The following is a 72,089-nucleotide window of genomic DNA, read 5'->3' as shown; positions in this document are numbered from 1 at the left end:
CCAAGATCGTTCAACTAATAGACCACTGAAAGTACTCGTGGGTGCTCCATCTGGGGCAAGCTGAGAGCGTAGCTCGTTTGGGGCGGCTCCCAGGTGAGGAACACCCCCGCTCGGGCTCGAACCTGGGTGCTTGCACGCTGGGGCACGGCCTTCTGCGGCACGTCCCAGGCCACTACGGTGGCACCGGTGGTCCCCTCTGTTGGCCTTAGCTAGTGAAAAAAAAAATCTGTGGCACTAGGATTTAAACCCTAGCAGCTACGGACATTAAGTGGTGGTTCTCACTCCTGTTGTGCTTGTATTGGCAGCTTGTTTGGATAGTCCAGAATTGCAATGGAAGGGATTGCTATCTAAAATATTGTGAGTCGATAATATGTCACACTGTACGGTACAACGTGACTCTAGCTCGAAAGGCAGAGGTCCACACATTCTCACTAAAAAAATAGTATACTCTACGTGTCAAACATGTAATTAGTGACGGCTGTAAAACCTAATTAGTGACGACCAATTTACGTGTCACTAAATTTTCATCATTGATGTGAAACGGTGACTCGAAAAAACCGTCACTAATGACACACAAAGGTAACGGCTGTAGATTTACGCATCACTAATGACACACAAATGTGATGGCTGCAGAATTAATGCGTCAGTAATGATAAAGAAAGGTGACGGCTGCAGAAGTCCCGTGTCACTAATGATAAAAAAAGATGACATCTGTAGGAGTTATGCGTCATTAGTGACTTTCTTATTGGTGATGTGCTACAGTTTTGCCCGTCACCAATGTAAATTTATAAAATAAAAAAATATCGAGCCTCCTCGATGCATTCCATTGAAATACATTTTCCAGACTGAATTTACATGAAACCAAGAACAAAAGTTATAGGGCCGAAACTGTTAATTCATTTACAAGAGTCAACATGCACTTTGATTTCTATATTCACTTACATTCTGAGTCCGAATAAAAAATAAGATGAAACAAAGCACTTTTATTCACAGGCGGAGTACAACAAAACAAGAACACTCACTACTAGAAAACACGCCAAAAGTCCACCCCAAAAGTACCGGTACGAAGGAGAACCGTTACCAATGCCTTCGTACCGGTACTTTTGGAGTGGATGGAAGTCTATGGAGAGCCTTAGGTACCGGTTGGTAACACCATCCGGTGTCTATGGATAGCCTTAGGTACCATCCATGGGTCACTTTAAAAGAAAAATCTCTCTTTCCATCATAAGTAATGCGTAGGTGAGATGGTAAGGATGGTACACACGAAGCAAGAGGTCCCGAGTTCGAATCCTGGCCACCACCCGCGAGTTCGAATCCTGGCCACCACCCGCGCACATATTTTTGACAAAAATACTTTAGTACCGGGTGAAAACATCACCCGGTACCAAAGAGGGCCTTAGGTACTGATTATTTTACCCGGCACCAAAGACCGATCCTTAGGTACCGGTTGCTTTAAGTAGTTTTTCTAATATTGATTAAATCATAATTCATATATTTACAACTCAAGTGCATCACACCAAATTCTTCTCAGAAGAGGCACCACATCTGCTCACAACATTTGTAATCACCACAGAATGGAATCAGTTAACAAGTACATAGAAGTAACTGCTAATTAATACAGAAAAAGTACAACTCTCACCAAGAACATTAGGCCCTCCACAGTGTAGTAGTAGTGCTTGAAATCTTTTCAGAGCCACGTAGATTGGTTGAAATTAGCATCGTATCTTACAGTGTGTAAGCATCACTCGCGGGACCCACAAATGAAATAAAAAACCCCACCTATGACCTGCATACTAGCTGCTCTCACATGAGAACCAATCAGAAGCCTGGCTGATGCTTTTTTCCATTCTTTACTCCGTAGGCACCGGCGCTAGTAGATGCATCGCTCCCAAAATTTCTGGCATTGGCATCGGCAGCCACAATGTAGAGAGCGATACTTCAATTTTCCCTTTCATCTTCAAGCATCACTTAAGATACCCATTGTGGAGGGTCTTAGCAGGCTAACAATGGTTAGTGTTGCATTTTTTGAAATAATCTAGTGTTTCCTTTTCCCCCATCATGTTTAATTTCTCGTTATTGTCGACCTACAGTTGAGTGCCCCTCTAGATACCCAGAAACCAGTCGCTGTATCCGATACCGCAGCACTAACAAGAACGCCTGTGTACAATTCAGAGCTCGTCAACAGCAACAGTGAACCCCCTATTGTTCTGCAGCTTTTGTACGTCTCTAATCAGGCAGACCAGGGCTTAATTTGGCCGTGGATTAGGTACTGTTACGAGATTAGTTTCACGGTTGTAGTCATGACCGTACGGTGTATCTTTGATTTCCTGCCTCCTGTCGCCCCACTTAGATAATATGATTGTATGCATGCATGGTCCATGCATCCACATCTGCAATATCATTTGCACGACGTACACACTCGATTGCGTCCAAAATATTTCTCTGTTTGATATAGTTTTACCATAAACGTCCTTTAATGAAAAGGCACGTTTGCAAAAAAGAAACTACCAGAAATGAAACTAAAATACTTGATGCACGAATGAACGGCCGGGCACCTTTTCCAGTCTAAGAGATTGTTGGTCCAATTCGGCTGGCCGAGGAGGAGCATATATATCTGAACCTAAGTGCATCAGAAACTTTTCAAATTAGTAAATGGTTTTTATTGAACTCTTGTGAGTTCATAGTACTATTATATTCGACGTATGTATTATTCTGCTTAGTATATGTACTGTTTTTTTCCTACTGTTATATATGGTGAACTTTCACATAAGTTTTGTATAGGAGCTAATGATAGTAATAAAAAGAGAAAAATAACAGCATTATTATTTTCAATCTTTATGCACGTATATGCATGGAGGAATAAACGTACTGAGTGGACTCCGAAAATTGGACTTGATGAGATAGTCACGATTGTACATATTAGTACTATGTTTTGTAGCAAGAAAAAAACATCCATTTTACTTGAACAATTTCATTTTCAGCATAGATAATATTAGTACGCCAAAGTAGCAAAAAACGAGGACGGGGCACCAATCTTCCCTCCCCTGTAAACTCCAACATTAGAAAAACGCAGGGCACTGCAACCTCACGCAAACAAGTCCAAGAGTTGCAATAATTTTAGTATGTGACCCATCAAGAAAACAACCCGTACATAAGAGTCAAGTACTAGTAAACTTAATTAAAGCACCACTGCATTAAACAAAACCAATTAGCCATTCCAAAGTACATCAACACATGAACCTCTAGCCTAGTAGTAATAGTAGACTAGTAGAAGATTGGAGCCCCCCCCCCCTCCTGCGTTAGCTCACGTCGCCACAGGGCGGCTCGGGCCGACCGCCACCCACAGCCCCTCCTCCCTCCCTTCCTCCACATCGTCGCCGCCAGAGAGCCACCAGCGCGGAAGTCCGCCTGGGCTCCGGGACGGCGGCGGTGGGGCCTCCTCCCACGAGGTCTCCTCCTCCATTAACTTGAAGGTAAGCTCAACGCCCCGGAGAGCTTCGGTGCTAGCGGCCGGCGTTGCGGGCCGGTAGGGGCCAGATCTGCACTGTACACGGCCGGATCTGGCGCCCCTCCCCGCCCCCCCTCCACACCCCGCACCTTGGGCTCGCTGGCGGCCATGGAGCGCGGGTCGGGCCTCCCGGATCTGCACGGGTGAAGGCACTTTGGCCTCGACATTGTCGCGTCATGCGTGGATCTGGCGCCCGGAGGAGAGGATTCGAGCCCTACGGGGGAGCTGACCTCGCCTCTCTCGCTACTCGCGCGAGCTACTGTGGGCTCAAGCAGCGGGACGCGACGGCGGTTGGCGGAGCCACCCCCCGCGGCCATCGCAGCACGCCCGCCCGTGGCAGGCTCAGATTCTCGAGGAGCTCGATTTGCCACTGGCGAGCTTGCTCCAGTATCAGCACACACGGAGCTCGGCCCGACTGCATGGCCAAGGTGTGCTCATGCCGATTGGGGAAGAAGATGGGTTGGCACCCATAGTGGCGCATGCGGTGGAGCTTGGTCAGAGGGGTGGCAGCCGACGCAGCTGTGCGGCTGCCGTGTGCAGCCGGCGCGTTGATGCCTCCTCTCGTGGACCCACATGGGGGCTGATTCGGCCATGATTTGCGCTCCCCCTCCAGCCCCACTGCTCCTCGTGACCTTCCTCGTTCATGCTCGTTGGCAACCATGGCAAAAGCTGTACTTGGCGGTGGTTTTGGGTGAAAGCCCTGTCAGCTCAGGCCGGCGACGGTGGCGTCCTTAGACGTCACACCTCTCGCTGGAGGCGTTGTCGAAGAACCTCCGATCTACCTTTACCACGGATTTCTTGGTAGCCTATTTTCTCCAGGTGAAAACCAAGATCCGGCTCTACCGGATCGAGCAATGTTGGCGCCTCGACGCCAAGCCCTCGTTGGAGACATTATCTCAGGAGATGGGCATCTTGAACTTGTGCATTGTACAGTGCTATGGTTGTTGCTACAATTAGAGCCTGTGCTTAGCGTGGCTGTGCTATTTGCGGTTAAACCGCATTTCGTCCTTGTGCTAGGACATGGTGTTGTTTTATATGGTTATGCCACAAATTGCCTTATGCTAGACAAATGATGTAAACTTTGATTATCATGCGGGCCGTTAGGGGCCACAATGAAATGAATCAGGTGGGGATGCTCTCCCCACGTTGACCCTAAAAAAAAGAAAATAGCAGACTAGTAGTAGTTTATCTCTACAACTAAAAAAATGAAGAAGGCGAACGTACGTCACCCCTCCCTCACCTCGTCTCACCGCTAAACAATTTTGGCCGTGTGAAAATCACGGATCACCGCTCGCTAAAACGCATGCCTTCAACATCCCCACAATCCCCGCGGCTTCTACCTTCGCCCGCCGCCTCCCGCACGTGGCACGCCAATCCCTAGCCCTTGCCCTCATCCTCGTGCCCTCGCCCTCGCTCAGCACACGCCGCTCGCCGCCATCCCTGCCGCGTCCGACTCCAGCCTCCCCGACGAGCGTGGGTCGCCGGCTATTCTTTGCTCCGCCGTTGACGCACTACCCCCTCACACTGCTGTCCCCCCCACACTTCGCCGCCGACGCGCAGCTCCGCCAAGTCCAGAGCGCTGTCCTCCGTCCCCGCCACCGTCCTCGCCGCGTCCGCTTCAGCTCGCCTCAACCAGTCCAGGTATGTTGCAAACCTTCTCAATCGAAGCCATCTCCCTTCAAGACTTGTATACGGCTGCGCCGCCGAGTGCATCGCACGCAGCAGCAGCACGTCCATCCAGGGCATAATTGCTGCCGCATTCACTGTCTAAAGATCCGAGTAGAAACGATATTAGAGAAGAAATCTGTGTGTTGTGGCAGCGCATCATACTTCATACTTCTATGACAGAACCACTAAATTAAAACTCAAATTAAGCGTAATGGTCATCATTTGAACACATCAGGTATATTACCTTAACGGTTTAATTTGTCAGCTCTTTCTCAACCGGTGTTCCGATCGAAACAAACACCAGTAGTCTCACACGAAAGTGAGCACAGATAGTACAAATATATCGAGTACTTATAAATACAACTATAATACAGAGTAAGGTACATTAAGTTTTACAAACCTGGTTCAAATACATAAATAATTTACAAACTCAACTGCAGTTTTAACCAAAGTCTGATAAAAGAAAACCTGACGGCTATAATACACGAAGCGTGGTGAAGAATCACACACTCAGCCCACGGGGGTGTGATTCAGTAGCTAGCAAAGACTATGCATCTGGTCCAGCAATTTTCCAGCCATCCGCGTTAAGATGGATGAACTTGGCGCAGCAAGGGCAGAAATCTACATCTGCAGGGCCTGAAACGAGTATTGCAACAAACCCTGAGTATACTAATACTCAGCAAGATTTACCCGACTAATGGTATATACTTAGCCGACTCCTAGTATGCAAGGCTTTTGGCTGGTGGGTTTGTTTTGCCAAAAAAACTACTAGAAATAGATCCTTATGTTCAATATTTTAGCTCAAGTTTCTATATAGATTAACTATCAGCTAATATATGCATAAGTTGACTAGAGCAACCATGATGGAGTATTAAATCACAATTCAGAGTAACCATCTCCATGTTCCATAAAATTTTACTACGATGTGACTCGGTGATCAAGGTTCCCGTAACCAAGGGCGACGACGAATCGATTCGATTTAACCTTGTAAGGTGGACCTAACGCACACGCCACGTATATGCCCCGTCGGAATATATATAGCAACCATTCCCCTCCCTACCCTCGAACTTCGGAACTGCCCCACCATCATATAGTCAACCGAGCTCAACGAGAGACCACCAAAAGTAAAATACATGCATACCCAATTCTCCGCCACTACTCGACTCGCTCTAGGGGGTGGGATGGAGTTCCGAACTTTCGAAGCAAAGCAATACTAGGCTTACCGGTTTGGACTACCTCCTACTCCCGGCATGTGATTAGTGCAATTCAAACTCGATCAGTAGGGCCAACAACGAACGGGCCATAAACGACATAGATGGGGCTAAGACACCAGAAATTATGTCCTGTTGCCAAAACCTACACATCAACATCATTCCCCCCTCCGGTCTCTATTTTCATTCGCTAGTAACAATATAAATTATTCCTATAATTTGCGAGTGACAGGAATCACTTGATTTCTACCGAGTTCTATTAAGCATAGCATTGCTATCGACCTACACATACTAATATTTCAACCAATGGAACCTAGGGATCATGCAACTATGGTTTCATTCAACACCAAGAACTTAATGCATAATTAAGTAAATAGATAACATTTCATAAGTTAAAATAATAAATTATGCTCCGGAGCTTGCCTTCGGACTGCTGCTCTGCACTAGGGTCAACCGGGCCTTGGGCCGGGTTCTCGTGATTCTCCTCCTGGGCTTGTTCCGGCTGCTCCTGAGGCTCAGCGATCACCTCATACATGATTTCCTCAGTCGCGGGTTCTATATGTATGCATATGAAATAATGAGTAAATGGAGATATGACTTTGTAACCATACGACAGACATTAAACGAACTAAAAATTTGCATAAAATGACGCCGGTACGGTTATACCCTAAGTGCTAGGAACAATTAATTTACCTAAGTATCAAACTAGAGCATAATCCTTACTTGCAAAGACATCATTAACTTACTTCTCATAATCCTTATAGAATTTTATACGTAAAGATATTACTTATCCCTATTCAAACAAACTAGTTAGGTACATTTTATAATTACATACTAAACTATATTTTAAGAACATGAAAATTTTACAGTGAATCACTCATGCCTAAACTAAGCTACTACAAAAATTCCATAATTTTTGGACTAACAGATCTATAGAAATTAATTAAGCAAGACTAAACACAACTTAAATTTTAGCAGGGGCAAAAAGAACTTTTCATATGCAAATTAATTAAGCAAGACTAAACACAACTTAAATTTTAGCAGGGGCAAAAAGAACTTTTCATATGCATGCATATTTTTCCTCTGTAGATCTTGAGCTAACAAATCTAACAAAACTGATTTTTCATTTTTAGCATTTTTCTTTATTTTTTTATGTATTTTACAAGTTTCATAAGAAATGAAACAAAATCACTCGACAAAACCAGTGGCAACGGGCATCACAGCCACGCCATGGCCACCAGGGCCATGGCCGGCGGCGTGGCGCGCCTGGCTCGATGGCGATGGGCCAAGGCGGCGGGTGGGGAGGGCAGCACGGCGGCCAGCAGGGTTGGGCGGAGCCAACGCGGCCGGCGGCGCGGCAAGAAACTGCACAGGGGCAGCTCGCGGCGGTACAGGCATCCCAGAGCAGCGGCGCGGTGGTGTTCCGATCGATTGACCGGCGGACGCGGGCAAATAGGGAGAGAATGAGCATCGTGGGAGTGAGGGAAACCGATTTCTATACCTAGCTCAAGTGGAGAGAGGCCGAGGGTAGGTCGTCGACGTGGAGGTGGAGTTTGGGTGTTACTGATGGCCGGCGACCACGGAACCTCCTGTTCCCGGCGAGGTGGGGGTCGGGGCTGTGATTGGAGGGGTTGGGAAGGAAGCTAGGGAGGTGAGGGAGCTTCGGGTGCAAGGGATTTGAAATCCATGGAGGTTTGATGGCCTGATTTTGGATCGAAGAAGAGGGTGGTCTGCTATCTGTTTCTTAAGTTTGGAGGTAGAAGAAAGAGAGAGGGCTGAGAGAGGGAGAAGAATGAGAGGGGGTCTGGGTCTTGGGTCGCCCAGGCGAGCAACGTGAAGGCGGCGCGAACGCCGTGGAAGGCCGGAGAAGGGAGGGAAACGCCTTCGGTGGTCAACGCGCGTCCGCTCGTCGGTCCGGTGATGAGTCGCCGGTATGGGCGCAGCGCGGCCGTGCGGCGCAATGGCGCTCGCCCATTAGTTGCTGCCCTCCGGCCTGTGCGCCTCCCGAGGATTGCCGGCGCATGGCAGTGGCCCTCGCTCCCGACGCGCGGTGTGCTGCGATGCTTGCCGCTCGGGCCGAGCCGAGCCGAGCAACGTGCTGAGCCAGCTGCTGAGCCGATTGAGAACGAGCTGTGGAGCGAGCCAAGCTGTTTTAGTGAGCCAAGTCCAAATTTCAATAGCCTTTGTTCCAAATTTTGTGGATTTGAACTCTTGGTTTGAATTTCTAATACCGAAGCGTTACAACTTCGATCTTGCATATTTGAACGTCAGTTCTAATTCTTAAGGCCAGATTGTCCACTTTCTGTACTCAGAGAACTGCATTTCATTTGAAATACTGCTTATCGGTTTACTTGGCTTATTTACCCGCATCAGTTGTTCCAGTGGCGGAGGACGCCAAAAAATTTAGGTGTGGCGAGGGGATGCGGCGTGCAGGCGGGGGACGCTCCTGGCGGACCTGGCGGCTACCGAGGCCGGCGACGGCGAGGGGATGCGGCGCGCCGAGATATGGCAAGCGCCATACCTCGCCACACTAGGCCCTCCGCCACTGAGTTGTTCGACGTTGAGTTCCTACCAGGCCATCTATGTTCAGGTGCCGGCAACCATGTCTTCGGCATCTCCGACGACTTCCCTGGCCTCCTTTGGTGATGGCGCCCGCAAGGTGTTCGAAGCTGGGTCCTACCAAAGTGCCCATGTTCCAGTGTCTGCAGCCGATTGGATACTGATGAATTTTTCCATAAGTAAGGTCATTTTCCCCTTCTCCCATTTAATATACTCGCCTTTTGTAATGTTTTTTCCGTTGAATTTTTTTTTGCATAATCTTGATACAATAAAGTTGGAGCTCACATATTCAAGGAAATGTCCAGGCAGCACTCAAATCTGTGCTACTGGAAATCAGTGAGCTAATGACATTTTCTGAATTGAGGATACTAAATGACTTTACAGGTCTGCAATCGGGTAAGAACAGGTGCCACCACCGACGAGGCTGCAGATACGATGAGGAGGTTGCCGATTCGCCGCCAACCTCTGGCGATCCAATGACGAGATCACTGAATTGCTGGATTTGCTGCAATCTCTTCAACTCCCCCGCAGCTGGGCGAAATGAGATAGTCGAACGGAACCCCATGCAACCCCGTCGCCGCCTTGCCTCGCTCTTCACCCAACAGGCCAACACAGCCAGAAAGTGGGTCACGCACAAACGCACTCTCCCACATAGTTGAGACCCGTTAACGAGTAACCGAGCACAAAGCACAACCAAAAAACGGACCCAAACAGATGATTTAGACAAGTGTCGATCTCATCCGTCCGTCGCCAATCCGACGCCCCTGCACGTCGATTGATGGTAAAACAAGATCTCAATCAGCTGATGCGGAGCAAATCTGATTTAGCATGAATGAAGTTTTGAGTACGGAGCATCCGTGTGGACTCTAAGAATCTGACCAAATAGTGTACAATGGGCTCACGAAGTTTTGGAGGATAGATGACTGGATGGCTGGTTCACAAGGTTTGGGAGAAGAAACTATCATCATCAATCATTCTCACCTACTGCCATCACATATTTAAATATTATTTCTGATTCATGAATACATAAGCAAGGTGGCAATTACCAACTTATTGATGTAGCTAGCTGATTGGTTTTTCGATGTCCCGTTCCAATGCGTGTGATGTGTTTATATGGTTAGTGCTTTCTGAACTCAAGGATTCCTAATAGTGCTCTTGCTGCCCATGTATATTAAAGCTACAAATTTGCAAAGCAAAGCTGTGCATTGTTCTCTGTCAATCCACAAAATTGAATAGATCAATTTGTTCAGTCCAATTTGGCAGCAGACACTTTTAGTTAATTAATTAATGCTGAGGCAAAAAAACTTGATCTTTCCTAATGAACTGTGCAGGTCTGGCAAATAATGTGGTCGATATGTTCCTTCTTCTGCCAGACAGCTTGACACTGAGCTAATATTCATTGGGATAGCTACAAAGTTAGAGAGCTTATATTGATGGTATCATCAAGCACTAACGTTATTGCATTTCTCTTATTAGCTCAAGATTGAACAACGTCTTTCTTTCATTATCCTATTGCATCCTTAATTCACAAAATGATTCTTTTTACAAAGTTTTTGTTGCTTTCTATGGTGAACTGACGATGGGTGTATGTACTCGGTGCCTTTGTTGATCTATGTGGTTTGAATTGCTGAAAGTGTCAATTCTCCAATGCCAACATATATCCTTCAATATGCTGCACTATTGAGCTTATTTTATTCCTTTCATCAGTTCTTTCGGATCCAAAATGTATTTGTGTATAGTATATTACTATATTCTCATTTACATTGATTCACTTCCTTTGACAATTTCTTATTTATACAATGAACATTCACTACTAGAAAACACGCCATGGGAACCGGTTGGAAACACCCTTAGGCACCGGTTTTCCAACCGGTTCCCGCAAACCGAGACCAATGGCCTTGTCTTTAGACACTGGGTTTTTTCAACCGGTGCCTTAGGCTTCCATTGGTACCGGTTGGAAAGACTAACCGGTACCAAAGAGGCTGCCACGTTGACGCAAGGTGGCAGCCCCTTTGGTACCGGTTGGTCTTTCCAACCGGTACCAATGACTTTTTCCCTTTTTTCACAAATCTAATTTTGTTTGTTATATTTATTACTATTTATTCTTTTATAATTGCTAAACGCACTCAAGCTCTACAGTACTATACGTTCATTGGTCGTTCGTATTCATTTTCAGAGAATATTTGAAACTAACTAAAAGTGAAATGCGAGCATATAATTAAGCTAATCAGATAAACAAATATATTTACAAATTTACAAACATCAAGTCATAACGTTTAAAAATATTTACAAATGTACAAGTCATGTTTGTAGTCCAACTACTGGTCACCTCAGGAGCTCGATGGAAGTCCTCTATGGATGTGACCGTCGTGGTAGAACTCGCCTCTAGGATCCAAGATCTCGTTCAAAATGAATCCGGCGAGCTGCTCGCACACTGTTGACGCTCCTTAGCGCCCCAATTTATATACCGCAAATGCACGAGATCGTGTAGCTTTTCCCTTAGAGTATTCCCCCAAGGTTTATAAATCCGTGGATCGACAAAGAATTACCCAAGGTTTTCCATCTAATCTAACGGATCTATCCTAACATAAAGCATGAATTGCACATATAGAGTAACCTTTAATAGATATGAGTGTTGTGTAAATGTTGATCTCATCCATGAATATAGGCATGACCATAGCAAAACCAAAGACATGACTAGGCTTATCGTCATCTAATTGTAGTTCAAGCTAACGAGCAAATAAATCATGCATCTCAATTAATGGCATCTTTAAACCCAAAATCTCCAATCCGATCCTTTGTTACCCCATCTACTTAAAACAACGCCCTGTCACGACGCCCCCTTTGGACGAAAGCACCCTGAAGCAAGTCGAACCCCCTTTGGTAGTTCCTCCATGAACCTCTAGCCACCATGACTCCAAGATCATGCTAAGCGATCTATCTCGATAATAGATCTAGGATGAAGCAAACCCAAAGAAAAGAACGAAATCGAAAGAGAGAACATGGTCGCTAAAAGATTCGGAAGACATGATTATCATTACTCACATAATAGATTCGTTTGGATCGTCACCACCGAGTACATACCATTGACAACTCCAACTAGCTCATGAACTCCACCATGGCACAACCACGCAGGGAGGCTATGGCGGCTAGGGGCGGCCTAAGCCATCTCCTAGACAATTTCGAAGACTTGCGGCGGCCGTCGTCTCCCTCCGGTCTTAGCCCTAGGTTTTCATCGAGTTCTGGGTGGATGGATGCCGCGAGTTGAATAAGGTGCGAGCTATTTATGAGCCGAGGAAGCCACTGGTTGAAGGGGAGGCCGAACCGCCTCGGAAATGGGCTAGGCCGGTCGGCTCATGGGCCTAGGCCGGCCGGCCTACCCTCTTTCGGGCCCGCCTCGGTCTCATCTTTCGCGTGTAGACTCCTCGGCCAGCCTACCCTCTTTCGGGCCCGCCTCGGTCTCATCTTTCGCGTGTAGACTCCTCGCATCTTCTAGAGTTTATGTCCTTCACGATTACACTCCTTAAATCTTCATTTGCTTTGCTTAATCCCGAAGTATCTTGATCTCATCTTCGTTGTCTCGGTCCTTTGGGCTCTCTTGGATGATGGATGTGCATGAATGGGCTTCGAATCAACATGGGCTTTGGTCCTTCCTTTGGGCTTTGGCCTTCGTCTTTCTTCGTGTTGGCGCTCGATCACGGGCCTCGTCATTTCATGCTCCAAAATAGGCCAAAAACCTGCAAAAATGAAGTTCCTCCAAAATATATGTGCAAGTGTGAAAATGACCAATAATTAGGCCGGGGTTAGGACGGTTAGTGATTTTGATATTAAATTCATGCAATTATCAAGGATAAACAAGGGATAAAGTGGGTACTTAAAGAGCGCCAATATTCCCCCCATGCTTAAATCTTGCTCGTCCTCGAGTAAGTCCAGGAGCTTTGCTTATAAATAAATCAGCGTTGCCCCTCAATGTCCTCTCTGCACTTAGTCTTACATAACAAGGCATATTGCTCTCTCAAGTATTTAGCATTTAAGTTCATGTTGTGACCGGCTACTTTTTCATTATGGAAGATAGACTAGCAATTAAAGAACAAGCCACAATAATAAATAAATGCCATGCTCTCAAACTTAAGCGAACTTCAAACCTTTACCTTGTTTCATCGTGAAGAGTTTTCAAAAGAATGCATATCAAACATAAGTGGGGTTCTCTTGCAAAAGATCATGGCAACACTCATCTCATCAAGTCGCTCAAGCCTACATTAGATTGTCTTCAACCTATTCTACTCATATATAAAAGTGGAAGGCTTATGTGGAGCTTGGTAGGTAAAAACAATCCTAGCAAAACATTATATCTGAAATATTATCAAACTAAGAGAGAGATCTATTGGATTTACTGAGACTAGTCAAAAAGGCCATTGGAGAATAATGTTGGAGAGGGAGAAAAATGAAACACACACATTTAGATAGGTGGACATGTGCAAGTGGCAAATGGATGATCCCGAGACACAAATGAAGTTCTCGTTATCGGATTGCACATGGTTTGAAGATTTGAGTATGGAATAATTCTTCAAAGTAACTGGGAAAATTAATGAAGCCAAACAGAGCTAAGGAGCATTTTATTCTTCTCTTTTTTTTCTTTCATTTTTCTTTTCTTTTCTCCTTTTTTTAATTTTTCTATTTTTCTCTTTCTTTTTTTTCTTTCTTTTTGTTCCTTAGAACTTTTGATAACATAGAATACTTACCCAGCCATCCCCCCATGCTTGAACGAATGCTCGTCCTCGAGTATGAATAGTGGGAGCACCAACTAGCTAGGGTAAGTATCTCAAATTCACCTTCTTCTTTGTAGAACCTCTTGAATCTCCGGGGAGCCTTGTCTCCCAAATCTTTTCTTTATATGGTGCCCTTGATTCTTTTGATTCCATCGAAATGATAATCCATACTCAAATTGGGTTGTGGTCAAGGAGGTAATCACAAAAAGATATTTTTGGTTTAGGGTGGATATCCAGCGAGGTTTGCAAAATTTTTGAAGTAGAAACTCACAACGCATGGATAAATAGGCTAGCAGAAAGAAGGTTACACAAAAAAAACAGAATGACCAGTTTCTTAGTCTCATACCAAAGAAATCAATCTTAATCCAACTCATCAAAATATAAGTTTGCAATCTAAAGGTTTTATCATGAAAGAATATGTATGTATAGGCTTTGGTAGGTAGAACTTTGCAAGAGATTCACAAATGTAGATAGCATAGGAATTAAGTTTTCAAATTAAACAACACAAGGTGTAAGATCATCGGTAGACTTAAATCAAAGAGCAACATAGAATATGTGGGTCTAGAATTTAGTCATTTAACCTCCACAAATAAAAGAACCAGTATTTAATAATTTTAATTCTATTTAATTGAGAGCAAATGGTCAAGTTATATACAACATAGCATAGGTAAAACAAAGCAGCAACTTTCATCATTTTTCCATAAGCATAAGGCATTGCCAAAATGTATCAATGTGGTGAGCACAAAGTGATGGTGGTTATCATTCATTGAAAACAAAAATAAATCTAGGTTGTACTCCTAGTAGCCATGTTATTATAGGGATAGATATACAAAGGTTGCATCTATGGTTGAAGGCATATATGTACAACCATTTAGAAAAAGAGAGAGTTGAGGAAGAATTACCGTCCTTCTCGATGCTCGTAATGAAGTGTAGCGCGGCCTCCCCCATACTTAAGCATTGTGCTAAGCATGGAATAAGAATCATGAGCATCTTGTGGCAACCGTGATTATCTTACTCCATGAGATCTTTCTTTCTTGTCCACGAAATCCTCCCCCATGCTTAGTATGGTGCTAGGCGTGGAAGGAGAAGATGGGCCATCTTGCAATTCTTGAAGTCCTTCCCTCATGTGTATAAATATCATCTTCAATGTGTCTTCACCTTTGTTGCCTCAATTTCCTTCAACTTCTTCTTGTACTAAGTCATGGTTCCAATCATTGCTTCACATCGTCGTCGTCTCCTTCAATTTCTCGTTGTCCCATTGCTGCCTCATCTTCACGAATTTTTCTTTAAATTTCCAGAACAAAACATGTACTGAAACATTGCTCTATTGTAAAGTGCACGAATTTTCCTTTCCAACGAGTCCTCATTCGCCCAAAATTGATTCCGAACAAGAGAGTTATGTCCATTTCGTCCCAGCACTGCAATCTGTCCCGACGAATTTCAGAACGCGCAATGTTCAATGTTCTTGCCATATCTCCTTGTACGGGTCTTCAAATTCATTGATCATGGATGCGTTGGAACGGGAATTTCATGGAGCTTCTGAATATCAACTTTTTCTTCCTTGTACGTCTCTGTCCATGTGCAAAATTTGATGAAAACAGCGGGGCTTGCTCTCGAACTTTGGAGGTGTTGACGAATTTGATTTCTTCTTTGATCACGAATTCATGGGAATGCTTTGTCATGCCTGCAAAACAATCAAGTGCACACACTACCCACGGGGTGACAGTCGGGAGTAGAGACAAATGCCAACAAACCAAGCATCCCTAGACTCAACTTGGGGCATGAACAATGGAATGGATGCAAAGTGCAAATGCAAAGTTAGCAAAAACAAGTGTTAGCAAGGTTGAAAGGACCTTTCGATGTTCTTCCGCAACTAGCTTATTCAAAAACAATTGCTAAGAGTGACAAAAAGCCTTCGCGACACTTCATAAGAAGTGAGGCTTTTGTCAATGAAAAGGTTATTTATCGAAAAGGACCAAGCAACCGAGCTAACAAGGTTTTAGAAGTAGGTTTATAGGGTTTCCTATATTTTTTTGGTTTAAAACAAAAATTTTGAAGAGAGAGTGTTGGGTATAGAAATTCTATCTAAGGTGGTTTTTAAAAAAACTAGAGAGAAATAAAAGTTAGATTTTTTTTTTGAATGAAAAACATAACTTATGGTTTTAGGATTGCTGTATGAGTGGTTTTCCTAAGGGTTTTAGGATCTCAAAAGCGAGGTTAGTCAATATTTTTAGAAAAAGTTTTTTTTAAATACAATGTGCAATGCAACGCAAGGGTGAGACGAACAACATGGTATGCAATGCAACACGGGGTGGGTGAACAAAATGATATGACATGATGAGGTGGTCTAAAACAAAACAAAAAGTTAGCCTAAGTTAACTAGCCACATGTTTAGAATCAAAGGGTGGTGCAACACTTCATATTTCCCTCTAAAAGGACACAAATAAAAAGTCTCTAAACACTAAAAGGCATACAAAAAAGTCTACAAGTTTCCCAAGATCAAATAACAAAGTGCTCCCTCAATAACATTTAGAATGGACAACATGAAGTTGTGGTTTTTGTTAGAGAAATGGTATAATGTTACTTGATATTCCGATTAAAGAGTGCAATGTAGACGGTCATATTAATATATATAAAATAAAAAATCGGGTTGCCTCCCGCAAAACGCTTCATTTAAAGTCATAGAGCTCGACTTTCTTACCTTCAAATTGATGCGAAGCCATGGTACTTCATGCAAGAGGTGAAGGTGTTCCATGTAGCTCTTATTCCACTTCCCATGTTGGACATGATCAATCACGCTTAATGGAAAATTTGTCCAATCGTCTCTCACATCATCGTCACCTCCATCTTTGTTGTCCTTCGTCGCTACCTTTCTTTTCATAGATTTTCCTCTCTGTCCAGATTGGGAGTTGTGCCAACCAATTGATCCAATGCAAGGTGCACGAAATCTTCTTTCCAACAAGTCTTCATTTGCCCAAAACGCATTCCAATTGAGGGAGTTATGCCCATTTTTCCCCGTCACTGCAATCTGCCCCGTGCTGATTTCAGCACGTGCATCTCCGATGTTTGAGACATAGCTCCTGCCGTGGGTCTTCAATTGTATCGATCATGGATGCGTTGAACTGAGGACTTGATGGAGATCCTGAATATTCAACTTTCTTGCATTGTAAATCTCTGAACTTGTGCACAAAATTGATGAGGCTTAGCGACGTCCGTCCTTGAAATTTGAAGATGTTGATGATGGCGTTCAAAATTTTGGGCACGGTTTTCCTCCTCATCATTTGAGTTTCATGTCCTGTATGGTTAGTGAAATTCGGGGCTTCTCTCGACATGTGCTCTTTTAGGGTCATGAGCTTGACCAAGCGCAAAGCAAGATCGAAATTTGCAATTATTTGTAAACATATGCAACATAATCGCATCCTCAATTAAATTTCATCAATAAGGCATGGTGTAATTAAATGCATCATGTGTTTCATGCATAGCACAGAGCTCATTATTAGGCAGAGGTTCTTTAAGCATGAAATCAACATTCTCAAGAAACTCTAGCCTATCATCAAAAGAACAAGGCATAGAATTTAAACTTTCATTCCGACTATCGGTTCGAGCATGAGATTTTTAAAGATTATCAAAAAAACCAATAGAAGCTTGAGAATTCAATGTATACCTTAGCCTCGGAGCTTTTTCATACTCATTGGAGTTGTGGTGCTTTGTGCGAGATGTCATCTTGATGCACTCTTCGTGGTCCGTCGTGGTTTGCTTCTCACGTCTCCATGTGTTGAATGTTGCGCTATTGTAATCCGTCGTGGTTTGTTTGCAACATCTTCATTTGTCGAAGGTCGACCGCTTGTGCCTTCATTTTCCAATGTCATTGGGGTTCTTCCTCTGCTCCAAGCCTCCGAATTTTATCATGTACGCTTGATGAAAGCATCGCCCAAGCTCACATTCATTGTTGTCATCGTCATCTTCTCTATCTTGCTCTCATCGCGTTGCTCCTGCCTCTTCTTCGTGGAATCTCTCCTGTATACTCAACAGAACATATACCAAAATATAGATCTATTGAAACATTTATGAAATTACCTTTCCAACGAATGGTCATTCATCTTAAACCGAGTCCAAACGAGGTAGTTATGCCCGTTTCACTTTTGGCACTGCGTGCTGTCCAGAAATTTTCAAAGTGCACACCCTTCAATGTTTTGGCCATAACTGCTTGTAGGAATCTCCGATTGACTTGGTTCTTGATTCGTTGGAACGGGAACTTCGTCGAGCTTTTGAATATCCAAAAATATGCTGCTATTTGCTTCTGAGGTCGAGCTGGACATTGATGAGAACAATATCTTCTTGTGAATTCATCCGAAGATGTCAATGATCTCGATCATGTGGTCTTTGGAACGTAGTGTCGTGCGTCCCTAGGCTTCAAGGTCATCACCATTGATTACCAGCAAATATTATGGCTTCAATGATGTGTCTTCTCCATTGTTCTTGCTCTACCCAAGGTGTTGGGATTGGAAGATGCTCCTGTGCTTCGTGTTGATGATCCGAACGGTTTCCTTCCTTGATAGCATCACTCGATTAGAAGTATGTCGTGCATCCCACTGGAGAATATAGGTGGTGTCGTGGTTCTTCTAATCTTGTTGCCTTCAGCTTTGGTCAACTTCAAATCATCATCTTTTGTGTTCACAGCCTTCCAATCATCCTTTGACATCGTCATCACCTTCTTTGTCGGTTGCTACTGCCTCTGTCCTCATTAGATTCCCCTTCATCCAGTGCATAACATGTACCAAACTTCTACTCCATTGCAAGGTGCATCAAATTATCTTTCCAACAAGTGGTCATTCGCTCCAATTGGACTCCAGATAAATAAGTTATGCTTGTTTTATTACGGCGCTGCAATCTGTCCCGAGACATTTCAGAACGCGCAGCGTTGAAAGATTTTACCATAACTCTTCACACCGATCTCCAAAATTCATGATTCTTGATGCGTTGGAAAGAACGCTTGATGGAGCTTCAAAATAATCTATTATTTGCTCATGGTACTTCTCTGATCTTGGATGAAAAACTCATCACAACAGTAACACTTCATAGATGATGATGATCGCACAATTTTCTTCGCGGGCATGCTTCATACCTATTGCTTGAACAAACAATTCTTCCCAAAAATATTAGTCTTTAAAATTAATTGACATGGCGGCGTACCTTATTTATCATCTTTTTCTTTGGGGAGTGGGGACTCGATAGCGGATGCTGGGCCACTAACAAAAGTTAGCACCTACCACTAAAGAGCGAATCTTGATGTTGTTGCCGTCATGTCGATGTGGACGTTGTCGATGTTCCATGTCGAGGCTCCTCGATCATCTTGTTGCCGATTGTTGAAATTTGTTGAAGTGGATTATGTACTTCTCGAAGTCCAAGTTTGGTGTCTAGCTTTTTCCACCTGCTTTCAAGGACACAAACAAGAAAACAAGGGTATATGCAATAATAAAAATTAAGGTTAGTCCAAAAAACTAGATAGATCGCCCTAGGGTTCGAGTTGCCGATCCCCGGCAACGGCGTCAGAAAAGTTTGTTGACGCTCCTTAGCGCCCCAATTTATATACCGCAAGCGCACGGGATCATGTAGCTTTTCCCTTAGAGTATTCCCCCAAGGTTTATCAATCCGTGGATCAACAAAGAACTACCCAAGGTTTTCCATCTAATCTAACGGATCTATCCTAACATGAAGCATGAATTGCACATATAGAGTAACCTTTAATAGATATGAGTGTTGTGTAAATGTTGATCTCATCCAAGAATATAGGCATAACCATAGCAAAACCAAAGACATGACTAGGCCTATCGTCATCTAGTTGTAGTTCAAGCTAACGAGCAAATAAATCATGCATCTCAATCAATGGCATCTTTAAACCCAAAATCTCCAATCCGATCCTTCGATACCCCATCTACTTAAAGCAACGCCCTGTCACGATGCCCCCCTTTGGACGAAAGCACCCTGAAGCAAGTCAAACCCCTTTGGTAGTTCCGCCATGAACCTCTAGCCACCATGTCTACAAGATCGTGCTAAGCGATCTATCTCGATAATAGATCTAGGATGAAGCAAACCCAAAGAAAAGAACAAAATCGAAAGAGAGAACATGGTCGCTAAAAGATTCGGAAGACATGATTATCATTACTCACATAATAGATTCGTTTGGATCGTCACCACCGAGTACATACCATTGACGACTCCAACTAGATCATGAACTCCACCATGGCATAACCACGCAGGGAGGCCATGGTGGCTAGGGAAGGCCTAAGCCATCTCCTAGACAACTTCGAAGACTTGCGGCGGCCGTCGTCTCCCTCCGGTCTTGGCCCTAGGTTTTCGTCGAGTTCTGGGGGATGGATGTCGCGAGTTGAATAAGGTGCGAGCTATTTATGAGCCGAGGAAGCCACCGGTCGAAGGGGAGGCCAAACCGCCTCGGAAAAGGGCTAGGCCGGCCGGCTCATGGGCCTAGGCCGGCTGGCCTACCCTCTTTCGGGCCCGCCTCGGTCTCATCTTTTGCGTGTAGACTCCTCGCATCTTCTAGAGTTTATGTCCTTCACGATTGCACCCCTTTGGACGTCATTATCTTGGAGATATCTTCGAGGGAAGGATAGCATAGGGAATCCTTCCTTAAATCTTCATTTTCTTTGCTTAATCCCGAAGTATCTTGATCTTAATCCCAAAGTATCTTGATCTCATCTTCGTGGTCTCGGTCCTTTGGGCTCTCTTGGAGGATGAATGTGCATGAATGGGCTTCGAATCAACATGGGCTTTGGTCCTTCCTTTGGGCTTTGGCCTTCGTCTTTCTTCGTGTTGGCGCTCGATCACGGGCCTCGTCATTTCATGCTCCAAAATAGGCCAAAAACCTGCAAAAATGAAGTTCCTCCAAAATATATGTGCAAGTGTGAAAATGACCAATAATTAGGCCAGAGTTAGGACGGTTAGTGATTTTGATATTAAATTCATGCCATTATCAAGGATAAACAAGGGATAAAATGGGTACTTAAGGAGCGCCAACACACACGGCGTTGATCCGATCAGTAGAGTAACATTCATCCCCCATTTGAGACATCTATCATTTAGGAAAAAGGATTAACATCATGTGCGTTAGTACAAATATGGAAATGTACTAGTGAACGGTTTGGACGTACTCTCGTATCTTCATCAGTAGCCTTCCCTCTTGGAGTCATGATGTGCAAGTAGTCGCTTACGTAGTACCCACACCAATCAGTTCCTTGTTGTCTCGCACACTTAAGGAGAAACAAATAAATTACTCAATTTAGAACAATTTGGTATTATATACTTAACTAGACAAATCTTTATGAATCAACATACCAGATAATCCATGTTAACGTTCAGTTCGGGCCTCCATTGACCACGTCCTTTGTTATTTTTCACAAATTTTTTCCGAACCCTGCGCTCAAAGTTATGTTTGATATTCAAAAATTGTTATTAACAGAAAAAGGATTTGATTGTGCAAACTGAACTTACCTGTTCAAGGGGTTTAGGATATGTTGGATTGTGGACTTTGGATTTCTCATTGAGTCAAAGACTATAAGATTGCCGGTCTCTACGGAAAGTATGAGTAAAATCCAATGATAACTGCAAATATAGATATGATATATACATACATGCATTAGACGACTTAGTATTTATTTAGTAATATAACAGAGGATTGAGTCGACCAAGGCTTACCCAAAGTTGTATGGTATGAATATATATGATTTGTAATTTTGCCTAGTCAACGAATCGTACATGTTTTGGCACGTTTCCTTGTAATTTTCGTTGAGCACTTTCTGGTTGACTAGCAAAGGAGACATGAAGCCGATCTGATGGTGCCATCCATGTTTTTGGCTTCTTTGGGTCTCCTGTCTAAATGATACAATAGAAATTTTATAATGCACACATATAATTATGTCCTTGTTAACAAAAAGTATTAATGTAGAGGTAAGTGATACTTACAAAACCCAAATGGTGATGATAGAGGCGTCGAGGGCTTGTCGATGGTAAATGTGATATAAATTTTCGAAGTACACCAAGAAGTCGTCCTCCCCGCGGAAGAAATCATGGTCACGATACTTGACTCCAAACATTTTCCTTTCATCATTCGACATTCGCAGGTACCATCTATGCAAATTGAACATCTGCGTGCCTAGACTTTTCTCCTCTTCCTCAGTGACAAAAGGTTTTCCATGCTGGAATGGAGTAAGAACGGGAGCGACAGGGATTTCGCCTCCACTTGCCCTGTTGCCTCCTCTGGCGTTAATCCAGTTTCAGAAAGAAATATCGCGGCATGTAGGTCCGCCTGGAGTTGTACGTCCGTCGGGTGTAGGAATGGCAACCCTGGAACCCGGAGGGGCTCGAGTTCTTTTTGTTGTGTGCCAAGCTGAGGAATGGCCTTGCCATATTTTTTCTTCAGATTTCTCACGTTGTGTGCCTTTGTCAGTGTACGATCATAGTCCGAGGGTAAGCTTTTGGTGGGTTGTCTAGGTTTGCGAGAAGCTTTTTTCCTAGTTCTAGAGGTACCTTTTCCCTCGGCGGGGGGACTTTAGGCTTCAATTGTTCTATTATAGATCGAGCAGTCTCCTCTTCCAACTCCTCAGCGGTTTTCTCGTAGGTTAATTTTCTTTCGACCGTTTTCTGCTTCTTCTTCGAGGGTCCAGCCGCTGGGAGGGATGCTGTCTTTTTATTTCCTTTTTCTGGTGTAGGAGGAGTTGGAGTACTCGTGGCCCTTTGTACCGGCGGATACGGTTGTGAAGGAGGTGGTTGTGGGGACGACGGTGAGGGAGGCCGCGGAGACGGGCGATTGGTCTGCACGGGAGCCGTTGTGCTTGCAATAAGTTTGATGTCGGCCTTGCGCCATAGAACGATCCCGTGCAGTGCATCTCCCAATGTCTTCTCTCCATCCCCTCCAACGAAGTCGAGCTCAAGATCTTCATTGTTTCCAACTACATGTTCGACTGTGACGGAGGTGTAGCCAGGGGGTATTGGCCTTCCATGAATTGTAGTAGAAGGATTCAGGGGCAGGGCTGACCCGTATGCGACATGAGTGGATATATTTCTTGCTCGCACATGAAGCTCGCACGGTGTCGGCATGGAGACATCATCCACTGGATACCTCTGGTCATCTACCGCTGTTGGCTCAATTTGGGGTTGCTGTTCCGCTTGTACGTCGGGCGCTGCCGTGGATGCACAGCTGCTGCGTCGCTGAGAGGCCGGGCTTATCACAACATCCGGGTGCGACCCAGCAGTGCCCCTTTGGCTCAGAGCTCGCTGCACTGCCTCATTGACCCTGTCGTCCATATGAGATTTCAAGGACGCAACCCTCCTGTTCATCTCTTCTTGTATGGCACAAAATTTCTCTTCCTGTTCGGCTTTGCTCTTTCGGTGAGTCTTGTAAGAGGAATCTCCGGCCCAAGCAACTTTCCATGGGACCACATCGATTCTGCGGGCTCGTCCAGGGTGTTCCGGATTCTTTAATGCCCTTGTCAGCTCATCATTCTCCCTTTGAAGCTGGAATGTTCCTTATTGGGTCTCATCTATTGCAGCGACTAAATCGCGGGACAGTTCTTGCATATGCTCGGGCACGACCAAACTTCCATCCAACTAGTTTAGTGTCACGCCATTAGCAAATAACTAACACTTGGATCTATCCGGCCAATCCCAAGTCGTCGGCCTGATGCCTCTATCCATAAGGTCCTGCTCCATCTTCTGTCATTTTTTAACTGACTTCTTGTACCCGGCAGCCCCAAGGTGGTGGATGTACTTCTTATTTGCTGCATTCACCTTGGCCTGTTCGGATTTTTCTTGGGCTTCCTCTGATAGTTTGTATTGTTTGAACTCCTCCCAGTATGGTTTAGCCTGAGGAAGATCGTCCCAGTTCGGATCCTTATCCTTCTTGATGTAATTGATGTACAACTTCTTCTTGAACGTTGCAAAGGCAAGGGCCATCTTTTTCAAGGAACATTTCTTCACAAGTTCTTGGTCAACTCTTTTAGGAAGAGTGAACATATCCTTGAGTTCTGCCCATAGCATTTCCTTCTGATGGGCAGGCACGGCGTGTTGCTGTTCTTCGGGTTTGCTCGTTTTCCATAGTTTTGTGGTGATCGGAATTCTTGCCCGAATAATAACCCCACATTGGTTGACAAATTTTGTGCTAGCAGCCCCTGGAGCACTTGGACAGCCCTCTGCGTCCACTTCTGTGACGACATGTCTTCCCTCCATTTTCTTGATTGGCCGGCGTCTCCCTTTTGACTGGCTCAACGAAGTCGATGCGGAGGTTGACTAAATTACAGAAAAGATATGTTAATCGCAAAACTAATCTACCGAAGTCACCATGCATATAGTTTTAAGATTCATACTGGAACATGCTGCTGTTGATTGGGCGGCGGCGCAAAGTCATCATCTTCTTCATCGGCATCTCCAGACATATTCAGGAACGAATCAGTTGTCCGAGCATCTTCTTCAGCGATTGGCTGGGTGGTGTTGGCCCTCGTATCTTCGTTTATTGCATCCAACATGTATTGCTTGGTGACCTCGTCATCTCCGAAGGGGTCCATCCTTAACTGAAACCATAAAAATGTGTTAGAGTATGTGTCCATCCTTAAATGAAGTAGGAGAATTCAATTCTATGAACGAATATGCGTGTTTGAGAGAGAGAGAGTGTGTGTGTGTATGTTAGTGGGATAGAGAAAGAGATAGAGTTAGTGAGTGTGTGTGTGAGTCAGTGTGTGTGTGGGTGTGTGTGTCCGTGTGTTTGTGTGTTAGTGGGATAGAGAAAGAGAGAGAGAGAGAGAGTTAGTGTGTGTGTGAGTCAGTGTGTGAGTGTGTGTGTGTGTGTCAAGGGTCGAGGGTCGATACTTTATATAAATGTGTTAGAGTGTGTTAGGGTGTGTCAGTGTGTGTGTTAGAGTGTGTGTGTGTGTGTGAGTGTGTGTGTGTGTTAGTGTGAGTGTGTGTGTGTGTGTGTGTGTGTTAGAGTGTATTGGACAGTGTGTGTGTATGTGTGTGTGTGTGTGTGTGTGTCTGTGTGTGTGTGTTAGTGGGAGTGTGTGTGCGTGTCGTGGAACGGGGTTGAATGTTGAGGGTCGAGGTCTAGGGTTGAGGGTCGAGGTCGAGAGTCGAGGGACGGGGTTGAGAGTCGGGGTCGAGGGTCGAGTTAGAGAGCGAATACGAATGGGTTCGAATTGTACATAAAATTATTACTTGTCGTCGTTACTCATCATTACTCGTCGTCATTACTCGTCATCGTTACTCGTCATTACTCATCGTCGTTACTCGTCATTACTCGTCGTCGTTACTCATGTGTTCGTTTATGATGTTTTGTAATCCATGTCTCAGACTTCAAAGGGTATATGCTTCGCACAATTTGCATGTGCTCCTCCATGTATGGAGCCACTAAGGCTGATTGTTGCAGAACTGTGAGATGTGCTTTGCTCAATGTGGCATGATCTGTGGCATTTACTGATTTTCTTCCAAGTGTGCCCTTTCCAATCAGCCGCCCCTCATGACGTGATACTGGAATCCCAATTGGGTAGAGTTCTTCCACATAGTCAACACAAAACTCAATGACTTCCTCTATGACGTAACCCTTCGCAATGCTTCCTTCTGGATGAGCCCGATTACGAACGTATTTCTTTAGGACTGCAAAGTATCGTTCAAAAGGGAACATATTATGAAGGAAAACAGGACCGAGAATACCAATTTCTTTGACCAGGTGAACTAGAAGATGCGTCATAATATTGAAGAATGATGGAGGAAATATCATTTCAAGACTGACTAAACTTTGGACAACATCCTCTTGTAGCCTGCTTAAACTGGATGGATCGATTGCCCTCTGAGAAATTATGTTGAGAAAGGCGCATAGTTTTATAATTGTTGCTTGAATATTAGCTGGTAGAATACCTCTAAGTGCAACTGGAATCAATTGCGTCATCAACACGTGACAGTCATGGAACTTTACGTGTGCGAATTTCTTCTCTTTCAAGTTCAGTAGCCTCTTTATATTCGAAGAGTAGCCTGATGGGACCTTGATACTGTTCAAACAGTCGAACATACTTTGCTTCTCTTCCTTACTAAGAGTGTAGCACGCAGGACCTAGATAATGACGTCCTTTATCCCTTTTTTCTGGATGTAGGGTGGCCCGTTGTTTCATACATTGAAGATCTTGCCGCGCTTCCAATGTATCCTTTGGCTTACCGTAGACACCAAGGAAGCCTAGATGGTTCACACAAAGATTTTTTGTTAGGTGCATCACATCAATTGCGTGGCGGACGTCTAAGACTTCCCAATAAGGTAACTCCCAAAAAATACTCTTCTTCTTCCACATAGGTGCACGTCCGTCATCACTCTGCACTGATCTGCTGCCGGGTCCTTTTCCAAATACTACTTTTATATCTTTGACCATTTCAAACACCATTTTCCCACAACGGTGCCTAGGCTTGGTATGATGATCTGCCTTTCCATTGTAGTGAGCATGCCTCCTCCTTAATGGGTGCTTGATCGGAAGAAATCGACGATGACCCATATACACGATCTTCCTACAGTGCTTGAGGTATGTGCTGACAGTTTCTTCTAAACAATGGGTGCATGCCCTATAACCCTTATTGGATTGTCCGGAGAGGTTACTTAGTGATGGCCAATCGTTGGTGGTTACGAAAAGCAATGCACGAAGGTTGAAATGATCCGCCGCGTGCGCATCCCACATACGAACACCCTCCTCTTTCCACAACAATAGAAGATCCTCAATCAGTGGTTTCAGATACACATCTATATCGTTACCGGGTTGCTTCGGGCCGGGGATAAGCACCGGCATCATAATGAATTTCCGCTTCATACACAACCAGGGAGGAAGGTTGTATATACAGAGTGTCACAGGCCAGGTACTATGGCCACTGCTCTGCTCACCAAAAGGATTCATGCCATCCGTACTTAAGCCGAACCTTATATTCCTCGCATCATTTGCAAATGTTGAGAATGTTCTGTCCACTTTTCACCACTGTGACCCATCAGTGGGGTGTCTCAACATATTGTCTTGCTTACGTTCTTCTTTGTGCCATCGCATTAATTTAGCATTTGTTTTGTTCATGAACAAACATTTCAGACGTGGTATTAGAGGGAAATACCACATCACCTTGGCAGGCACCCTCTTCTTGACACGCACCCCCTCAACGTCGTCTGGATCATCTCGAGGGATCTTATACCGGCATGCGTTGCATACAGGGCATGAATCCAAATTTTCATACTCACCTCGATATCGGATGCAGTCATTAGGACAAGCATGTATCTTCTGTGCCTCTAATCCTAAAGGACAAACAACTTTTTTGCCTCGTATGTTGTCGCCGGCAAGTTGTTACCCTCAGGGAGTAAATTTTTTATAAGTTTCAGCAACCCCTCGAATCCCTTGTCAGACAAACCATTTGATGCCTTCCATTGCAACAATTCCAATATCGTACCCAACTGCTTTTGGTCTTGTTTGCAACCAGGGTACAACAATGTTCTGTAGTCCTCCAACATACGCTTCAGATCTCTCGATTCCTTTTCTGTTTCGCAACCTTCCTTAGTTTCGCGCAGCATCTGACCAAGATCATCTTCTACAACGTATCCTTCAGTATCTTCTTTAGGCTCACCCATTGCAGTGTCATTGAAAAAGACATTATAATTGGCTGCAAAGTCAGGAATCCTGTCATCTTCTTCTACATTATTATCTAGCATAATTCCTCTTTCGCCATGCTTGGTCCAAACATAGTAGTTCGGCATGAAACCACTATTGAACAAGTGACTTTGGATGGTTCTTGATGATGAGTAATCCTTCTCATTCTTACAGAATTTGCATGGACAACGAACAAAACCGCCATACTTGTGTTTCTCGGCCGCTTCTATGAATTTATGCACGCCATCAATGAACTCCTTTGAACGCCGGTCGACCATGTACATCCATTGCCGACTCATCTGGGTCCACAATACATTTATATACATCATTGTAGTGTACAAATAGTTCATTCATACTACCAATTTATAACTAATATTGAATACGCTATTAATAAAACTGAACTACAAAATTATAACGATGCATATGGCCTTCTGACTGCATGACTGTGTAAAAACTTTGTTTCTCTATATGGAACTTTATATTTTTGTACAAGAAACGACGCATGTGGCCTTCTGGCCTAGCTGAGCTGCGGGTCTCGAATTGGCGCAGCATGCATCTCGAATGTAGAATCTTGTAAAATTTTGGAATTTTGAAGGGAACTAAATAAAGCACCCTTGCATATGTAATTGATAATATTTCCATACAAAATTTGAATTCAAATATATAATTGATAATGCATATAACTATAATAAATAGATACTATTCACTTATCAAATAAATTGATAAAATATATAAATACAATAATTTGATAGTATTCACATATCAAATAAATTGATAATGCATATAACTACAATAAAATACTACAACTAAAAATAATTATCACATGTATAAACTAAATTAAGTGATAACTGCTTCTAAAAACCAATTGCTAAGTTATGGAGAAAAATAACTAACCTTTTTTGAAAAAAAAACAAAAATTCGCCTCCCCTCCCCTCACTAAGCTGCCATGAACAGTGAGTTCACGGCAGCTTGGAAGGGGGAGGGGTTGGGGTATTTATAGGCGTGGCTCAAAGGCACCAGTTGGTGCTCAACAACCGGTGCCAAACAATAGGCATAGGCACCGGTTGAAGTTACCAACCGGTGCCTTTGTTGTGGGCACGTGGCGGCACCGGGTCATGGCAAAACCCGGTGCCATTGTCCGCCCTTTAGGCACCGGTTGGTGCCACCAACCGGTACCTATTCCTCCTTGTTCTTTTGGTACTGGTTGGTGGCACGAACCGGTGCCTATACTAGGGTTTTGGTACCGGGCAATATTTTAACCCGGTACCAAACCCCTTACCTTTGATCGCCGCTGGCCAAAGGTACCAGCTGCTTTTGCAACCGGTGTACCGGTTGCAAAAGCAGCTGGTACCTTTGGCCAGGACCTTTGGCCCGTTTTCTAGTAGTGATTCTGTGATTACCAGATTCTGCATATTTACTCAGTGTGCTGCCATTATGTTATTTTGTGTAGTTTCAGTCATGCAAGTGCGCACATTCATTAATATATTTAACCAGTAGGGGAGGAACCTCTACTGATTTGCCTAAAAAAATATCAAGGCTATGGACTGTCATATCAGGACCTAAATTATATGCTACTCATTTCCATTGCACATGATCTGCATATGACTTATTCAATCATTCTGTCCTTAATATATATTGGAAAATCATCATTCAGTATGTTCAGAGTGCCATATTTCACCAGGAATGTTTCATGAGATATTTAGTCGGTTTGATGTAGGTGTTATGTGCATGTTCCAGTGCTAAAGCTCAGGTTGTTAAGAACACTGAGGTAGGTCTTATATTTTGGCTAAGATACATGAGTTGCATTTGTGGCACTACAAGTGAAATAGTAGTTTATATTGATTTGATACACAATTTCTTTTAGAAAACATGGAAGTGCAGGCATGTGAATGGCCTCCGCAAGCACCCATCTTGGGAAGTGCAACAACTGGTATTGTTTTCAAACTTGAAGAAAATATGGGTCGACTGGGTAGCTGCAGAAATCATGGTAGGGACCAGTTTGGAGTTGTGCATCTTCTTTATAAAATATAACTTTCTCCCTTCGTCCCAAAGAACAAGTCATCCTAGGAATTTTAGGACAGATTAATAAGAATGTAAAATGATCATATTTGCCCCCATTTATTATTCATATTTGGCACTAATTGATTCTTACATGCATATGCACTTTTCAAATAGGGTAGGGTGATTTATTTTTTGGGACAAATTTTGAATCCTAGAATGACTTGTATTTCGGGACGGAGGGAGTATGTTGAAATTATGACATTATTCCAACAAGGGTATCAATCAGTAGGGTTAGCTTATTGTGTGTTTGTTGCCTCCCTTAATATTGACACCATAATGTTCCAATTTCAATGTCATACATCTATTATTATAAGTGTAGTTGAGTAGAATGAAATAGAAGAACTAAAACGTGAGAGAATAAAAAATTTCTAGGTCGGTGTAATCTCTAAGTATATATATTATCCCAATTCGATATGTAGAGAATAAAAAATCCTTCGAGTTGGCGGAGCATATCTTTTCCAATATTGACGGTTTATTGTGGAAATGAAGACCGCGAGGGATGCTCTAAGGAAATAAAGAGAGGGAGAGAGCTCGATCCGCAACAATGTCCATTGAATAGAGAATGACATGAACAAGAAGGGTCGTGTCAATGTTTGATGAAAAGAGAAATGAGGAATGGACAACAAGAAACGGCATGAGTTGTGTAATAAGACTAATAAAGGAGAAGTATTATGTAAAAGTTTCCGTGTGGATATCAATAAATCTGAAAAATATCATTTCTTGTGTATTGATGTGAAATATTTTTTGCCACCCGTAGCAACGCACGGGTACAAACCTATAAGGCTAATAAAGGACAAGTATTATGTGAAAGTTTCCGTGTGGATATCAATAAATCTGAAAATTATTATTTCTTGTTCATACTGTGTATTGATGTGAAATATTTTTGCCGCCCGTAGCAACGTATGGGTATGAACCTAGTCTTCTATAATTGAAACCTCTTGCTTGTTTGTCCGCCTCCCATTATTTGCAAAACCTCTCACATCCAACTTTGATTAACAGCCAAACCAATCGCGAGCGAGGTAGAGACGATGACCACAATGCAAGCTTACATCAAAGTACAAGAATCACACACTGCTATAAGCAGCTAATAATAAGCATAGCTCACTAGCTACTGATGTACTTGAGCAGTAGTAGCTAGTTTAGTAGCTAGACAGCGCCAGGCCGGCAGCAAATGAGCAGTTGCGACGGTACGGTAGCTAGCTAGGCATGCACGCCTGGAGATCTAACGGCGACCGTGCATGCGCGCGCACCGAGATCTGCCACCGGAGGAGATCACATGAGGAGGCTCCTGATGATGGCGGCCTGGTCGCTGGTGAAGTCGGCGGAGGAGAGCAGCTCGGCGAGCGTCTCGCTGAGGTTGTCCACCTCCTGGTGCAGGCTCCTGATGTAGCTGCACGTATCCTGCAGCACCCTCGCCGCCGAGCCCTGCATTCGAGATGATCATTTGTTTCCACGAGTAAGCTCGAGGGCTCCAGCTAGCATAATCAGATGGCAATTTAGCAAATCTGCAGCAGAGTGTGCTTACCCTATGCGCGCCATTGCGAGTTTGAGACTCCGGAAGCAGCGCCTGAAGCCTGGACAGGAGCTCCGAGATCTGGTCCTCCGAGATGGACCTCGACGACGACGACGACAGCGAGCTCCCCGCACGCCGCGTGCGTGACCTGCGGCTGCTCGACATACTCAACCCGATTATATATATTGTGCTATCTAGCTAGCTCTAGTGGAGTGGAAGCAAGTAGAAGATGCAGCTAGAGAGCTCGATCGGCGACTAGCTATAGTAGCTGCTGCTTTCATGGCAGGTGAGTGGCGGTTGCAGAGAGCAGAGCTATATATAATGAGGAGATGGCCGGCCGCAGTCCGTGATGGAGGATGTGGGGACGCAATCGGGGGGCAGGCCGGAGGAAGAAAGCGAGAGTTATAATGTGCGAGCAAGACGTGCTGAGGTATGGAGAGGAAGCTAAGGAGTGGTGGATGCATGGAGATGGCTGGCTGTGTGTGAGCATGGAGGAGCAACCAAGTGGTTTAATTTGGCTCGTGTACTTTTTATTATTGCGGCCTCTGGATTTGTCTGTAGTACTATGTGTGGGTTTTCTTTTCTATAATATGCATGCATGCAAGAGCGCCTGTGTGGCTCCATCTCCTGGATCTGCCGAGCATGCATGCAGCCGCAGGGCATCGATCCCTGAATTCAATTCAATAGATTATTAGTCACGATCGGTGCTAGCAGCAGCATCCTGTTTGTTGTTGAACGGAAATACTATAAACCAGGAAAAAACAGCTTTATTTTGGAGGGTTTTGTTAGGTTGATCTCCACTGGCTCGGTCCAACGACCGAGTCGGACCCTTCTCTCGCGCCCTGATCGGGGGCGCACAACCAACTCATGATTGTGGGCCCCCATCGCGCAGCGCTATATAAAAGGAGATGGGGTCTGGGGGCACATATAACGAGATTCACCGTGCCCATCAAAATCCACCTACAAACCCTAGATCCGATCTAAACGGCGCTGTAGCGACGGGAAGCTCTGCTGCCACCTGTGACGCGCCGTCATCGCCGACTCCACAGTCACCTCCTCTGCGCCCTCAACTCCGGCGCACTTCGGCCACCTCATCGTCGCCTCACTAACCTCGCCGTCACCACCATGGCCGCTTCCTCCGCGAAGCCCGATGGTTGTGCTCTTCTCCCTCTCCCTCTTTCTCTCTCTCGGTTTTTCACTGTTGTTTATCTAAAGGCTCATGTTAGTACCCACTGATCTACCACTATGATCCAAGAATTCCATCAATGGTATCAGTTAGCCTAGATCTAGTGTGTAGATCAAGTTTTGGGATGGAAAAAGAAGAAGAAAGAAGGGATTTCGTTCCAGAATTGGAAAAAGCAAAGAAAGACCAAACCCTAACCCTAACCCTAGAGAAAAGGACAGAGAGGAGCAGGAACCTACCTGTGTTCTTCTGCTGCCATTGCTACCACCATCGTGCGCTGAGCCGCCAGCTCGCCAGTGCTCCGCGGCGCCGCGTGAGCGCGTTTAGGGCGCTGTCGCAAGGCCGCTCGACGGCGCACGCTCGCCCGAGGGGCCTGTGGCGGCGCCGCCGCCTTCCTCCGGCCGCCACGGGCGGCCGCCGCTCGCCTTGGCCAGGAGCTGAGAGAATGAGGAGGGGAAATAAATGCGCTAGGGTTTGGGGGAGCCGGCCGGCCGCCGGGTTTTTGATCCGGCGAAACCCACGGGCGGCGTCCGATCAGATGGACGGCCACCGTTAGCCAGGCTGGCTTCCAGCCCAGGCCCAGGTTGCGGCCTGGCGCACGGCAGCGCGACGCGCATGGGTCTCAGGCCAATTTCCTTGCTGGGCCTCATGGACAGTACAAATTTTGTTTTAGTTTCATTCTTTTCAGAAGCAGTTTTTAACTTTTTTTTTGTCTAGTTTTTCATCTCTAATTAATTTTAAACCAACAGGATAAATTTTCTTGGAGAGTAGATGAGCACACGAAATGCTTCTAAAGAAGTACATTTTATTTTCATGTTTTCGCTGCTATGTTTATATTTATCCTCTAATTAAATTAGAACCAACGGGAAAATTTAATTGGAGGAGTAGTTACATTGTTCAATTTAAATTATGACATTGTTATTTTTATAATCAAAGTTGATGATAGCAATATTATAATTTTATTCATGAGTTTTCCATGCATTAGTTCTATTTCTGACCAACGGTGATGTAGAATTAATGTAGTAGAATATTGTATGTTTTAATTTTGACCAACGTTAAATTAAGGCATGCAACTGTTATTTTAAATGTTTCTCAATCTTTTCTGAATTTTTTTTTCAGGATCCAACCCATTGATGTTTGTCTCGTCCATCGAACCCCTCAATGGAGGGTACTATGGCTCATGGCAAGAGAAGGTTGAGATAGCACTTGCGCTGTCCGATATTGATCTAGCACTTACCTCTGCCTGTCCCACTGAGCCTGTGGACCCGGTGAGTGAAGAAAATGAGAGCGAAACAGCTTTCAGCGCTTGGGTGCGTGACCATGCACCAATAAGAATGAAGTACAACCTTGAGCGTGCGAAGTGGGATTAGTCGAACCGCAAGTGTTTGATGGTGATTAAGAGCTCCATTGTGGAGGCCTTGAGGGGAGCAATCCCAGAATGTACCACCGCCAGTGAGTATCTCAGGAAGGTGGAGAGTCAGTTTACTGGCTCTTTAAAGGCTTATGCAAGCACTCTTATTAAGAAGTTAGTCACTGAGAAACATGGCATTAAGAGAGCATATATTGAGGATGAGCAACATGGCATCCAAGCACAAGCCTATGGACATGGCGCTCAAGGATGAGTTCCTAGTTCATTTGATCTTTGTTTCCTTACCTAAAGAGTTTGAGGCCTTTGTTGTTAATTACAACTTACAGCTAGAAAAGTGGGACATTGAGAAGCTCATTGCCATGTGTGTGCAAGAAGAGGAAAGGCTTAAGGGCTCACATGGTGATTCCATCAACCACGTGAAGCAAAATAAAAGGAAGAGCTTTTATAACAAGAATGCTAAACCACAAGGGAAACCTCAGTGGGACAATGGCTCCTCTTCTAAGCCACATGGAAAGGCCCCACAGAATGATCACCATCAGAAATCCAACCATGATGAGGTGGACAAGGACGCTTGCAGGTGGTGCAAGAAGAAGGGACACTACCAGAAGGATTGCCCGGAGTTCCTGAAGCACCTGATAAGAAAAGGTGAGGATATTATTACATTCATAGATGAGTCCTTGTATTTAAGCTACTCCAAATCTACTTGGTGGATTAATTCAGGTGCAACTATTCATATTGCAAATTCATTACACGGATTCCATACGAGGAGGACCGTGCAAAGAGGAGAAAGAACCATTAAGGTAGCAAATGGCGTCGAAGCTGAAGTTGAAGCCATTGGAGAACTCCCATTAGAACTACTTGATGGTTTTGTACTTAATCTTAGAGATGTCCTTTATGTACCCTCTTTGCGTAGAAACTTGATAAGTGTCTCACGTTTAGACAGTGATGGTTTTGATTGCCATTTTGGTGATGGCCGATGTGAGATTATGTTTAATAAGAAATGTGTTGATCTTAGCTTCCGACAAGACGAGCTTTATTTGCCATCACTTGGTGAGAATGTGATTGTTGTGAGCACTGAGAAAGTGAATGTCTCCTCGTCTATGAATGTAAGAAAAAAGTGGAAGAGAATTGAGGATGTATCTTTGAAATTATGATACTGTCGTTTAGGCCCATATTTCGAGGGCAAGAATCAAACGATTGATTAAGAAATTAATTCTTCCGCCCCTTAGAATTTTCAGATTTAGAACAAAGCATCAATTGCATTAAAGAAAAGTACATTAAGAAAATAAAGAAAGACGTCAAACAAAGCGTAGGAATTTTAGAAATAATTCACATATATCTGTGGTCCGTTTCCTGTGACATCTGTGGATGGTTGTGATTCATTTATAACATTCATAGATGATTATTCTCGTTATGGCTATATTTACCCAATTAAGGAAAGATCAGAAGCATTGGATAAATTTAAGATATTTAAGGCTGAAGTAGAAAATCAGCACAATTTAAAGATTAAGATAGTAAGATCCGACCATGGGGGGAGTACTACGGTCGACATACCCCATATGGCTAAGTTCCTGGACCTTTTGCAAGGTTCTTACAGGAAAATGGCACAGTTGCCCAGTACTCTATACCGGACGAGCCTCAGTAGAACGGAGTAGCTGAAAGACGCAACTGTACATTAATGGATATGGTGAGAAGTATGATAAGTTACTCTACTTTACCGATAAGTTTGTGGATGGAGGTGTTAAAAACCTCCATTCGTATTCTCAATCGAGTACCAAGCAAGTCAGTGCCCAAAGCACCATATGAATTGTGGATAGGAAGGGAACCCTCACTTAACTATTTACGTGTGTGGGGCTGTCCAGCTGAGGCCAAAGTATTTAACCCAAATATTGGAAAGCTAGATTCCAAGACAGTCAGTTACCATTTCACTAGCTATCCAGATAAGTTAATAGGTTATCATTTGTATTGTCCTAACAAACATACGAAGTTTATAGAAACGAGTTGTCTTCTTGGAAGACGAGATGGTTAGGGGGGCATGGTAGCTGTTGGCACTGTTTTTTTGGAACGTGTCAATCTGATGGGCAGGCAACCAATGGAAAATGGGCCGGCGTCAGAATAGAGAAAAGAACAGGAACGGATTGGGCTCTCTGGGCCAGAAAGTGCGTCGCAGCCGATGGAGCTGAGGAAGAAGCCAACGAGATAATGTTGGCAAGTTATCTGTTAGAATTCGCCTAGTTTAAATTAGAAAAGTTTGTTTCTTGATTCGCAAGGATGTATCTTGCCGTATCGGCATCGGGGTCTAGGTTTCGGCTATAAATAGCTGACCTCCGATGTTTGTAACCTTTGATCAACCACATCCAAACACAAACTTTACATTCAAATGCATCTATCTTTTCGCACGGTGACTTCGCCCTAGTTGCAGTAGATTTTCTCTTTACGAGTTCTTCTCAGCAGGTATGTTCCATTGCTTGTTGAAAAGTTGCGAGTAGAGTTGCGTAGATGGATCTAGGTTGACGGCGCATCGCTTCTTCCTCCGACTATGGCGCTCAAAGTTATCGAGCATGTTGGATCCGTCCGGCAGGGTCTGACTGTTCACCAGTTATCGAGCTCTCTAGATCCATCCGGCGGGGTTTAGTCTACTCACCAAGTTATCGGTAGAAGTTATCAGCTTGTTGGGTTAATTGATCCATTAATCTTGCTTATTGTTGCTTTTACTACCAAGTTATCGATATTTGCTTAGTTCTTTCTAGGTTAATCTGTTTAATTTGGTTTGTTCTAAGTTTATATCATAGTTATCGGTAATTGTTTAGATCTTGCTAAGTTGACTTGTTAATCTAGTTCATTTTAAGCTTTTACCACAGTTTATCCAGTTTGGTTCTGTTTGCTATTGGCTGCTCACGTGATTCCATCTAATCCATCAAGATATAGCTGATAGGGTTCAGGTTCAGGTATTGTTTCCCCAAAGCCGTATTGGTTTAGATCGGCTCGTCACGCTAGATCGGCTGTACGGTAGCCGGTCGATGATGTCATCAGCAGTCGGTTGGCTAGCCGATTGCGCCCGAGAATTCAACGTTTATCTTTCTTGTCAATTGCATGTCAAATTGATTGGCACGCCGAGCGCACCACACGCACGCCGACTGGGTTCGGTACTCGGAGCTAAGCAGATCTTCCCGGCTCTAGCGTACGTGGAGCGTGAGAACCCATCCGGTGGGATTTTCGCGTCAACAGTAGCACGAGAAATTAGTCTTGAGGAGAAGCGGGTGCATGTACCTACTTTGATGATTCAGGAACCATTTTTCTCGATACCTGTTGCTGCTGCACCGACAGTGCAGGACACTGTGGTGACAACACATGTTGTTATTTCTCCTGTGGCAACAATGAATGAAGATGAGGAACCTGTTGTTCAGGATCCTATAGAACCCGTTGTCGCACATGAGGAAGAGCAACAATAGCCCCATATGGAAGAAGTGCAAATTGATAAGGCCCCCAGAAGGTCTCAAAGAGTTAGAAAACCAGCTATCTCTAAAGACTATGAAGTCTATGTTAGCGAAGAAATTCAAATAGAGGGTGATCCCACCTCATTTGAAGAAGTCATGAGAAGTGCTCACTCGTCGAAATGTCTTGAAGCCATGCAAGATGAGATGAGATCAATGAGTACCAACAATGTTTGGGACTTAGAAGAAGTTTCTAAAGGAGCCAAGACACTAGGCTGTAAATGGGCCTTACCCTGAGGCTTATGATCCGATTCCACTTCCTCATTGCTACAGAGTGCCGGATTTCACCAAGTTCTCCGGGCAAGATGCCATATCTACCGTGGAACACATCATTTGATTCCTGATCCAGTGTGGAGATGCTGCTGGAATCGACGCTCTGAAGATTCGTCTATTCCCACTTTCGCTATCTGGCTCGGCCTTTGCGTGGTTCTCCTCATTGCCACCCAACTCCATACTTACATGGGCCGATCTGGAGAAGCAATTCCACAAGTACTTCTTCACAGGAATACATGAGATGAAGCTCACCGACCTGACGAGGTGAAACAGAGGAACAACGAGCCTGTCTCTGATTACATCCAGAGGTTCAGAGATATCAGGAGCATGTGCTTTAGCCTGTTCCTCACCGATGGCCAGCTGGCAGAGTTGGCTTTCAAGGGAATGCTACCTCACATTTGGGAGAGGTTTGCCTCTCATGAATTTGAGAGTTTGAGCCATCTTGCTCAGAGGTTAGCATGTGTTGACGTTCGACCTCCAACCTCCATGAAGACTACGTACCAGAAGAGGGTCAACTTTGCTGGGGATTCCTCTGAGTCAGAAGATGAAGCAGAGATCGGCTTGGTTGAATGGACTAAGAAGAAAGAGCTGATTTCATGCCCATTCGCCAAGAAGGAGAAGGAGAGGTATGGGTTCGACATCACGAAGGCCGATAGGATCTTCGATCTAGAGCTGCCGGAGGGACAGGTCAAGTTGAAGAATCGCAAGTACTGTAAGTGGCATAATGCTATATCCCATAGTACTTATGAATGCAGGTGTTCTGCAAGGAGATCCAATCGGCTATCGAAGCTGGAAGAATCAAGTTCGATGCGCCTGAGAAGCCAATGAAGATCGACGGGCATCCCTTCCCTACCAACATGGTAGAGCTGAAGGAGCATGATGCCGATGAAGGGGTCAAGATCTTGATTTCTGAACGGACTAAGCATTCAGGAGCTATTGATCCTAAAGCACAAGCGTCGGCCAATCAGCCCGGGGGCAAGGCCGATATTGTCAAGAAGGAAGTTCCAGAAGACCTTACCGACGCGTCACATTGCAGATGCTGATCAACAAATACCAGCGTTGAGAGGAAAAAGAAGAACACCAGCTATGAGAACGAGTGGAGCGAGAAGCAAATCACTGGCGGTGCCCATTCTTCATGCACTGCTGGAATGAAGGACTACACATGCACCATCGATGATTGTCCAGAATGCAACGAATCATTTGAGAATCAGTTCTTATACGCGAGGCAATATGGTAGCAATCATGATCAACAACCAATGCATAGGGACGGGCCTGAAGGAAGGCGCACTCCAGTCCATGATCGGCTAGGAAAAAGAGTTGACCCACAGGAGCAACTCGAAGGGGAAGCTAACGCTCGTGTTCCTAATGAGCCGTCTGCACGAGATCCTGAAGTTCAAGACGTTCGTCGTCCCTCTGTAAGTATCAACCAATGGTGTCCTTCGGGGTTGACTCATTCTCAAAAAATAAGACTGCAGAGGCTGCGCAATCAGGAAAAAGAAGAGCAAGCTCGCGAGCATAGGCGCTTGAAGTCAATAGTTTGGCACGCAAAAAGAAAAGCCGATGAAGTGAAACCCATGTTGGTTAATATGGTTTTCTTTCTGCCAGAAGAATTCAAGGCTCCATCTGAGAAAGAAGCAGAACAAGCCATGGCACAATTATCCCTGGATCTCATGCAAGCAACGTTTGACAAGCTAGGCAACAAAGAGCGCAAGCATCTAAAGCCATTGTTCATGAAAGGGTACATTAATGGCAAGTCTATGACCAAGATGCTTGTTGATAGAGGAGGTGCTGCGAACCTCATGCCATATGCTACGTACCGAAAACTTGGGCTGGGAGAAGAAGACATGATTCAAACTGTATGATGCTCAAGGACTTCGAAGGTGCAGTGTCTCCTGCTAAAGGAGCGATATGTGTTGACTTGACAATAGGAAGCAAGACATTGCCTACTACTTTCTTTGTCATCAATGGGAAAGGATCATACAGTTTGCTTCTGGGGAGAGACTGGATCCATGCCAATTGTTGCATACCATCCACAATGCATCAATGTGTGATTCAATGAGTTGGAGATTCTACGGAGATAGATCATGCCGACTCCTCTTTCAGCATTGCTACAGCAGATCCAGAGGCGTGGCATGGTTTGGGACTGAGATGCATATCTGGTGAAGCCTGGGAAGGTGGGATCCTGAAGATGGCCGATTTCAAATTGGAAACTGTTCAAGAAATCGATTCGGAGAAGACGTCTTGATTCGTCTACCAAGACGCAGATCATAGCCGATACGATGTATCGCCTTTAGCATAAAAATATATGAAAAAGACATTGCAGATATGTTGATCTACTAGCCGATTCATTATAGGCATCGGTTGTAACATGGCCGATACGACATGTATCGCCCTTAGTGCAAAAAACGCCAACAAACAAAGTCTTGTTCTGATTGGATCATATAAGTTTGTGGTGTTTCATCTATCTATCAAGAGATCGGCTGGGCATCTTTGAGAGATATTGGTTATCTACTGTCTGTCCAATGGCATTGGAGAAAGTTGTGATATTCGGGATCAATTATTTGACATGCCATTGTCAGGTTTGCTTAATTTTCAGCCGATTAATCTTGATGAATTTTTATGTCCGTTCGGAGGTTCTATCTGATTTGATAACGGTGGATATTATACATAAGTTGATGGAACCGGAAGACCATAGTCATCGTATAGTACTATGTTTCCAGAATCAAGGGGAAAGTTTTTGTTTCAATGGAGATCAATTCAAATTTGTTCCCTTTCAGCCAATTGGCAGTAATAGCAAAGAAGGTTTCTTGTTTTTATGGATAGCTTCTGAGCAATTGGCTGAACAATTTCTGGGATTGGTAAAGAGTTTATGGAGTATATTTCTTCAAGAAGATTTGGTGACTTGGTTTTACAAAGATCAGAAGATGCGATTATCCTGGATTTATTAGAGATTGTTCTGTCAGTCTGATCATTGATGGAGACTTCTGATCTTGATAATGTTTATGCTTCAGCAGTTCGATTGATTATCTTCAGCAAATCAATGAGAAGGAATTCACGCATCATAGAAGATCATGTTATGAGCCATAAGGAAACAGAAAAGGAGCTGATTCTTTCATTAATGGTTATGTTACAGCAGGCCGATCTTTAGATCAGGCTGTTACATCGGCTGTTTTTACTACTAATCTACTTGTCGGCAAGGACGTTGCTGATCACCGCATCGAGACTGACTTCCTCTTCAATGGCGGTGGCCACCATGCCGAGATCATCGACGAGTTCTTCAAAATCTTCCCGCGCTTCACCTTCTGGGAAGATTGGATGTAGAGTCCGGAGGTCATTCCCGGACAAAATCTGCACCACTGCGAGGGCGACGGTAGCGCCTCGGTGGACTCCATAACCGGTGACCTCTCGGACACGGTTGGGAATGTCCTGCAGGCGAGCAGCGATGGTGTCGCCTCGAACATTGACTGCCTCTGTGGCGATGGCAGTTGCAGCATGGAGAGCTTGAACTTGCAATTCCAGGACTGAAGGAAGAAAGGATCAGAAGAAAAAATTGGAAGAGCGTTGAAGAAGAATTGCTTCATGGTCAGGAGAAACTTACATGCTATCCTGGCATCGGCAGTAACGAGTTGGGCGCGTGTGGTCCGCGCCATGTCTTTAGCAATCGTCAATTGGGATTCCAGTCGCTGGGTTTTCTTGGTCTCCTCACCATAGTTGGTGCGGGCTTCGTCTTTTTCACGGAGGAGATCCCGAATGAGGTTCCGAGTGCCCTCATCGAGATCATCGAAGGGGTTTTCTGGCTCGGGAGAAGGGAGGCGGTTCGAAGCGCTTGAGACTTCGTCATCCCTACAAAGGATAGAAGAACAATCAGGTCTAATCGGACTTCAGTATAGCAAGGAGAAACAAGGAACGATGCATTACCCGTGATGGCGACGAAGGGCCGGCGGTTGGTTGGAGCAACCCTCTCTGGCGCGCTTGTTTCCTGCCATTGCTGAGGAGATGAAAACCAGGGTTTTTCTGGGACCAAGGGAGAAATCAGCCGATGGAGTTTGATGCGTTGGTTGTGCCCACGATTACTATTTATGGGCTCGGTTGAGAAGGAGAATCGGCTAGAGGAAGGAGAAACATCTTGACCATAGATCTAATTGGAAAAGGAAATCAACGGTACAAAGACGGAATTTATATCGGCACTGCGTGAATGAGTGGCAGAGAAGAAAGGAGGCCAAGGGCAAAGAACAGTTTTTCACTTGCCGTTCGCATAAGACACGAGGAGCCGTGAAGTTAAAACGCTACTAGGCAGCTGAATGCAAAGTAGAGTTTTCCCCTCTTGCCCGCACGAGACGTGAAGAGCCGACTGTGTGGAGCCACAATCCACGTGGAAAGGAATGGAAGACCAATCAGGCTGAAGGAGTTTCAGAGTAAAAATAATATTTTACACTAAAACTAGGGGGCATGTGTTGACAACGTTTTTTGGCACGTGCCAATCTGATGCGCAGGCAGCTGATGGAAAATGGGCTGGCGTCAAAATAGAGAAAAGAACAGGAACGGATTGGGCTCTCTGGGCCAGAAAGTGCGTCGCAGCCGATGGAGCTGAGGAAGAAGCCAACGAGGCAATGTTGGCAAGTTATCTTTTAGGATTCATCTAGTTTAAATTAGGAAAGTTTGTTTCTTGATTCGCAAGGATGTATCTTGCCGTATCAGCATCGGGGTCTAGGTCTTGGTTTAGGCTATAAATAGCCGACCTCTGACGTTTGTAAACTTTGATCAACCACATCCGAACACAAACTTTACATTCAAATGCATCTATCTTTCTGTACGGCGACTTTGCCCTAGTTGCAGTAGATTTTCTCTTTACGAGTTCTTCTCAGCAGGTATGTTCCATTGCTTGTTGAAAAGTTCCGAGTAGAGTTGCGTAGATGGATCCAGGTTGATGGCGCATCGCTTCTTCCTCCATCTATGGCGCTCAAAGTTATCGAGCATGCTGGATCCGTCCGACGGCGATCTAACTGTTCATCAGTTATCGAGCTCTCTAGATCCGTCTGGCGGGGTTTAGTCTGCTCACCAAGTTATCGGTAGAAGTTATCAGCTTGTTGGGTTAATTGATCCGTTAGTCTTGCTTATTGTTGCTTTTACCACCAAGTTATCGATATTTGCTTAGTTCTTTCTAGGTTAATCCTTTTAATTTGGTTTGTTCTAAGTTTATATCACAGTTATCGGTAATTGTTTAGATCTTGCTAGGTTGACGTGTTAATCTAGTTTATTTTAAGCTTTTACCATAATTTATCCAGCTTGGTTCTGTTCTTCGCTATCGGATGCTCATGTGATTCCATCTAATCCATCAAGATAGTCGATATGGTTCAGGTTCAGGTATTGTTTCCCCAAAGACGTATCGTTTTAGATTGGCTCATCACGCTAGATCGGCTATACGGTAGCCGATCGATGACATCATGAGCAGTCGGTTGGCTAGCCGATTGAGCCCGAGAATTTAATGTTTATCTTCCTTGTTAATTGCAGGTCAAATTGACTGGCACGCCGAGCACACCACACGCGCGCCGACTGGGTTCGGTACTCGAAGCGAAGCAGATCTCCCCGGCCCTAGCGTACGTGGAGCGTGAGAATCTATCCGGTGGGATTTTCGCGTCAATAGTAGCACGAGAAATTAGTCTTGAGGAGAAGCGGGTGTATGTACCTACTTCGATGATTCAGGAACTATTTTTCTCGATACCTGTTGATGCTGCACCGACAGTGCAGGACACTGTGGTGACAACACTTGTTGTTAGTTCTCCTGTGGCAACTATAAATGAAGATGAGGAACCTATTGTTTAGGATCCTATAGAACCCATTGTCGTACATGAGGAAGAGCAACAACAGCCCCATATGGAAGAAGTGCAAATTGATAAGGCCCCAGAAGGTTTCAAAGAGTTAGAAAACCAGCTATCTCTAAAGACTATGAACTCTATGTTAGCAAAGAAATTCAAATAGAGGGTGATCCCACCTCATTTGAAGAAGTCATGAGAAGCGCTCACTCGTCGAAATGGGTTGAAGCCATGCAAGATGAGATGAGATCAATGAGTACCAGCAATGTTTGCGACATAGAAGAAATTTCTAAAGGAGCCAAGACACTAGGCTGTAAATGAGCCTACAAAACAAAATGTGACTCCAAAGGGAACGTGGAAAGATATAAAGCGCGACTTGTGGTGAAAGGCTTCACGCAAAGAGAATGAATAGATTATAATGAGACATTTTCTCCAGTCTCGTGCAAGGATTCTTTTAGAATCATAAGGGCGTTAGAGGCACATTACGATTTAGAGTTACATCAGATGGATGTAAAGACAACATTCCTCAACTCGGATTTGCATGAAAACGTTTACATGGCACAACACAAAGGTTATGTCGTGGAAAGAAAATAACGTATGGGATGCCGCTTGATGAAATCCATTTATGGATTAAAACAGGCCTCTAGACAGTGGTATTTAAAGTTCGATGAAATAATAAGGAAGTTTGGGTTTAAAGAGAATGAGGAGGACAATTGCGTTTATGCAAAGTTCAAAAATGGGAAATTCATTTTCCTCATCCGGTACGTGGGTGACATCTTACTCGCTAGTAGTGATGTTAATCTGCTATTCGAGATGAAGAAGTTGTTGTCCTCAAATTTTAATATGAAAGATTTTGGTGAAGCTTCATTTGTTTTAGAAATAGAAATTCACCGAGATAGAAGAAAGGGGGTTTTAGAATTATCGCAAAAGGTATACTTAGAAAAGATTTTAAAGAAATATAGTATGCATGTGAGTAAGCCTACGCCTGCTCCCATAGTCAAGGACGATAGTTTTGAAAAATTTCAATGTCCCAGGAACTAATATGAGATCGATCAAATGAAAGCGGTTTCATATGCTTTAGCTATTGGAAGCATACAATATGCTCAAGTATGTACATGTCCTAATTTAGCTTTTGTCATCGGGATACTTGGCAGATATTAGGATAATCATGGAATAGAACACTGGATAGTGGTAAAGAAAGCTTTGCGTTATGTGCAAGTCACAAAAGGCCTCATGCTAACGTATAGAAGATCTGATTCCCTAGAGATAGAAGGGTATTCAGATTCAGATTTTGCAGGTGATATAGATGATAGAAAGTTCATATCATGTTATGTATTCACTCTCGCAAGAGGAGCCATATCATGGAAAAGCTCCAAGCAAACCATCACTGTATCGTCCATGATGTATGCTGAGTTTGTAGCATGTTATGAGGCCACGGGGCAGGTAAAATGGCTAAAGAAATTTGTCCCCGGGTTGAAAATGGTCGATAGTATTCAAAGGCCGCTCAAGATATACTGCGACAATGAGCCAGCAGTGTTTTATGCTCACAACAATAAGTCAAGCGGTGCTGCCAAACATATTGACATAAAGTTTTAAGTTGTAAAAGAGAAAATCCAGGATCATACTTTTAGTCTCGATCATATAAGAACAAAGAAAATGCTTGCGAATCCGCTTACAAAAGGCTTACCGCCCGATGTGTTCAGAGAACACTTAGCCAGCATGGGTTTACGGGATAGCCTATGATCCCTGTATAGTAAGGGCCTAGTTGAGAATCTGCTTCAAAAATAGAAAGGTGTATTGTAGCTATTAATCTAATGGTACTAACTGTTATGACGAGGCATCCTCTGTACACTAATTTGTAATGGAATGGGCTGAGTTAAGTATTCTAAGTTTAAGTCGTAAGGTCAGATCAAGAGGGAGAATGTTAGGTTGATCTCAACCGGCTCGATCCAACGACCGAGTCGGACCCTTCTGTCGCGCCCTGATCGGGGGCGCACAACCAACTCATGGTTGCGGGCCCCCCTCGTGCAGCATTATATAAAGGGAGGTGGGGGCCGGGGGCACGTATGACGATGAGATTCACCGTGCCCATCAAAACCCACCTACAAACCCTAGACCTGATCTAAATGATGCTATAGCGATGGGAAGCTCCACCGCCACCTGCGACGCACCATCATCACCGACTCCACCGTCACCTCCTCTGCGCCCTCGACTCCGGTGCACTTCGGCCGAGTCACTTCAGCCACCTCGTCGCTGCCTCACCGACCTCGCCGTCACCACCATGGCCGCTTCCTCCATCAAGCCCGATGGTTGTGCTCTTCTCCCTCTCCCTCTTTCTCTCTCTCTCTCGGTTTTTCACTGTTATTTATCTAAAAGCTCATGTTAGTACCCACTGATCTACCACTAGTGATCCAAGAATTCCATCAGGTTTAAGGAACTGCAGGTACTGTTATTACATGTGGTTGCAAATTAAAGCTTCTGCGCGTGGTACTACTAGTACCACTCTAGCACTGTTTACGACTATTTACTAATGATTATGATTTGCTGTGTAAACAGTTGGAACATATAGGGATGCTTGAAAATTTGTACTCAGGGTTGTCCGAAGCTGCGTGATGGCAATTACAAAACGTTCCCTGCAAGTCCTTGTCGATCTCGTGCGTCGGTGCGTGGATTCCAGAACTGCCAAATGCTCGGGCCCGGGCGATCGAGATGTGGGATTGGACATACATGCTGGTGCCATGAACTGACTCCACGTAGAGTATTGTGTTCGTGGCTACTAGCAGCTAGCTATATACTGGTGGTGGATCATCACAGCAAAATCTCCCAACACCTCAACTGAACGTGCCGGGCAACAGTTAGGCTTATAGGAATCTACCAACTACCAACCTTGGATCCGATCCGTCCGCCGCCTCATGCCGTCATGATATACTCCCTCCATCCAATATGATAGATATATTTCTATATGGCACAATGACCAAGGGCACCAAATGTGCTTATCAATCTCATAAATGCAACATAAATTTTTTGTTGGTCCTCCAATGTTTTAACTGGGAACTCCTCGTTTTTAGTGCTATTTATTGCCACAATCTATGTCAATAGCAAATATAGCTATCATTTTTGAACATTTGAAGTTTTGAAATATAGCTATCAAAAGTGAATGGAGGGAGTACATCCATACTAACGCGCCAAGAATCGGCGTGCGCTCGTGAGTTCTGGCCCACACGGGCCCACACAGCACTATTCACAGTGGGCCCATATATACTGTTCACAGTGGGTCCACATGCACCGTTTAGACTGTTCACAAGTGGGCCCACACGCACTGTTCATAAGTGGGCCCCACACGATACTGTTCGGTACTGTTTATGATGTTGTTTTTTTTTACCCTTTCCAGTATAAGTCTGCCTTTTGTTTTTTTTAAAGAAAAAACTTCCCAACTTTCTAATATTTAAAGCACCGTTATCTAATATACACTTGAGACTTCCTAATATTTATAGCACCAGTTATCTAATATACACTTGAGACTAAAGTTCTAACAACATTTATTTATATGAACGATCTAACATATAAAGGGGTAGCCTATATGTTAATTTTACATCAACTGAGAATTTTAGATCGCTAAAAATATTTACCATCTAACTAACTGATTGTACTAAACCAAACTTAAAAAATATATCATAGCATCTTATCTGTACTATACGATCTCATAAGTATATGATGTCCATAAAAGACAATAATACCTATCGTTACACATTACAAGTCTATTGTAAAATAAAAAATATACATTTTTATACAAATAATTTAATTTCGTATTTCACAGTAATATATTTTTTATATAATTTAAAATATCGTATGATCCTCTTTCGAGAACAGTAAAAAAAATTTACTTCGAGTTAGCAATTTCCTATACGGGCGCGCATAGCGCGCCTACCAAACTAGTTATACCAGTTTGACCAGTTTTTTACGATCCATGGGCACCGAGCGGAACACGCCGCTGCATAGTGATCAGCAGACTGGATACCATACCAGATGGTCCTGGAATCATTGGAGCTGGCTAGTCAACAGCATGAATTGTCTCTCGTGATCTCGGAGGACGAACGGGTGGCGCCTCATCCTGTTCCTAGCTGATGCTGTATGTGAATGCAGTGCAGTGTACCCAGCAGCGCCTTATGGGTAGCCTTAAACTTTTTTCCCCGGAATGGCGACCTGAAACCACAACAACAGCGACAACTGATCGATGAGTGATGACAGGGAGAGGAGCTCTCGGCATGCGTTTTGTTTCGAGATGCAGTAGTAGTGTCTTGCCTAGGCCTGTCTGTAAGTGTGAACTGTATATATATGGAAACCCCGGCCCGGTCTGACAGGTTAACATCAGATAAAAAGAAAGTGATGGTGTGTTGCTGTCCGTGTGTGACCCCACGGCGTGCTACTTGGAAGAGTCCACGGGTCCGCCCTGCCTGATGGCGAATACCTGAATTAAGCGCCGCTATCAAATCTTGTTGTATGCAGAGAAGCCACTCATGTGTTCAGAAGGTATGCAGAGAAGCCAGAGATGCAGTGAGCTACAGCTGAATAACATTCAGTGCAGTAACATTTTATAAGCGGCAGGTGTTTCTGTTTTTGACCTCTAGGATCGGTCGGCCGTCAGCTCCTTGAGTTTGAGATGAAATGAGCTAGGAGAACAGAGAGAGTGGTCACAGTACTAGCTAGCTACTAGTAAGAAAAGGAATTATTGGGTGATGAGTACTATACTACTATGATTCCTGGATTCTCGTCCGGCGACGACGTTTGATTTGAACGGCAATCATGGGAATTATTGGGTGCTGAGTACTATACTACTATGCTTCCTGGATTCTCGTCCGGCGACGACGTTTGATTTGAACGGCAATCATGGCGCCATGATTTGTTTGGGATTGCACGAGGCCTCATGCACGCACCTCTCGAGCCATGATTTGTTTGGGACTGCACGAGGCCTCATGCACGCAACCTCTCGAGCAAGCGACGACGAAGCTACACAAATAGGGAGCCCGACCAGGGCACGCACCCAGTCCCAACATGGCACATGACGCTTTGTCCCCAGCTCGGTCAAGACAAAGACCAACGAACCAGAAGTCCAGAACGGCAGAATCTCTCGACCTCTCTCTCCTTGGAAGGACCGCGCTGGCTGCAGACAGAACGCTCTCTCTGAGATCGCCCCCGCCTCCTGGGGCCGATCTGGCGATCCCGAAAGTGATCGGGTGCTCTAGTATAAAAGGGGAGGGGGTGAATTAGACAATCTAAAATTTTAATCTAAAATTCTAACTAATTTGCACAAAAACTTAAATAAAAACATGCTATCTAAATGTGCAACTATGGTTCAACTAGTGTGAAACCCTTATCCCAAAAGAGTTATGCAACCTATAGCCAATCCTATCAACATACTACTCTATAAAAGTAAAGGCACACAAAGATTGCAAGAATGAAATGCGAAAATGTAAAGAGGGAATGAGAGAAAATAAACTCTTAACGCGAGATTTACCCCGTGGTTCAGTTAGCCACAAAAACAATCCTACTCCACACTATTGAAGCACTCAATAAGAGTATCGCTTCCCGGCAATCAAGTCTCTTCCGAGGACACCAAGTCGCACGGTCACCTTGATCCCGATTTTTACTAAGGTGCTTCTCCACGAAGGATGGGGGTCTCAACGTCCCCCGCACAAGTTCGTCGACGCTGCTCCACACCAAGCCAGAGGGTCGAAGGCTAGCCGGCGAGCCACCAAGACTCCAAGTATGGCCGGCACACCGAGATACACTTGTGGTTCACTCTAGAACCAGCACACCAGGCAACCACACCTTGCACTCTTGCTCACTTAAGAGCTAACCTAGCACTAAAACTATTAAAGGTGTGCTAAGAACTAAAGATTTGATCACTAAGCACTTGGGTGGCTTGTAGAACTTCTTCAATGTGTCTAGGGCTTCAGTTGGACTCCAGCAGCTCCAAAATGGCCGAGGGATGGCATATGTATAGCCCTCTAACTCAATAGAGCCATTTGTAGCCGTTGGGAGCTTTTCTGCGTAGGCATCGGTTCAACCGGTGATGGACCGTCGGTTTAATTGGTCACTAGTGTTTTCAAACTAGCCGTTGGCTTTTTGACGTGTAGACTGCTGCTGACTCAGTACCCGTCGGTTAAACTGATGCAATACACCGATGCTGCATCGGTTTAACTGGTGTTGAAGACTTGGTTCCTAGCCGCTTGACATGCTCTCTGGACAATGCCAAAGTCAATGCATCGACACAACCGTCGGTTTAATCGGTGACCGAGTGTCGGTTAAACTGATGCTACTATTTTCTACAGAACTCGTCCAATTCAGCGTTTCTTTGAGTTCTTTCTTCGTATTTTGTTTTGCTTGGACTTTTTACTTCATCCCTGGGATCTAGAAATATTCACTTGGCAAACTCGTTAGTTCCATTGATTGCATTGTCCATCGATCACCAAAATCACTCGAAATGGCCTAAATGGGGCCATGTTCATTACAATCTCTCCCCTTTTTGGTGATTGATGACAACACAATCAAAGCAAGCATAAAAATTCAAGAATTGACAAATTAAACTACTTACACTTGCTTGGATGCTTACCACCATCCAATGTTGGCTTGGCCTCCTCCTAAATTCATGATTTCTCCCTTTACTTCTCCCCATATTTGCTACCTCTCCCTCATGTGTTGGCTTGATTCACTTGACATTTCTCCCCCTTATGAATATATCTCTCCCTCTTGGGAAAATACCTTGCTTTGATCCATATCTCCCCCCCCCTCCTTTGAAATCAAGTCACCTAAAAAGTCTCTTGCAAAACAGTATAGCTCAAAGGGAAAAGTTAGTAGCCTAGGGAGTTAGTTCCATGAATCATGATTCAATTGTATGATATCAATGAAGATACCAATTGAAAATTCACCAAGATGGATCACAAAATTACAAAACTAGAATGACATGAGCTAAGCTTTCCACAAGGTGTGTGCACAAAATGATAATATGAAAATCAAGTGCACAACTAGATGTTTGAACAAGAAAACTTAGATCATATCATGCGCGGAGATAGCTCTAAAAGATCAAAAAATTGACAATGATACTAATTGGACAAGTTTAGAACCTTGCATACCTTCGGGGGTTGTTTAGCAACCTTGATGGTACCAATTTAAAATGACTTGAGCCAATTGATACCAATTGAAAGTCTTCTAAGTGATGAGTACTTGGTACACCAAGGTGAGCAAATGTATGAGCATATAGTCTATGAACTTAGATATGAGCATTTAAGTTCAATAGAGCATGGCTCAATATGCATGAAAGCACACTATTTTATCTAATCACTCTTATAGAGTTGTTAATTCATATTGAGAGTGAACAACATTCTCTTAAAGTGTTAACTCCGTTGAGAGACTACAAAAGATAAGCTTGAAAACTTGTTAGTTTCAAAAATCACAAACCATAGGATGAACTCCCTCTAAATCTGTGCATTTAGTGTTTGAATCAGCAAGAAAAAGTATGCACAATATTTTTAACAACATTGGAAAGTTTACTCTATAGCTTGTGTTCATGGTACACAAATAAAATACATACCACATGAAGTCCATGTACATGAAGGGTAACCTTGTGTAGTTTTCTACACACTTATCAAACCATGTAGGTTGCTCATGGGTTAGAGCAAGACACAAACAACCCACCATATATAACACTAGGAGATACAATGCATGCAGACAACCTAGCAAAAGCAATGGTGCTACATGATGCTTGAATTGAAATCTAGCTAACATTACCTTATGGGGGACTTGAGCAACAAATGTTCAAGTTGTGAGCTTGGCTTCTTTAGCTTGAATCAACTCATCTTCTTGTTAGCCAAGCCTCCAAATCTCCCGAAAGCCAATCTTGGGATTCAAGTATCCTTTGGAACCCACACCATTTGAGGCCCCTTCATGTTGATGATGATTTCCTTGGGCACCCAAATGGAACGATTCCAACTCCTTTCATTCTTCCCAATCTTGTGAGCAACCACCTTGCCATTGGTCTTATTTTTTATCACATAGGGGGGTGCTATTACTTTTGTTCCTCCGGTTGGCCTTGGTGTAGATGAGAGAACTATTGATGGTGAGCTTTTTTTTGTTCTTCTCATCCGGAAGTTTCTTCTTTGGTTGAGGGCACTTGCTGGACTTGTGGCCTTCTTGATGGCACTTGAAGCAAGTCACGTTTGATCCCTTCTCAAGCTTCTTCACCATGTCTTCACGGTTATCTTGAAAAGGTTGGATATTGCTCTCAATGCTCTTGCCAATTAACCTAACCAAGTCCCTCATGAGCATTTCCACTTCTTGCTTGAACTCATCATTCTCCTTGGCAATGAGATCATCACATGATTCTACAAACACATTCTCAAAGCATTTCTCATTGCAAGAGTTAGAGCAAGATTCATCAAATAAATCAATGCAATAAATTGAAGCATCTACTTTAGAAATTGGGATTGAACAAGGGATAGATTGCTTTATTTCCAAAAAGTCATTATTATCATTAATACTCTCTATTTTCAACTTGAGCTCTTCATGCTTCACGCTAAGCAATTTGAATTTGTATAATAAATCTTCATAATTTATAGCAAGAGAAGCATTAACGTCATTAAGAGCATTAAGATTTTTAATTTCTTTTGATTGTTTCTTAATAACTTTTTGGTGCTCATGAACCAATTCAAGAAGTTCATTAATGGAAGGAGAATCGGAGTCGCGATCACTTACATCGCTTTCCAAACCTTTGGCCATAAGGGAAATGCTGGATGATGAACCCATGTTGGTACGAGTGGTGAATCTTTTGTTTGATTCATTAAGTTATTTTTCTTCAAGCACTTGTTCATCTGCTTGACTTGCTTGTAGAGATTGAGGTTAATTGGCACTTTTCATCATTTGAGGTGCTTCTTGCATCTTTTATTTTTCTCTTCACTTGCGCTACCTTTAATAGCCATCTTCTTCAACTTTTTGACTTGCTTGCATGCAAGTGCATTATGTGTTGGTGAAGAAGGCGGCGCTCTTTACTTGATGTCATTGCGAAGCTGAAGAGCTGTCACCTTGTTGAGGACTTGATTTGGTGTCATGGTGTTGAGCTCTTTCTGATATAGAATTGTTGTCACCAAATCATAGTCCGACCTCCATAGTGAGCGAAGGATCTTGTGAATGAGATCTGTATCTCTAATTTGCTTCACACCTATGAAATTTATCTCATTCACAAGAATAGTCAATCGTGAGTACATAGATTCGGCATTCTCATCATCAAGTTGTTTAAACCTATTAAACTTATCAATGAGAACATGATATTTTTCAATGGCAACATCCTCTATGCTCTCATGGTTCTCAACAATAGTCTTCCATAGCTCCTTAATATTTTCACAAGAAAATACACAATTGAACACGTTAACACTAAGAGAAGACAAGATTATACTTTTTGCAATAACATCATTTTGCTTCTCTTGTTGAGTAGTGTTTTTCACACCTTCACTTACTACTCTCCAAACATTTAGGCCCGTTACTTGGAGATGGGCTTGCATAAGAACCTTCCAACGTTGAAAGCCCGTGCCATCGAACTGTGGAGCATTTCTAAAAGGATCAATCTCTTCCCCAAAGAGCTAACACACTAGGCGGTGAAGTCTAACCGATCCAATGAGTCGGTATACACAAATTGCCAATGGAATTGGCTTTCTTTGTGAAAGATGTGAGTCCCGGCTCTGATACCAATTGAAAGTGATCGGGTGCTCTAGCCTAAGAGGAGGAGGGGATGAATTAGACAATCTAAATCCTTAAGCTAAGGCTTCAATTAGTTTGCACAAAAACTTAAACTAAAATATACTATATAAATGTACAACTATGGTTCAACTAGTGTGAGACCCTCATCCCAAAAGAATTATGCAACATATAGCAAATTCTATCAAGAAACTACTCAATGAAAGTAAAGGCACACAAAGATTGTAATAATAAAATACGGAAACATAAAGAGGGGATGAGAGAAAGCAAACTCTTGACGCGAAATTTATTCCATGGTTCGGTTAGCCACAAAGGCAATCCTCTCCACGTTGTTGAAGCACTCACTAAGAGTATCGCTTCCTACAATCAAGTCTTTTCGGAGGACACCAAGTCGCACGGTCACCTTGATCCCGATTTTCACTAAGGTGCTTCTCCACGAAGGATGGGGGTCTCCACGTCCCCCACACAAGTTCGTCGACGCTACTCCCCACCAAGCCGGAGGGTCGAAGACTAGCCGGCGAGCCACCAAGACTCCAAGGATGGCCGGCACATCGAGATACACTTGTGGTTCACTCTAGAACCAGCACATAAGGCAACCACACCTTGCAATCTCACTCACTTAAGAGCTAACCTAGCACTAACACTCTCAAAGGTGTGCTAAGGACTAAAGATTTGACCACTAAGCACTTGGGTGGCTTGAAGAACTTCTTCAATGTGTCTAGGGCTTCACTTGGACTCCAGCAGCTCCAAAATAGCCGGAGGATGGCATATATATAGCCCTCCAACTCAATGGAGCCGTTTGTAACCGTTGGGAGTTTTTCTGTGTAGGCGTCGGTTCAACCGGTGATGGACCGTCAGTTTAACCGGTCGCTAGTGGTTTCAAACTAGCCGTTGGCCTTCTGACGCGCAGACTGCTGCTGACTCAATACCCGTCGGTTAAACCGATGCAATACACCAACGCTGCGTCGGTTTAACTGGTGCTGAAGACTTGGTTCCTGGCCGCTTGACATACTCTCTGGACAATGCTAAGGTCAATGCACCAACGCCTTCTTCTTGTACCATCGGTTCAACCGGTGCTACTGAGTTTTCTTCAGTTCACTCAGCAATGCACCGACGCACCCGTCGGTTTAACCGGTGACTGAGTGTCGGTTAAACCGATGCTACTATTTTCTGCAGAACTCGTCCAATTCAGTATTTCTTTGAGTTTTTTCTTCGTGTTTTACTTTGCTTGGGCTTTTTACTTCATCCCTGGAATCTTAAAATGTTCACTTGATAAACTCGTTAGTCCCATTGATTGCGTTGTCTATCAATCATCAAAATCACTCAATGGTATAAATGGAACCATGTTCATTACATATCCGATCCCGAATTCCCCATCCCCACCCCTGTGCCCGGGAGCACGAGGCATCTCGTCTGCACCCTGTCTGTCTTGCAGCGCATCACGCGGCGCCGGCGGTGGTTGGGTTGGGTTCGATCGTTTCTTCTGCTGGTAACGAACTCCGCTCGCTGCTCGCGAGATCTAGCGCGGCGTCGGTGTTGGTGGTGGTGAAATGGACCTCGCCACCTTGGAACGCGCGCTGGGCGAATGCCGGCCACGGCGGGCGGCAGCGCGCCGACCATGTGTGCCGTGCGTACCTACCGATGAGCCCGGATCGAGTGGAGTCGAGCCCATCTCGTTTATTAATCGTGCTCGCCTGCGGGGCACAGGGTGTGTCTTCTACTTGCCGCAGGCTCCGGGCAGTCCGTATCCATGCACCACGGATCGAGGGAGATTGGCTTTGATGACTTCTGACTAGTGAGTTAACTGCGAGTCAAATTTTGCAGTGTGTGCCGGTACATCGATTTTGTCCCTCGGCTTAACCGGTCGGTCGTGCAAGTAGACTATGAAAATATCTAATTATGATCATTTCATATCGTAAATGTTATTTCTGTTTCCTATAAATTGACCAACTTGTAATAGTCTAACTTTGAACAAATTTCAATTTCCACATATTTCAGGATGTATGCATTATCTTGTTCATGGACTAGGTCATTCGTCTCTGACACAAAAAGTTATACTCGGAACGTTCTCGGTTGGAAGTTTCATTTTACGGATTTGAAGAGTGTCACGTCATCTAAACAGATCCGGGTTGATAAATGAAACAAGACCTCCAACACATTGTGACTTCGACACTTCGTGGTTTCATATATCAACCAAAACATTTAGTTGTAGTTTTATCCCGTGGTTTCATATGTCAATTAAAACACTTAGTTGTTGTACCGTGTCGTGAAATGTTTCGATCACACTGCGGTTTGTTTTTTGTTTACAAGGAATAGGATAAATTAGTTTGCTCACAGTGGAGTTTCATTTCGCTGCATAGCAGGTTTCATCTAGATGGAATCTAATTTCTTTTGTTAGCATCAGTTGAGCCTACGTGATATCTCATTAAATGAGACTAAATTTTTTTTGTCGAACGTGCACTGAGAATGACGTCAAATCCCCAACCATACACAGCAAGTATATATACACAAATTGATGTGCAAGTGCATGCAGCTTTATTCAATTATTCGCACCAATGTACTGCATGATACCTTCTTGATCATGTCCAGCTGAGCTGAGAAAACAGCCGACAAACGGCTAACGATTCAGCCGGAGCCCCCGATACATCCACGGATGGTGACCAGTGCTCCGCTAGCCGGTCAGTGGGGGTGGGGAGGTTGGGTTCGGCTGGTGACGATGACGCCACTGCTGCCGCGGGCTTGTACATCTCGGAGCATCCGCGCCCGCGTTCGGCAGGCGTGGTCCGCACCGGCTGGTTCCAACCCTGTCTTGGCTCGTACCGCACGCATGAGCTGGTCGGTCTCGGTTGATTCGCCGTGCCCGGCATGTACCGTCACGGGTCGCTCGCCGTACCCAAAGCAGCAGCATGCAGTCGGTAGTCGGCTGATCGAGCCGCCAAGTGTACTGTGTACCTTTTGTTGCGAGCTAGCTAGTCCGCCACGTCATACCGCGTGCCGTGCCACTCGATCACGTCGGGTTGTAGGAAACGGATCCGTGACGTGGAATGCTGTGGTGGACGTGGCGAGGCCCCCGCGTGCGGTATTTCTTCGAGGCAACAAGAGCGAGGTGGAGTCCAACAGCGGGAGTGGCGAGGCCCCGATGCGTTTTTGTGCTTTCATGGTAGCAACTACGTGGCAGCCTGCGAGAGGTCCGGATCTGGTGTTTTTCACCCTGTCATGTGGAGCATGGTATTGCAGCGGCACTTCAGCGATGGGTCCCGCATAGCGGTGGCCTTTTTTGGTGCGGTGCAGTCAGTTTTTCTCTAGGTCCCCGATGACACGAAATCACAGCGAGAGGTTTCGGCGGCAGCTTTGAGAGTGTGATTGCTGGTGGGTGCCACGTTTAGACTTCGATCTTGCTGCCGTTGTCGAGTGGAGTGATGTTGTTGAATGGAGTGGTGCGGCCGCGTTAATGTCCCAATCTAACCGGTCGGCGTGTTTTCGTGTTGAGAGCGGCTGTTGTTGTGTGTTTGAGTTGAGTTGGTGTGGTACGGCGCGAGTTGATATCTCAATCCAACTGGCCGGTGTTGTTTTTTGTTGTTTGCCCAGTCTGGGCTTATTCTTCTTTTTAATATAATTGGCAGCTCTCCTGCCTAGTTGTAAACAAAAAGGCCATGGCTCCTCTCTCGCCGCCGCACGGCTCCTCTCCAACCTCCGCTTCGTGCTGTTGGGCCACACACCCTCCTCTCCCTCCCCGCTAGTGATGCTAGCCTGCTCCTCATCGTCTGGCTAGCTGCCGTTGACCAGCACGGACACACCCTCACGTGTACCATTGTGCGTGCCCATTCACCATAGGCGGTCGACTTGGGTACCTCTATGTGCTCACTGCACATCTCAATTGATGGTGAGGTACTGCTGACCGTCGAGGGAGACGCCCACGGCCTCCTCCCCTCCTCCTGGACCTCCTCTACTGTTGCAAGTGAGGCAGTAGTCTCGTGGCGCCACGGTGTAGTTCACGCAGCAATGGCATGGTAGGGTTGGGAGGGAATGGCAGCGATGCCCATGTGCTCGTCTCGCGCAGTCCTTTGATGTCGTCGACAGCCGGCAAGGAGGATGAGGGATTTTCGGAGCCTATATTTGAAATAGGTGATTTGTGGATGGTGCATTATTCAGATGTTTCGTCAATTGATTTACGATGTTGCGTTTGTTGTTTCTTCGTGCTGCAACACAAGATATTGGGATGTTTGAATTGGGTCATTTCGAATGTTGCAAACTTGCAATGGATGATTTCTCATTTTATGAAAGATTGTTTGAGATGTGGCGAGGGATGATATGTGATGTTGTGATGGGTGATTTGATTCAGACTTCTTTTTTCCACCCCGGCGATGTTGCATTTGTTCTTTGCAGATGTTGTATCTTCGATTTATGAATGTTGCGACGAGGCATTTGTCTCTTATTATGACCTTTTAAATAAATCCAAAATATTTTGATCGATATTGCATGAAATATTTTCCGATGTTGCAGTGGGATTTTTTTTAATCAGTTTGACGCTGTGAGCTAGTTTAAAATAATTTTGATGTTGCAAAATTTATATATGATGTTGCAGACGTTATCGATTCATTTTGCAAACTGGTTTTGTTGCTAGGCCTGCCGTTCGATGGATCGGATGTCCGGATGTTAGCAAGTCCGTAAAAAATAATCTCCTACAATAATTTTTATTTCTGTGCCAAATAGGTGTACCAATTTATTTCTTCTATCAAGAGCACAACTAAACTCTTAAATCGAGATATATGCTCTCACCCGATCCAAGCTTCACCTCAAATAATCTAAACAAATATATATTATTCTTGGCCTGCAGTCATCCTTGAATGAGAATCACCTTATATTTAGATTGGAGTATACTAACAAAAAAAATTGTCCAAAAATGTTTTAGCAGAACCGGGAAGACAAAGAATACAAACAAAGCTTATCTTCATCACTAACAAGGAATCAAAACGAAAGAAGCAAAAGGTAAATACCATGGAGCTCCACCGCGGTCTCAAGCTCCGCCGAGGAGCGGTGCGCGGGGCGAGGCCAAGTGCCAGGCATGGGAGGAGGCTGGCGCCGTGTGAGAGGAGGCGGATGCTACGCGTCGAGAAGCTCTGGCACGAGGAGTGGGGTCCAGATGAAGCTCGTCGGCGCAAGAGCGGTCATGGAGGTGAGGCCTCGGAGGGCAAAGATGGCAGATGAGTAGAAGCCGCGGGGAGCCAGCTTTTTTGCCCCGCTCCGTCTTCCGGCTCCTTTCAGCGGAATTTTTGGAGCTCCTCCAGCGAAGGCATTTTGCTTTGATCCTGTTTGGCAAGGCTCCAGTAGGGGCGGTTGAGGGAGCTGAAGCTGGAGCCCTTCCAAAAGCGGCTAAGCCTCCTCCCACGTTTCGTCACAATTTTGTATCAAGTTTTTGTCAGCGTAGGTTCTTGAAAGGGCTCCCTTTCCACTTGCAATAGTATAGACTTGAGACTATATATACTGCCATCAGCTTGCAGGTATTTTATTACAGACAATGTCCTTCGTCCTGTTTTTATATTGCAAATGGCGATTTTAAAAGGAAAAATTGCAAATGATGTTCTGTGTCTGTGTATCTGAATGTATGCAACACGCACGCCCAATTGTTACGTCTGATTGGGAATGATACATCATTTCTCATGTTTCAGGTTTTCAATCCGTGCTACTTCGTCCTTCCTTGGACTGAATGAAATTCCTTGGGGAGAAGAGGTCTTCTCTTGGCATCAATGGATAGGCTCGATGTCGATGAGCAGGCCCTGAGACGGGTACGGCATAGGGGACCTGGAAAAGCTGCCATAGCAGCCGGCGGCGAGCTTCCACCTGAAGCGCGTCACGATGTGTGCACGGCCACCAGCGTCTCCACCTTGGCGAACTCGTTACCGGGGCAGATGCGCGTGCCGCAGCCGAATGGCACGAAGCTGTAAGGCGGTATCGCCGACGGGTCCTCGAACCGTGCCGGGTCGAACTGGCCTGGGTCCGGGAAGATGGCCGGGTCCCAGTGCGTACCTCATCCTGCAGAGGTCGTTGAAAGAAACTCAGAGGTGCGGAAGATTTTAGGTGGAACAGCGCACCTTCTCCGTGTGCCGGTTGCATGTTAATATAGGTGAGGAAAATCCCCTCACATAGATTACAAGGACTAGTTCGGTTTTGGTTGAGATTGATTCAAACTACTCTATCTCTAAGATACAACAGCTTATCTACAACAGAACAATATCAACCATACCAAAATTGTTACATTGGAAAGATTACATCTCACGGAGTCTTCTAATAGCCCCCCTCAATCATAACCGAGCTAGGTTAAGATTGTGCTTGAAATTCTCCAGCTTCTTTACTGTCAAAGCCTTTGTAAATCCATCCGCCACTTGATCATCAGTAGGCACATAATCTATTTCCAATAATTTCTTGTTGACTTGTTCTCTGACAAAATGATAATCAACTTCGATATGTTTAGTCCGAGCATGAAGCACTAGGTTAGCTGAAAGATACTTTGCGCCAATATTATCACACCATAACTTAGCTGCAGCTGGACATGGAACCCCAATTTCTTTGAGCAAAGTTTGTATCCACATGATTTCAGCTGTCGCATTTGCTACGGCCTTGTACTCGGCTTCGGTGCTTGACCTAGAGACAGTCGGCTGTTTTTGTGCACTCCAGGATATCAAGTTGGACCCAAGGAAAATTGCAAAACCACCTGTAGATTTTCGGTCATCTAAAGACCCTGCCTAATCTGCATTAGAAAATCCCGTGACAAACGTAGACTTTGATTTGCAAATCTTCAGTCCAATCTTTGTTGATTGCTTCAAGTATCTCAAAATTCTTTTTACTACTGCCCAATGAACTGTTGTATGAGCATGTAAGAACTGGCATACCTTGTTAACAGGGAAAGCAATATCTGGTCTAGTAAGAGTTAAATACTGTAAAGCTCCAACAATGCTTGGACATTGAGAAGAATCATTGGATCCTAATGGAGTTCCTTCAAAAGCAGATAGCTTCTCACATGTTGACAGAGGAGTACTCACAGGTTTACAATCTGACATACCAACCTTCTTGAGCTTTTCTTGTGCTAGGACAATACCATCACACACTTTGGTAACTTCGATGCCCAGAAAATAATGCAACCCAAGTCTTTCAACGCAAACTCTTGTTCAAGATTTTGTAAGAGCTTGACTGTTGCAGTTGGTGTAGAGCTTGCTACTATAATATCGTCAACATATACTAGCACAAAAACTGTTATCTTGTCAGTATTGAAATAAAACAATGAAGTCTCTGGCTTTGAAGATTTGAACCCAAGGCTGTATAGCTTAGTGCTCAACCGAGAATACCATGCACATGGAGCTTGTTTCAAACCATATAAGGCTTTATCTAGCTTACATACATAATTGGGCATAGCTTTGTCCTCATACCCCGGAGGTTGCCGCATGTAGACTTCCTCATCTAGAACACCATGTAAAAACGCATTTTGAACATCTAACTGTCTCAAGCTCCAGCCCTCTGAAACAGCAATAGACAGAACAGTTCTAATAGTTGCAGCCTTAACAACCGGGCCAAAGGTATCTTCATAATCAACTCCATACCTTTGCTTGAACCCTTTTGCTACTAGACGAGCTTTGTATCTGTCCAAGCTACCATCTGATTTGCATTTAATTTTATAAACCCATTTGCAATCTATAATATTTCTGCCTTTTTGTGGTGGAACAAGATGCCATGTTTTATTTTTGTGCAAGGCATCAAATTCTACATCCCGTAGCATGCTTCCAATTTATATCACCCAGTGCTTCATTAATATTTTGTGGCTCCCCAGTAGAAGTAAAACACCCATAGAGAACTGTTCCATCAGAGTATACGTTGGGTTTTCGAATCCCAGCTTGAAGCCATGTACGTGGGCGTGGATTTGTTGGTGCTGTCGCTGAGTCGATGACCACAGCAGACCCAGGTGAATCAGCATCGGCTCCCATGTGTTCAGCTGCCTCACCTGGATCCGATGCAGATTCAGCAGAAATCAGATCAGACCCAACAGGATCAGGTGTAGAAGACGAGCCCGACGTTGGCATCGATGCTGAGATGGAGCCGTGGCCCGCCTGGAGGGGCACCGGTCCAGGGGCTAAGTTGTCGGCCGGGGCAGGTGGATCAGCACTGGGTTCAGTGCCAGGGAGTGCACCATGCATGGTCGTTTGCAGGGGTGCCATTATTTGCTGGTGAAGAGGAAGCAGTTCCGAGTGAAATATCCCTGGAATTTTGTTGTTGTTCCTTCACATCTTCAATAGTAGGGTCAGTAGCAGTGGCGGATCCAGCGGGGGGCAGGGGGGCTGGAGCCCCCCCTCCCCACCCCCCCCCCCAGCGCGCAAGGGAGCCCCCCCTCCCCCCGACACTACTACAGAATTCCTTTTCCGAAGTGGGCAAAATGGCTTTTCCGAGGCGGGCAGCCCAACCGCCTCGGACCAAAGGTCATGGTTAATGGAGGCATTTACCGATGCGGTCATGTTAGGGCAACCGACTCGGTTAATATATCTTTACCGAGACGGTTTCTCCAACATGACCGCCGCCATTATTGAGTCTTAACAGAGGTGGTCAGCTTTAACTTGACCGCCTCTGTTAAGATTTTCAAAATAAAAAAAAGCATATTTGATTTTGAATTTAAAATCGAATTTGAAAACCTAATCAGAAAACACATATTACATCCATTTAGGTGCCAATCCGATTTTGCATAGTACATGTTCAACAAGTATATTACATCCATTCACAAATATATATTACATCAATTCGACATTAGCGTTCAAATGATTACAAAAGCTAAAGGCATCTAATCGAGTTCTAGCAACTTGTAGTCCTTCATGTTATGTTGGGTTCTCCAGTTGCGTAGCCTCACGAACTTGTCGTCCATTGCTAGATCGCTCTCGTCACAGAACGTGAGACCCCCAACATGACAACATTCATCAGTGACAAACTTACAAATGTCAGATATTATTCGGTTGATGACATACTTGTCCACCCTTGACCTGCGCCACCATGCTACAGATCTCTTGAGCTGTCGCCAGCTTCTGTTGTAACATCCGGCAGTCATGAGGTATACACAAGCATAGTATCCACACAGTACTGAGTTTGCAGGTTGCTTCGCGCACTGCATTAATGTAAGAGAGTCGTTAGGACACATAAATTGCATGCAAATGTAGTAGAACATAATCTTCTTCATACATACCGGAAAATCTCGTCTCAGGCGCAATTTTGTGCCATTCTTCTGCTTCTTTTTCTCGGACCTCCGATCATAGGAATCGGGGTCTTCCGCGTATTTCCTGTAAGCACTATATATGAATCACTAGTGTCAACAATAAATTCAATAAATACTTTGAGTGCATAAGGAATTGTGTCGTCACTTACTATCGCAGACATTCTTCAGAATCCTTATATGCATCCTTGTGCATATGGTGCAAGGAATCGAATATGACAGCCTTTCCATCCTGAGGATAGATGACAAATACAACCCAGTGGCCCATGATTCCCCCACTACACAATTGAAACAATATTGGTACTCAAACGGTGAAAAACATGAAAAATCACAATTGAAACATAGCAAGTATCATTTTAACTTACCTGAATTGGTGCGCAGCAAGGATACACCCATTGCCCCAAACCTTCTTCATGGCTTCTAAGATGTATTGTCCTTTTCTATACATCATCTCGCCTCACATTTTAACTCGGACCTCCACTCGCTGCAGACCGGTCAGATTCACTAACTTTGGGTGCGTGTCCGGTATATCGTACCCACTAATGGCCCTTTGGGTAATATGCATAGGAGATAGGTAGATAATATCTTCCCCTAGTTCCTGGGAAGCATATGCTTGCATCCTGCAAGCACAATGCAAATCATTGTCATGGCATTGTTAGTTTGATCATGAGCGTACCTTTATCGATGGACAGGTATAATCACTTACATGGCATAAAGGGTGACTTGCGCGACGTTGAGGTCCTTGCGGCGTAGCAGCCTATGCATGTCATGGAAGTCGACGGTGAAATAACAATCGTCCTCCAAGTGGAAGTACTCCTTCGAGGCCCTGACAACAAATTCCCTCATGCCTAACTTCGCAGCATGCATGTACCATAGATGGAACCTCCGAACCTCCCATGACTCCTCCTGGACAAGCTAGCCCAAGGGCAACATAAACTTGCCATGCTCATAGTTATCAGGGCAATCAGGAGAAAGGAGCCAGACTTCCGGTGGTGTTGGTTCCCTGTAATTTTAACAACGATTATAAGAAGATATTTTTGAATAAATTCAAAGACAACAATTATAAACAACCATATATAGTCAAATTTGTCGTTGTATACCTATCAAACGTTGTTGTGTAGGTGAAGTCTTCTGCTATTTGGTACGCAGCCCATTGCTCTGTAGTGAGGTGGGACGATTTGTCCTCATCTTCTACTGTATGCTTCTTCGGCACAGTAGGACATTGCTTGGTGCCCTTTGGACCACTTGGAGGCGGTGTATCGTTGCCCGGTGCACCCTCCATATCTCCTTGTGGGTCGCTCTTGTCGGGGGGCGGCTACGTCGAGGACTGCTACCTGAGCCACCAGCATTGTTGTCATTACTTGGGCTACCTGGGGGAGATGGTGACGATTGCTTTGGTTTCGACGTCGTCTTCTCCATTAAGACAATATCTGCCTTGTTCCATAGCACGACAAGGCCTAAAGCATGGCCGATGGTTGTGGTTCCGCTTTCAAGGGGATAGTCAAGTTCAACCTTTTCGTGTTCTTCGGCCACCCATGCAATGTTCACCACGGCGTATTCGGGCGGGATAGGCTGCCTGTTGTACCTGGCTTCAGAGTCAGGAGGTTGTACTAATCACTGCACCACATCATTCTTCCTCCCGGTCCAACCAAAGGGCACTTGGAGGACGGCCAATGTTTCCTTTGTGATCTCATCGGCTGGGTACCTTTGGGGTTGTGAGGTACCGGCCAGCTGTTGAGGCAACACGCCAGCCTGGAGGAACATCTTCTTCCTCAGCTCCACCATCTTGGGGTCGTTGCTCGTGAACGCCCCTTGTATCTGCCCCATGGCAATGCCTTCCATTGCCTCATCTCTGCCTTTCTGGATGAGTTCCTTGTATCTCTGCCTCGTGTGGTACGAGGCGGTGTCAGATTGCCATGAGTCCACATTCTTCCAGCTATGCCTCGAGGATATGCCCCGCACGCATCCACGATGCTCGGGGTTTCCTAGCGCCTCGGTCATCAAGTAGTGCTGACCGACTGGTTTGAACTTCCCCTGTTGCTTGGAAGCACTGATCGCAATCAATGCCTTCTCCGCTTCCTCAGCCTTTGGCTCATTATACTTGGCCATGCCCTTCTTGAGTTTCTTAGGCCGACGGGCATAGAAGTAATCATGTCCCCTCTCGTCAACCTCTTTGAATGGATTCTCCAGCCCGGCCGCATCTGCCTCCATTTCCTGCTGTCGCCACTTCTTCCTCTTTGCGGCGTACCCTGTCATGCCCAGGTGGTGGGGTAGCATGTTCTTCTTTGCGAGCTCAGAGTACTCCTGGCCCTTGGCCTTTGCTTATCAGTACTCATCTTTTCAACAAACTCTTCCCAGACCTCTCGAGTGATGAAGTTGTAGTCTTTGTTGGGTGTCTTCCCTTCCTGCACGTAATGCCTATTGAGGTTGGACCTCAAGTTGCGAAGCGCTTTGCCGGCAATAAAAAAACATGGCGCTTGCACAGATCTTCATCAAATTGGTCCTCTAGATATATAAACCGCCTCTTCATCTCTCCCCAGACGGCACCCTTCAAGTCTGTCGGGACTTTCCTCCAATCCGAATATGTGATCAGCATGTGCTGCCTAACTATACAGGAGCACTGGTTGCTGAAGACGCCGATGACTTCTTCTGGCTCCAAGGGCACTCCATGTGGCCCAATCTTGCGTATGCCATGCACCTTGCTGTGAATCTTGTGCCTCCCGTGTTGGCCCCTCTTCCTCTCACTACTCTTGGCACTTGCGGCAGTTTTGGCTGATGTGCTCGGGGTGGGATTGGATCCACACTCCTCCGGGTGTTCTTCACTCTCTTCAGGGTACTCCAAACGCATAGGTACCACCAGCACCTGTTGAGGACAAGGATTCGCATTAGTTTCATACATAATTGAGAAGGCCGCCATCTTATGCTACTGTTGTATATATTCATTATTTACTCACGCGATCCTCATGATCTGCTTCATCCAATGCCGGGGTCCGAGATTTTCGTGTTGAAAGCCGACGATCCGGCGTAGGACTATAGGTGGGATCTTTGTCTTCCTCCGTACGACGTTTCTTCTCGATAGGGGTTGTTAGCTCCTCTTCCTTGTACGAGGTGCTCTCGTTTGATGATGAGCTTCCATGATCACTTGGAGCCGGGCACGGCTGGCGCCATTCTCCAATAGGTTATATAAAGCTTAGTACTACAAACACAACTAGCAAAAAACTATTGGGTTCTCTAAATCAAGCAACTATAAGTAACAAGATGTTTTCTAATACTTGTCATTGATGTATCTAACATCAATGACAAGTATTAGCTGATCCTGTTCTAACACCCTTGCATGGCAACAATAAAAAAAAGATAGAAGCAGCAACCATCAAACTGTGCTACTAATTAAAAAAAAAGGCCACTACATGTTTCAAACCCATCCTAGAAATTTGAGAGCTTTGTCATTGACCTAGCAGCAAGCATCAAAAACCTAACATGAAGGCCACTACATGTTCCAGATTAACTTTTCCCTTGGTTTAATTTCTAGCCCTTCAACTTTTCCCTTGGTTTAATTTTCCTTTCCCATCTTCAAAACCAGATCCAACTCTCAAAACAAGTTCAAATGATGTCCTAGAATGTTACATTTTCTTTTGCCTTTTTCTTTTTGGTGGCTTTCAGTGACCTGGCAGCCACATCATCTGCAGAAGTAATATGAAATTAAGAGAGTACAACAAAACCTAAGACTTTTTAGTCCCACATAGAACTCTTTTAGCATTTGTTTCACTAGTAAAGCAGTACTGCAAGAGTACTATGCAAAATATGAATAGTCAGTAGCAGATCCAAATGACAATTGCTAGCATATTCCAGAATGATCTTCAATCTAAATGAGAATAGCGTAGTTTATAGAAATGCATTTAACTCATCCATACATGCTTTAAGGAAAATTCATCTTTTTGAGAAAAAATATCAGGATATTAAGTTATCAGAACATATTATATTGTTATTAGAATTAGGAACTGGCAATAACTTAAGCATGCTGACTTAAGGTTCAAGACATGAACAGAATCGTAAATTAGGCTAATAGATCTTGAAACACCAGCATCTAAAAGCCTGTAACAAAGATAAGCAGAAGAATAAGATGAAAAGGCGGATCAACTTCCATCTAAAAGTTTTCACTTCCAGGAGAAAGGTTGATTATTGTCTGCAGTTTCAAAATTCTATCAAAAATAATTCCTCAAGATAGAAATTGAAAAGTGATCCTGTGTTTCAAATTTCTCTTAGAGCTTAATATTGTCGACATCAAGAAAAAATTAAGTAAAGCCACAACTCATTTCACAAGAAAAGTACAACACTTGAAAACTACTTCAAGGAACGAAGTTCATAAAACCATATTAAGACGCAAGTATTTATTGAGAGATCAGAACAATATATTGTTGTAGTAACTCAATACACAATATTCAGTAAATAATATGATCAACAAATTATTCTGAAAACAATTGAAGGTAACTAGTAAGCTTGTCACTATATAACCCTCCAAGTGAAACTCCACAAGATAAAAAAAAACACAGATATGCTATGTGAATAGAATATTCAGTAAGCCAGTTTTTTTTTTCTCGAACCATGCAGGAGAATTGCATTTCATTTCAATAAGGAGAAGAAAATAGAGTAAAAAGGTCAGGAGGAAATAGAGTACAAAGTTCAGGAGTGAAGTCCTGACTCCTGAACCTAAACACACTCATTAATTCAGTTCTCAATTCCCAATATTCATTTCTCATTAATTCAGTTCTCAGTAATCCATGCTACTATACTGGAGCTGCAATTTTGGGTACCAAGTGATCTACTCATTTTTGTTTAAATAAAAAAAACAAGGGCTCACAGCCAGGCCCCAACAGTCAGTGGGAGGCCCGGCCAGCCCCATGGTCGGCATGGCCATCGCCATTGCCGGCATGGCGGCACTGGGCCCGCATGCCTGCGGCCGGCCAGCGGCATGGCGTGGCAAGCCCGCAGGCAAGGCCGGCGCGCACGGCTGCCCGCTCCAATCGAGTGGCGCTGCTAGAGGAGGAGGCGGAGGGAGGCGTACCGGGGCGGCACAAGGGTGGCGGAGGGGCAGCGCAGGGGTTGCGGCTGGCTCCGAGCAACGGCGGCGGTTGTCGAGGGCGAGGACGGCGGCAGGCGTCGAGCGTGACGGTGGCGGGATCCGAGCGCGACGGCGGCGGCGATAGGGTTCGCTGCAGCAGCCCTTCGGGATCCGAGCGCGACGGCGGCGGGCGTCGAGCGGGACGGCGGCGGGCGTCGAGCGCGACGGCGGCGGCACTAGGGTTCGCAGCGGCAGCCCTTTGGGGTGAGAGGAGGCGGCCGGCGAGATTTGAAACGGGCCGGCGCGGAGGCTGGGCTTATATAGAAGTCGATTAACGGAGGCGGGCGCAGTACAATAACTGCCTCGGTTAATATTAACCAAGGCGGTCATGTTAAATTGCCCGCCTCGGTTAACATTAACCGAGGCGGTTATATTAACTTGCCCGCCTCGGTTAAATATCCCAGAAATTGATCCAAGGCTTTGTTTCCATGCATTTTTCTCTAAATTGTTGCACTGCACTTCAAAATCCCCAAAAATTAATGCTGTAGGTTTCAAAATTCTTGACAACTTTTGTTTCTGTAACTTTTGCTGATTTGTCCACTAACATTTTCAAAACCTTATTTTGATAAAATAGTGTTAAGGATGTTTTGATGATTATGGCGTCACCTATTTCAATAACCTCTAATATTCAACATTTAAACGAATAAACATGTAATTCTCGAGTTCAATTATCTCCGGAATTGATTACTTAACTGTGAATTCATCCATTACAATAATAAGTTACAAAAATCGGCGGCTGGGAACCTCTAGTTCAATAACTCAGTACATTTATTACATTAATTATTAAATCTAATTCATTTCGGCTTAGACGCTAGCACTGTCCTCTTCTCACCATCCGGGTGCCACCATGGCTTCATCTTGGTCTTGTTGACGTGGGACTCGACTTGCTTGATCTTGTGTGGGTGATCGGTAAAGAGCGAGAACTCCGCATAGTTGTTGTATTCCTCGGGGCTCTGCACTCCATCAGCTCCCACGATCCTCTGCTTTCCTGATACAACCACATGTTTCTTTGAATCTCTAGGCTTCGGGTAGTAGGCTACCTGAGCGACGCGATTTGCTAGTACCCACTGATCATCTTTGTACCCGACACTTCCAAGCTCCACAATGGTTAGCCCATACTCGTCCACGACAACCGCCTTTGGCTTGACCCACTGGCACTGGAAGATGGGTATCTGTAGTTCACCGCCGTAGTCAAGTTCCCATATCTGCTCAATCTGCCCAAAGTATGCCTTGGTGTCTCTAGTGGCCTCGTCAATGCCCTCATATCGAACCCCGCAGTTCTGTGTTGCGCTCTTCTAATCCTTCTCTTTAGTATGAAACATGTATCCATTGATGTCATACCCTTGCCACGAGGTGATTTGGGAAGACGGGTCGTACGCAAGCCTCGACTCATCAGATTCTCCATAGCGAGGTATGCCCTGATGTTTGATCCACGTCGTGAAATTGATCTTGTGCTGTCTCTATACCCAAGCCTCTGTGCGTCCATCACGACCACTCCGGAGCTCTTCCACATGCTTCTCAACCCACTTATTCATGACAACTAACTGATTAAGGGCGTTGTGATGAGCTTCTTGCAGCATTTCTTCTTCTACATCGGTGCGATATTTCCTCCCCGTGCACCCCATCCCTGAGGTTCTGGCTACGTGCAGATGAACGGGCAACCCAATCGCATTTCCATCCCGGATATATTTGGTGCAGCAATTAATGGCCTCCTCCGTTGTGTATGCCTCGATCATAGAGCCCTCTGGGTAAGCACGGTTATGGACCTATCTATTTAGTGTTAACATGAACCTCTCGTACGTCCACATCTGGTGCAGGTATACAGGCCCGAGGTCCTGAATCTGATCAACCATGTGCGTCATCAAGTGCGGCATAATATCAAAGTAAGATGGCGGGAAGCACATCTTGAGCTGGCAAATCATCTCCGTGATGAATTGTTTCATGCCTGGCAGCTCAGCTTCATCGATGAACTTTTGTGTGATCCAGTTGAAGTAGTAACTGAGCCGTGTGATGACCATCTTCACGTACTCAGGACCAATTGCCCTGATCACAATTTGGAGGAACACCATAAGCATGACGTGGCAGTCGTGTGCATTGAAGCTGGTTAGTGTGAGGTCCTACATCGAGACCAGACTCTTGATGTTCGAAGAGAACCCGGTCGGCACCTTGACAGCCCTATGCCACTGGCACACAGCCCTCTTCTCTTCTGTCGTGAGGTTGTAGCTTGCGCCTGGAAGGTCCATTTTCCCGCTCTGCGCTGATGGGGTCGGATGTAGTTCGGGCCTAATGTCCAGGTTCATAGATTCTGGCGAGACTTCAGACCATCCTTCGTCTTAGTCTTCATGTCTAGCAGAATCCCGGCAGTGCTTTCAAAAACATTCTTCGAAAGGTGCATACAGTCAATGGCATGGGGTGTATCTAGATCCTTCCAATACGACAGGTACTTGAAGAAACACGACTGCTTCTTGAAAGGAACTAGGGTGACAGGCGGTTGTTCCTCCTCCATCATATCCCGCTTCCTCTTATTCTTTTTCATGGTCCCATCTTCCCTAGCTTTCTTCTTCTTCCCAAACTCTACGTTTATGCCCTTCACCATTTCAAACACCTTTTGCCCATAACTCGTCTTCTCTGGCTCATCTGTTTGAGGCTCGACCTCTTTGTCAAAGAACTGATTCATTGAAGTATGCCGATACCTGTGCTTTTTGCTGAGGAAACGCCTGTGCCTCATGTACACCAATTTGTTTGATCCACTAAGATAAGTGTAGCAGGTACCATCAATGCAAACTACACAACCTGACTTGCCTTTGATCTGCCCCTATAGTGCAAAAAGGCCAGGGTAATCGGTAATGGTGACAAAGATGATGGCTTTTAGAGTGAACTCCTTCTTTACGAACACATCCATCATTTTTACCCCTCTTCCCATAGCATCTTCATGTCCTCCATGAGTGGCTCCAGAAACACATCTATATCATTGCCTGGCTGCTTCGGGCTAGAAATAAGCATGGTCAGTAAAAGATACCTATGCTTTAGGCATAGATAGGGAGGTAGGTTGTAGACGGTCAGGATGACCGGCCAAGTGCTGTGGGAGCTGCTGAGGTCACCGAACGGATTCATCCCATCGGTACTTAGTGCGAACCTGACATTCCTCACCTCATCACCAAACTCCTTTGCATACTTTGCATCGAATCTTTTCTACTGACTGCCATCGGAGGGGTGTCGTAGCTTGCCATCGCCCTTAATGCGTTCTGCCGATGCATGCCACGACATTAGCTTGGCATCCTTTGGGTCCCCAAATAGCGCGCACAGGCGATCGATCACAGGGAGGTACCACACTGACAGGGTAGGACTTTTTCTCTGCACGTATCCCTCTTCTTCCTCCTCCTCAGGAACCGCCGAGATCTGCTTGGTTGTCTTCTTCTTCTGCCTACTCTTGGGTCCCTCTTCATCCATGTCAGCGCGACAACCGGCATTCCTCTTGTAGCGACTTGCGCCGCAATGCGGACAGCTCTGTAAGTTCTCATACTTGCCCCGATATAGGATACAATGATTACTGCACGCATGGAACTTTTTAAGCTTCATGGACACTGGCCGGATCATTTTCTTCGCTCGATACGTATTGGCCGACACTTTGTTACCCTCTGGGTATGTGTCAGCAAGGATACGTAACAGGTCATTGAAGCTAGTGTCGGACCACCCATGGCGAGACTTCAGCATCAGCAATTGGAGATTAAAATGCAATGCCGTCCATTGCTTTGGACAGTCTTTATACAGCGGATCAATTACCGCCTGCTTCATCTCCTTAAAATTCTCTAGCCACTTCGGATTCCCAAACATAACACCATCTTGGTCCATGTGGTTAGCCAAGTTCTCGAAGATCTCTGCATCTTCAGGCCCCAAAAAATCACTCTGCTCGTCACAATCCCGATCACCATCATTGGCTGCCATGTCTTGGAGAAGTTCGTTGATCTTCACATAATCATGATTCCCAGTATCGCTGTCCGCTCTTGCTGCCGGTGATGATGATGGCTGCTGTACCGAAAAGGTCGTCGTCGTCGACGAGTTTCGTTCTGATGCACCGGTGGCGCTCGAATCCACTTCTCCATGAAACCTCCAGACGGTGTAATTCTCCACAAAACCATAGCAGATCAGGTGAGATTTCACCACGCTATCTTCGTAGACAAGATTGTTCTTGCATCTACTGCACGGACAAATGGTGCCCTCCCGACCCAGAATTGTACGATGCTTTTTCGCAACGGCAACAAAATTTGTCACATGATGCAAGAAAGTCAGATCGTTGCCAGCCCTCGGTATCTTGTACATCCACTCTGCCCTGTCCATGAGGAGACCCTGCACAGAGCGAGAATTAAGATTCAGATCGATCCAGATCTGAGTTTCTCTCTCCTGCATTTAGAACTAGATTCACAACAAGTAGAAAGAGAGGAGATGAGAGGGTGAGGAGTTAGAAATCAACCTTTTTGTGGTGTCCTCCCCCACCAAATATAAGGGCAAAACCTCCCCCTCTAGAATGCTCAAGTTTGGGTGTTTTGACCTCAAAACACCCAAAAATGGAGGAGCCGCGGGGAGGAAGAAGGGGGCTGGCTGCTTTATATAGCAGACTTAACCGAGGTGGGCACAGTAACAGAAATGCCTCGGTTAATGTCACTTAACCGAGGCGGTTATGTTAGAAGCAAATGCCTCGGTTAAGTTCCGTTAACCAAGGCGGTTTTTATTAAACGACCACCTCGGTTAATCTATTAACCGAGGCGGTTGTACGGCGGGTGGCCCGGCGCCTATTAACTGAGGCGGTCCGGGACCCGCCCGCCTCCGAGGCCCATTTTAAGTGCCTCGCAAAATGGAATTCTGTAGTAGTGCGAAGTGCCCCCTAGGTT

The 72,089-nt window shown here is 44.8% G+C and overlaps 1 protein-coding gene across 1 annotated transcript; it reads right to left on the bottom strand.

Annotated features, from left to right (window-relative positions):
• Nucleotides 1-30,408: 30,408 nt before the first annotated feature.
• LOC120646199 (transcription factor ILI1-like) lies at nucleotides 30,409-31,248 on the bottom strand. The gene is made up of 2 exons (XM_039922885.1): nucleotides 30,971-31,248; nucleotides 30,409-30,870 (listed from the first exon to the last, which is right to left on the bottom strand). Exons 1-2 carry the CDS (start codon nucleotides 31,121-31,123, stop codon nucleotides 30,718-30,720), a joined length of 306 nt encoding a protein of 101 aa, XP_039778819.1. The 5' UTR covers nucleotides 31,124-31,248; the 3' UTR covers nucleotides 30,409-30,717.
• Between the last annotated feature and the right edge of the window lie 40,841 nt (nucleotides 31,249-72,089).

This window comes from Panicum virgatum, chromosome 8K (genome assembly GCF_016808335.1).
Source record: "Panicum virgatum strain AP13 chromosome 8K, P.virgatum_v5, whole genome shotgun sequence".
Classification (NCBI taxonomy): domain Eukaryota; kingdom Viridiplantae; phylum Streptophyta; class Magnoliopsida; order Poales; family Poaceae; genus Panicum; species Panicum virgatum.
The sequence above is the reverse complement of the archived record's forward strand: the minus strand, read 5'-3'. Positions and strand labels throughout refer to the sequence as shown.

Bases quoted from the DNA above. Each gene is read 5' to 3' on its own strand.
- LOC120646199 (XM_039922885.1), bottom strand. From the start codon at position 31,123: ATGTCGAGCAGCCGCAGGTCACGCACGCGGCGTGCGGGGAGCTCGCTG. The intron at 30,871-30,970 runs GTAAGCACACTC...TCTCGAATGCAG, and splicing joins CTCGCAATGGCGCGCATAGG to GGCTCGGCGGCGAGGGTGCT.